This window comes from Acomys russatus, chromosome 9 (assembly GCF_903995435.1).
Source record: "Acomys russatus chromosome 9, mAcoRus1.1, whole genome shotgun sequence".
NCBI lineage: Eukaryota > Metazoa > Chordata > Mammalia > Rodentia > Muridae > Acomys > Acomys russatus.
In genome coordinates this window covers 48,093,294-48,165,382 of record NC_067145.1, presented here as the reverse complement: position 1 = coordinate 48,165,382, position 72,089 = coordinate 48,093,294, and positions in this window count along the sequence as shown.

The window sequence follows — 72,089 nt, the reverse complement described above, 5'->3', positions numbered from 1 at the left end:
TTAACGTGATACATAACAGACTTGTGCATACACCAGACTTGAGAGCCTGTCATACATACATGTACATTGTCAATTAGCATTGAAAAGTGATTATTTCCTGTATTCTTCTCACAGCAAAGGGTCATTTGGATTGTTTCCAACTTGGAGGGTGATTTTGCACAATTGAGAAAAAAAATCTTATTCTTTAAACCTGTATCCCCAGACCTTGTCTTTCTAATTCAGCCTCCTGAGTGCTGGGAAAATATTTTATCTTTTTGTGTAAGTTTCTTTTTACCTTCTAATCAGTGCCGACCAACAGGCAGATGCACACCAACATACCTAGCTGACAGCAGTTTTGATGAGAACCAAAGTCTTATTTTATGTGTAGAAATAGCCAGAAGCAGAACTGTTGTGTTATTTCAAGGAATGTTTGAGGGACATGTGTGGCAGAAGAAAGTGATAGTCAACTCCCTGAGGGACCACTTCCTGTTCCCAGAAGACACTGCAAGGACAAACAGGGAGAAGACCTGAAGGTGGGCATCTAAGCAGGACAATAGTGGAAAAGAGAGGGCCATGTAAAGTACCCAAGCCAGCCTCAGGGCAGCAGATTCCCAGCTCCCTTGCATCCCAAAGGGACAAAATTGTACTTTCTTTCTCTAGGTCTCGCACACTCAATTCCTTGAGCTTGGTTAATGCATTGCCTACAGCATCACCCTTATTACCGTAAGCACATGTTTATGTTACAAGAAACTGTCAAACTAGTGTCCAATGAAGACAGTGCACATTCTGCACTCTCTCTGGGAAAGAAGGAAGGTGCCAGTTGTATGTACTACTGAGCACTATGTCTTGTAATTTGAAAAATCATCACCATTGTATTACATGTAGAGTGATACCCACTGTGGTTTACTGATGACTAATGATCCAGAGAATCTTATGTAACTATTTCTGCCAAGTATTTTCCTGTATGACTTTGTATTTGAAATCCAAAATACAATTGAAATCGCATAACACCAATGCATGGCTGTCCCATTTGGACTAATCGTTCTTGAAACCTCCTTTTAAAACAAAGCCTAATAGAGATTTCAATATCACAGTTCACCCTATAGATACATTTCATTAGCTAAATACTTAAATATATTGGCTAATCAAATAATTAAGGTGCATATGTCTAGTTAAATAATTAGAACTTTTTTATATATAGACTATCTATATAATATAGAATATCTATAAAGAGCTGTAATAACTCTTTATAGATCATGGATTCAAGTCTCTTTCCAGATATATTATTGGAAATATTTACTTCTTCATTGCAGCTTGTTTTTTAATCTCTTAACTAGAGAATTCTCAAAGAGTTCTAGAAGTTCTTAATTTTGAAGTTAAAGACATCTCTTATTTTTCTTTATGAAAAGGGCTTCTGGATTCATATATAACAGACTGTAACTTAAAAATAGTAGGAAAAATAAAGATAGAAAGAAGTAAATTACTGTTGTATAATAAACCCATGGTTGAAACATTAGGTTGAGTCACTAAAGTAAGTGAAGAAAGCCAGACCCAAAAGGCTGTGTGAGGCTTGATTTCACTTATATGATACACTGGAAGAAAGAGAGCCATAGTTATAAGGTTTCAGGTTTGGGAGTAAGCAGAGGAGTTAACTCCCACAGCAGAAAAGGATTTAAAAAGAATTCTCTATCTTATGCAGATCACACAGCCATACATCCCGGCCAAAATTTATGGAGCTGTGCACTAAAAGCATTGACCCTATTTTATGCTATTCATTTCCAAAACTATTTTGTCTATCTCCTGAACATACTACTTCTTTAAAATCTGTGAAAGTCTTATTAAGTGAAATATAGCTCAGATAGTGTAAGATACACATTTTAACAACAAACAATTCAGCAGTTGTAGTTTGTATATTTCAGGAGTTTAAGAATGTTTACAAGGTTATGCTCAATATGACCGTTAGGTTCTACACTTTCTTCACTACCCCAAAGAAACTGTTGTTCTGAAAGCACCTCTTCCCCAGTCCTCACACTCCTTGAGGCCCTGGAAACCATCAATATTTTCTCTCTCTGGATGTACATATTCTGAAGATTTCATGTAAATGCAATCATGCAATTTTGGTGAATTAGGATGAGGTTTATGATGAGGCTCTTTCCCCCTTTGACATGCTCATACATGTTCAGAGTGCACAGCCATGCTGGTCATGAACTGCCTGCATGGCACTTAGCTTTGGATCCCAATTCTTCCCTTTCTTAGGACTAGCTTCTGTTTGTTCTCCAAACTTGATCATCTCTGAATCTTTCTCCAGTTCAGGTGGAGGCAGCTTCATCTTCATCTTTTCACTTGCTCAGGCCAACAATCATTTAGTTATCTCTGGCTTCTCCTCTTATTTATTTGACATGGTATCACTGGCCTGAAACTCATAGTTTCCATATGTGGTGCCTTTCAGTCCTCTTCTAATTTCACAGCCAAATAGAATCTTCTTCCACCAAGAGTCATTTTAAAGATACTGAAAGATTCTGACTGCTTCTACCAATTGGAATCACCCAGATCAAGTCCAACACTGTATCAAACCTGGACCGCTCCTGTGTTAGTGACCTTACCAACTGCTGCAACGGGTACCCAATCCCAGAGGTTCAGCACAATAAGTGGTTATTGTTGGCGACGAGTGGGTAAAGGGACTTTGATCAACATGGCTGTTCAGAGGCTCACAGCTCATTACTGCAAACTGTGCCCCCTTTTTTTCTGGGATGAAAATGAATGCTCTTGTGGGTTGTCTGCATCCGACAGAAAATGAGTGTGGGCTTTCTCAGAGCAGCCATGAGAAATAACGTGGTTCATTTTGGCTCTTTGCAAGATCTTGACTCTAGGGAATCTGAGAAATATCAGCTCGCTGTGTACTAAGGGAAGAAAGAAAGTGAGCCGATTGGCAAATTTGCAGCCATGGTTGAAAGTAAGCATCATGTTGCTTTATCGCTTCCAGTTGTCTTGTGGCTTCTCTTTGCACTCAGAAAAGAACAAGTGTGTGCCGTGGACTATGAAACCTACCTGTTCTGGGACCAATGTTTTTTTTTTTGTTTTGTTTTGTTTTGTTTTTGTGTGTGTGTGTGACTTGCTTTCATATTCTTCCCTTTTACACTGGCTTAACATTCCAGAACTGGATCTGTTGAAGTGCCCTCGTCAGGTACTGCAAGGCACACAAATCCGACTAACTCAGAGAGAAAGTCATTTGTGTCACAATGCCTATCTCTAGATGACTGATCCCTGTAAATGCATCCTCATAATCATATGAGCCTTTCAGTTATAAACCTTGCAATGCGCTTGCTCTTGGTCAGGAAATCATGCACGTGTTAGCCTTCTAAATTGGAATGGAATCACTTCCAAAAAGAGATTTTGTTGTTACTGTCCTTGAGGGCTTTTGCATTATTAGTTAATTGTTAGTTAAATAGTGTTGGATATATGTGTGTGTGTGTGTGTGTGTGTGTGTGTGTGTGTGTGTGTGCGTACACATGCGTGTACACATGCGTACACATGCATCTCTTTGTGCCTATCTGCTTAGGTCTTGGCAAAGTTTCAAGCTTGTGAATAATAAAACTTCAACCAAGTAAGTGTTGAAAGATTAAAATAATCCAGAAGTTTCTCAATGACATGATCTAGACAGCACAGAATCATATATGCTTTTTTTCTTTAATGATAGGGTCCAGTTCTTATTAATAACTTATATAACATATGTGTATATTAACAATGAAGAGATACGAACATCTAAGTTTCCCAGGAACTGTACATTCAAAAAGCCCTCTGTCAAAAGACACCATGAATGGCAGGAGGACTGAGGGATCCAATGATCTAAAGCCACTGAGCGAGTTGTAATCCCTCTGTGAACTCATTTCATACTCAGTTATAGTGCTGGGCACACATACTCCTGACTGAATTCTGGGTGCTGATGCTATTTCATTTTTGTGGGTGTTCTCAGCTTCACTGGGCTTGGAAATTGGCTTGTTACAGGAGTGTAAATAACCATCTTCTCAGAGCTTCCTCATCCTTCTCTGCTTTTGGTCTTTCCTCGTGCCCTCCAGGCACAGGGTAGGCACACTGTAATAATAAGAGACTGTTTTGCCATCTTTGTGTGCATCCCTACCTTGCAAATTGCTGTGGATGCTTCTGTTTTAGATCCATCCATCCATCCATCCATCCATCCATCCATCCATCCATCCATTTTGGGTAATGTAGGGGATCGAATCCCAGGCTTTCCACGTGCTAGGCAAGCAGTTGGCTACAGAGCCACCCTTCCAGCCCTGGGCTTATCTTTGTAGTTAGCTGAAGAGGCTTTGTAAGTTATTGGATACTTGCTTAAGATATAGTCAGCAGAAAATTGATATGGTTTTGAAAAGTTGAGTGGAGCTCCTTCCCCATTGTCCTAAGGCTTCTGAGGACACTGAATAGTGTAGGAGGCATGCTTGCATCATTGTAGAGTCTGAACAAATAGCAGTTCTCTCTCTAAGACAATGGAATCAAGCATTCAGTAGTTGCTACTTTAGGAGAACATGCTGTGGTTTCATGATTTTCTTGTGTGTATGTATGTGTGTGGGTGGTTACACACAAGTGTGTATGTGTGTGCAGTAATCATGCACATGTGTGGAGGCAAAGATCAATGTCAGATGCCTTCTTCGACCACTCTTAGTTTCATTTTTTGAGGCAGGGTTTGCACTGAACATAGAGCTCACCTTCTTGGCTAGACTGACTGGTCAGTGAATTCCAGGGATCCCCCTTCCTCCACCCCACCCAGTGTTGGGGTTCCAGGCATATGTTACCCTGCTGGCCCTTTAAGCGGTGGTCCCCATGCTTGTGTGGAAGCCCTTTACCCCCTGGACCATCTCCTAGCCCTCTCTTGTAGTTTTCTTGAGGGAGGTTTGATGCTCCCAATGGAAAAAAAAATCATCCGAACTCACAATTGTTTGTGTACATCTCAACACAGGTGGGCCAGAAGTCAGGCCCTGTGGAGTGAAGACTGCTAACACATTAGCAAGAGGCTTCCTACAAAGTCAAGGATCCTGTCAGCTCTGTTCCTACACAGGGTTTCAGTATCCGGTATTTCTTTTCTTTTCATCTCATGAGTAATTTTATTATATTTGTGTGAACCCAAGTGATTAATTTTAGGATTACCTGATTTAATGAGAGTGTGTGAGCCCATGTGTGTGAACCTGTGTGTGTGTGTCCATATCTCTGTGTGTGAAAGGTAGTAATTTTTACAAAGAGCATAAGCCATAAACATCTATTAAAAAGCATGTGTTAATGATTTCTGTAGATGCTGAATATAGTACTACATACTTGAAATCCTTGTACTTGGGAGGGTGAAGCAGTAGAAATCCAAGTCAGTCTGGCTATATAGTGAGTTTGGGGTCAGCTTTGGTGGTCTCAAAAACAATATATGCAGCTCAACATCAATTATCCATTGGCTCAGGCTTTGAGGACTACACTTCTGTAGAGTGCAGTCTTTCTAATAGCAGGTTTACTTGCCTTCATATTTATAATCTGTATCTCTAGTGTTGAATGACTGCCTGACAGGTTTGTAGGAGATGCTTAGCAAATACCATTTTCAGGGGATGGATGGAAAGAGTGTGAACGCCTTTAGTGTGTGGGTGTGGCAGCACTTGGCTTTCCTCATGTAAAATCTAAAACAAGTTAGTAGTAACATAGTCACTACCTATGAAACATCACTCATGTATATCCTGCCTGCTTTTCTGCTGAGATCAAGCAAGAGTATGGAAGGAAGAAGGTCCACTGTAAATCCTTTTTGCCAGAAGCGTCTCTTCCTACTTTGAATTCTTCTGGAAAACTGACCCACCACTCCTACCACAAGGTCCTCAGCATGCAGACACAGGTCTGTCCTGCCCCGCCATCACAGGTGGTAGACTCGGTGAGGAACAGTCTCCACCTTCAGCTTCACCTAATTATTTTCTGTATCTTAACTTTGTAAGCACTTTAATTTGTTACTTCCTGTGTGAGTACTAAGGACAGGTGTTTGGAACTGCTGGAAACTAAGGATTTATTGGAAGCATTTCCTCCATGAGGATGGTGTCCAAATTTGACTTTGGAGGCCACATTTTTAATTAATTTTATTGGCTCGTTGGTTGCTTTGTCACAATCATTTGCAGCTGAAAGAAAATGTCAGTTGGAAGGAAACATTTACTGGTACAAATTCAAGGTTTTTTTTTTCCTTCATTAAATTTTTTTAAATTTTGGGTAGCTTTCTAGGTCGTGTGTGTGTGTGTGTGTGTGTGTGTGTGTGTGTGTGTGTGTGTGTGTGTTGAAAATAGAGGCTAATAGATTGACTGTTCTGGCTAGTTTTATGTCAGCTTGACACAGGCTAAAGTATTCTGAGTGGAGGGAACCTCAATTAAGAGGGTGCCTCTATAAGATCTGTAGGGCGTTCTCTTAATTAGTGATCGATGGGGGAGAGCCCAGATCATTGTGGGTGGGGCCATTCTTGGACTTGCTGTTCTAGAGTTTATAACAAAGCAGGCTGAACAAGCCATGTAGAGCAAAACAGTAGTAGAACCCATCTCTGTCTACAGCATCAGCTCCTGCCTCCAGGTTCCACCCAGCCTTCCTTCTGTGATGAATAGTGATGCGCACGGCGTTTCATCACAGTAATAGTAACCCTAGCTAAGAGGTTGATAGACATAGAATTTCCTGATACAAGCGTGGTACAGTTAAACATAAAAATCAAGGTATGGTTGATGATCCTACTTGCTTTTCATTTATAGCAGTTTCTGACGGTTACTTACAGCTTACAGCTTACGTGTCTTTACATTAGTGATTTTAAGATTCTTGATCATTTTTCTCTTAGAAAGATTTATTTATTTATCGTGTGTGTGTGTGTGTGTGTGTGTGTGTGTGTGTGTGTGTGTGTGTGTGTGTGCCACATGTATGTAGGTATCAGAAGAGGGCATCAGATCCCCTGGATGCTGGAAACCAAACTCAGGTCCTTCAGATGAGCTACAAGCATTCTTACCCACTGGATCGTCTCTCCAGCCCCCGAAAGTCAGCGTTTTACAGCAACTGTGTGATCTCCATCTCTTTAAGTTACAGTTTGACACAAGGTAAATTAAATATGCCACTTCAGTGAATACTGAGGATGGAGAAATGATAGATCATTTTCAGCATTTGGTAAAGATATGTTCTCGAACAATGAATTCCATGATCAAAATAATAAATCAACAGTTTTAAAGACTGAAATAGGGATTGCTTATAGCAAGATACATCAGTAAAGTTAACACAGAAAAGCCACAGTGAAATAAATGCTGCAGTTTTAATAAATGCTTCTGTTGGTTATAACTCTTCACATAAACACCAAAGGTATGAAATTAATAAGCACTAATGTTATTAGTGCAATTTCAGTCATTAAAATTGTTATATGCTTAGCAGGCAAAACTTGTTCCATTTTCTGTGATGACTCCTGAAATATAGTGAGCTGCAAAAATAAAATATTTTCACAAGGGACTTCTTAGACAAGAGTATGAGGAGTAGCTGCAAAAGAAAATGTAGAAGATGGACCATATTACCACAGCACTCGTAAAGATGGTTCAAAGGAGAGTCTATTACTGTGGGTGCCGGCGAGGTGGTTCAGCAGGTAATGGTACCATCTGGCGAGTTTGGTCCCTGGAACTCACGTGCTGGAAAGAGAGAACCAGCTCCTGTAAGTTGTCCTATGATCTCCACATGTACATCGTGGCACACACATGTGCACATACACATCTGCACAGACACACACACAAATACTTTTAAAACTTAAAATAGCTATAAAATTAAAATAAAGTTATAACATATACTACAGAAACTCTGAGCACTGACACACATGCACATTTTTTACAGATGTCACATAAATCCATATATTTTTTTCATATATAAAATCACGAGGCATATATAATTTTATGCTTACGACTTCCACTTAAAATGTGTTTTAATGTCTTGTTACAGTCTCTTATATGCTTTTTTGTATGTATGATGTGTATATGTATGTATGTTTGTGAGTGTGGGTGCACATGTACTACAGTACATGTGTGCAGGTGAGGAGACAAACTTGGGTGTCAGTCCTTGGCTTCCACTTTATTTGAAGTTTTTTTTTCTATAACCTATGCTAGCTGATGTGGGTGTTTCTGGGGATGCTTTTGTCTCTGCTGTCATCTCATCATAGAAGTATTGAGATTAGAGACATGCTCTGCCATGCTCGGCTTCACATAGAGGTTTGAACTCAGGTTATTATGCTTGGGCAGCAAGCGCTTTCCCTATTGAGGCATCTCCCCAGCCTAAGAATGTGATTTTTAATGATCACCTAATATTACAGTCACCTGAATATTGTGATCTCTTTCTCCCTCCCCTCCCCCTCTCTCTCGTTCCCTCCCTCCCTCCCTCTCTCCCTCCCTTGCTCCTTCTCCCTCCCCTCTCCTTGTCTTCCTGTCATTGAGTCAGACAGTCAGTGCTTCCTGGCCTAGCACTTACAGTATCTGGTTATAATGAATGATGTGCAGCATGGTTGCGGTAGTGTTGGAAAAGATTTCATACTTCAAATTTTTAGAAAAAGTTATTATTTGTCATTCTCCTTCGGGCTGAAGGCCATTCTTCTGGCCAAAATATAAGGAGTGCATTGTGAGTGGAGAAGACCTAAGGATGGCACTCAAGGCCAGAGGTAATCTCAGACACAGATTTGGTGACACTGAAAGGGCCTCCCGTGTGAGCAGAGCCATTCTATAGGTCACAGGGGACACCTCACTTGCATTGTGAAGTTGGTGGATGTATATAAAAAGTACACATTTTGTAGTTTTCTTCTATGAGCGTGCAAGCAATCTGTGGATAGAAACAGCTAAAAGTTAATATTTCTGTCTTTGTGCTGAAGATTCTATTGATTTACAATATGGGTCTGATAATGCAACATTAGAAAGTTGCTTCAGCTTATGAGGGTGTGATAACTGTGGCTCAAATCCCTAAATTCATGCCTGTCAGCCTCTTGTCCCACACCAGGAGGACAGGGGAGGGGGGTAGGGATACCAGTGACTGGCATTGTTTTGAACACTGATTTCTTTTCAACAGATTCTTTCACAGTGCAAAGAGCAAGACATTACTGGAATAAGGGATTATCTGGGTATAAAGCAGTTTACAAGGAACAGTTAAAATACCTCTTTTCCAACTAACTTTGTAGGAAAACTGATCCTTCTCCCATATGTCCAGATGTGACCACTTATGGCTCAAATGATAAATAATCAACTTTATGAGCTTTATTGGAACAATGGAGTAAAATTTAAATACAATATGATATCATCATAATTAGTATAGTCATGTAGCGATATTTTTTGTGATTTTTAAAAAATGAATTGGGTATATATACTTAAGAAGACTCCGGGGTATCTTTACCCTCTCTAGCTTGCATTCTTGGTAGAGTGAGACAGTTGCTGACCAAGTCAACAAACACACACATAAAATTTCAGTTTTTAGTTTCGAATGAGTTATCAGTGCGTTACAGTCACAGCACTGCACCAGAGGGTCAGAAATGGCTTTTATAGGTCTGGAATCTTTGCATCAAAACATAAAAATTTCAGGTGGGTAGAAAAGAAGCCTACAGTTAGCCTTCCTGATCAAAGAAGGTGGAGAGCGAAGGTGTTAGGACGCATTCTAGATGCATAAGGGAGACTCATGAGATGGTGTGACTGGAGTGCATTCAGTGGACTTGGGAATGGGTTAGGGCGAGACAGGCTACAAAGGAAGGCTGCACAGAGGTGATGCCTTTGGACCTCTTTAGACACATATGAGTTTTACTTAGGGTGACATAGGAATCCTCTAAGGGCATTAGTCAAACGAGAGATGTATCTTTGTTTCATGTGGATTATATGCTAATGTGAAAAGTAGAGGGAATAGACAGTGGGTGGAAAAACAAGAGAGGACATAGCAATCTCCATACATAAGAGGGGATTCTGCTCCAATATGGTGGATGTGGTCAGGTCCAGGGGAGATTTAAAAGAATGAACTGGCAGGTCTTCTGTGGCAATGAGTGGGGAATGTGACATTCAGTGAAAAAGCAAGGACTCTGAAAGCTGGCTTAAGCAATTGATCAGATAAGGTTGTTTTCTGCCTAGGCACAAAAGAGTATAGAAGAAGCTGCTTGGAGCATCTGTCTAGAACCAAGAATTTACTTTCAGATCTGAGAGTTCAAAGTGTCTAGTAAACACTTAAATGGGGGGGGGGTGTTCCATAAACATGCTAAGATTCTGGCAAGGACCGCAAGGGAGCCTGAATGCAGACCCTGCATACTGCACCACTCTAAGTGTGTCTCTGTTCTTAGGTGACTTGTTGCATGTACTTATATTGAAATTTCTTGCGTGTTTATTTGATTCCATAACAGCATGATATAGGCAAGAAACAATAGGATTATCTTTTCAGCTCCCTCAATTTTGGAGCTCAATAAATTTTGAACAATTGAAGTAAATTTCCGTCTCTGCGAATCTGATTACAGTGGGGATGTGAGGTAGTTGGGATCACACAGCATTTGTCTTTACTTTACTTTGCATTGTCCTTAAGGGCCACACCGATTTCTTTCAGCATCCTTTTCTTTACCTTGAAAATGGTGACCATAAAATAATTCTCATGGAGTTGGAAAAATTCGGTTAAATTAAATTATACAAGTGGTGTGCCTATTGTATATAGGTGTACATGGAAGGGAAACAGAAAATGTTATGTTAGGCTTTAGCTGTAGCTCAATGCGAGAACGCCTGCCTAGCATTCATGAAGGCTTGGGTTCAGTCCCCAGTACTGCCAGAAAAAGAAAACTACTTTCTGGTTTGGGCAAACAGTTCAGCAGATAAAAACACTTGGTAAGTTTAAATCCACAGAAAAGTTAGGTGCAATAGAGTATGCCTTTAATCCTGGTGCTTTATAGAGAGAAGGGAGGCAGAGGCAGCAGCGTCCCCAGAAGCTCACTGGCATGTGCACTGCACTGCGGTGATGCATCATCCCAGACCAGGCCCCAAAGAAGGTGAAGACCGGAGTGAGTGCATTTGCTCTCCCACACATGAACCTGTTTGCACACATAATCTCCCTCTCACACACACTATGTGTGGTTAATTTGTTTTTCCTATTCAACACATGCTAGAGTCATTTAAGAAGAGAAAACCTCAGCTGAGAAACATGCCTCCATAAGATTGGCCTGTAAGAAAGTCTGTCAGATGTTTTCTTGATTAATGTTTGATGTGGCCGCACACAGACAGCCCTTTGCGGGAGGTGCTACCCCTGGGAAGGTGGTCCTGGAGGGTACAAGAAAGCTGAGCAAAGCACACGGAGAAAGCCACTAAGCAGCACTCTTCCACAGCTTCGGCTTCCGCTCCCGCCTCCGTGTCTCTGCCCCAACTCCCCTTCGTGATGGGGTATGACCTGGGTGGGAACGGTAGTTAGTTTTGTTGATGATGTTTTACCACAGCAATAGAAAGGAAGGAAAATGGTAGACGGAACTGATTGATATAAAATTAATTGGTCTCCAAAGGGATCAAAATTACGAGCTAGTCTTCCAAAACTTACTCTTCTGCACTTCAAGGGTGTTTTGACGCAAAGCACAGCTCTGTCATTTATCAGTTTTATGACTCTCTCGACTCGTCCGTATTCCACAAGCTGTACCACTAATAAATTCATTTTTGGTTATTAAAGTCATCTTTCTGATTATGTTCTGTTCTCTCAGCATTTCCCTAAGGCAATGTTTCTCACAGTGTTCTGTGAAACAATAACACAGATGGAAACCCTGCCAATTAAGTAACGTGCGGTCAAGGAGAGGTTGAACAGCACTGCGCATAAGCTCTCTCTTTTACCACGCCGCAAAGCCTTGTGGTACTTCTTTCTTGCTCAGTCACAAAACACGAAGTCCTGTGGCAAAGACACCAGCTTCTCTTTGCTTAATTTTATTTTTCTCAGGCTTGAAAATAGACTGTTTTAGGCATTTTATTTTATGTGCTATACCTGATTGCGACAAAATTCACATAACCTCAAACTCGCCATCTTCACTGTTTTTTCCATGTGCGGCTCAGCGCCACTAAGTGTGTCTACACTGCTGTGAGTCGTCAACAACATGTGTCTTTAGGAATCTTTCTATTTTGCACAACTGAGCTCTCCATCCTTTAAATTCCGTTTCTCCAGTCTCCTCTGCTTCAGCCCTGGAAGTCACTATGCTACTTTCAAGCTTTATGAGTTTGGTTAATCTAAGTATTTGATATAAAGAGAACCACCCATCATTTGCTTTTGTGTAACTGACCAGATTCACTTAGAATAACATCCACAAGGTTCAGCACATCGTAGCGTAGATGTAAGAGTGCCTTGCCTCTTTATGTCTCAGGAGACGTTCACTGTCTGTGTCGGCGGTATTTTGTTTGTCTGCAAACAGCAGTACATACCTTGGTTGCTTCCACCTCCCCCGTAGCATGAATAATGCTGCACGAATGTGCTTGTAAAATGTATTTCTTTGAGAACTTCAGCGGCTAGCATCTCAATATATAGTAAGTGGAATCTTGTGATTTTAATTTACATTTATTTAATAGTTACTGACTACTGAGCAATGTTAAATTTCACGAGTATCTTTTTGTATGTTTTCTGTTTGTTTACATAATTTTGTCTTGTAAAAATAAGTCCTTTGCTGTTTTTACATCATTTTTGTTGTTTTGATTAAGTTGTACAAGTCCCTTGAATATTTCGAGTGTTTACCCTCTTACAGATATATGATTTGTAAATATTCTGGCCCTTTTATTGGATTTTCTTTTCTCTTTGTTAATTCTGTATTTTGATGCATTGATGCATCAGAGTTTTAACTTTTGACATGTGCTATCTCTTCTCTCTCTCTCTCTCTCTCTCTCTCTCTCTCTCTCTCTCTCTCTCTCTCTCTCTCTCTCTCTCTCTCTCTCGTGCTTCTGCTGTCCCAGTCAGGAAATTATTACCCAATCTTCAGTAAGGAAATTTTGTTTTCTTCTAAACGCTTTATGGTTTTGCATTTTGTATTTAGGTCTTTGATCCACCTTGAACAAATTTTTCTTTAGGAACAAGGTCCATGTTCATTCTGCATCTTTCTCGGTATGTTTTACTGAAAGGAGTGCCCTTTCAACTGAGTTTGACCCCCTTGTCAAAAGCTATGTCCTAGGTAGGCTTTCTATTGCTGTGGTAAAAAATTGTGGCCAACAGCAACTTGAAAAAGGAAAGGATTTATATCATTTTTCAGCTTGTGATTCGGAAAGTTATGATAGGAACTCAAAGCAAGAACCTGGAGGTGGGAGTTGATGCAGACATCATGGGCGGGTGCTGCTTACTGGCTTGTTTGCCTGGCTTGATCAGCCTGCTTTCTTATACCTGCCAAGGGTGGTACCAGCCGCAATTGGCTGAGCCTTTGAACGTCAACCACCAATTAAGGAAATGCACTACACAAATTGCTTACAGGCAAATCTTGTGGAGGAATTTTTTCAATTGAGACTCCCTCTTCTCATATGACTCTAGCCTCTGTCAAGTTGGCATAAAGCTAGCCAGCGACCCCTACATGTGAGGGCGACTCTCGGCTGCTCATTCCAGTTCATTTATGTGTATATGTTTTTAAGTTGGGAATCCACTCTTTGGATTTCTGCAGCATTGCGGTAACCTTCAAAATCAGGAAACAGAACATCCCCAACTTTGTTCTCCCCCTTTATAATTTATCTTTTTAGTTATTCAGGTTCCTTTGGGATTCCATATGAATCTTCAGATAGATTTGTTTTTCTATTTATGCTCAAAACATTGTTGAGGTTTTGATAATGATTTACAAAGTATTTGGGTAACTGAGTACTGCTGATATCTTTAAAAATTGGCTCACACAGCCCATGAGTGCTTCTCTTTTCTTTTCTTTTTCAGCAATGCCTTGTAGCTTTCTTTCTTTGTGTAAGTTCTAGCCTCTGAGTTACTTTACGACTGCCTTATTTATTTATTTATTTACTTACTTACTTATTTATTATGTATACAGTGCTCTGCCTGCATATACAACTGCAGGCCAGAAGAGGGCATCATATCACATTAGAGATGGTTGTGAACCACCATGTGGTTGCTGGGAATTAACTCAGGACCACTGGCAGTCAGTCATCTCTTCATCCTTATTGGTTTTTTTTTTTTTTTTTTTTTGTATGATCAGATGTATGGTTCCTGGCTCTTAATTACCGAGTGTGCATGTGTGCATGTGCATGCATGTGTGTTTGCATGTATCTATGTCTATGGATATGTGTATTCCATGACACATGTATTCAAGGATTAGGTTCTCTCCTTTCGCTCGGTGAGTCCTGAAGATTAAACTCAGGTCAGGTGTGTTTGCAGGCACCCTTACCCGCTGAGCCATCCCATAGGCCTTTGTTGATCCTTCTTTTTTCAAACTTGCACGGTACGGCATGGTGTCCTTTAACACGTTCAGGCAGCAGGACTGTGAAGAACACAGTTTAGAAATAGTGCACAAAGGGCTTCACTCGTTCATAGTGTGAACTTTTTCCTGGAGGTTATTTGCAGTCCCACGTCGGTCATTTGGAGAGCTTTACTGTGAACCATGTTTATGTTTATTTCGAGAAGTCATGACCTAGAACATTCTGAGTGCCGTGGTTAGACACATGCTTATTTGTCTTGAATTTCACGATTCAAAAGGTAAAGCTAAGTCCTGTGCATGCACTATGTGGCTTTGTGCCACCTGACGACTGATTCAGAAGGTGAAACTTCTAATCTGTTAGAAACAGGCATGGCATCAGATTCATAGTCCTCACAATAAGGGTGTTTCTAGTTCCCTTTTGGGTGTGTTTTAGGTTAAACATGAAAAATGTGCATTGTATTGGGTTTTGACATCGGGTTTTAAAATTAAACTATTAAGCCGAAACACACGTGATTTCTTCTCAGAAAAGAGAAGAAACATGCAAACGGATAAGATCCAGTACCACCATGACTGCCGTTTTATTGTTTGCTTTCATTGGAGAGGCTAATGATGGTAAACACTTCCTCAGGTACTCGTGCTGAGTAGGACATTTCCGAACAGGAAGTCCAGGAATGACTGAAGAAAATAGTAAGTGCACTTTTGGTGCCAACCTTCCCTTCTCTTAAAAAAAAAACAAAAAACACTATATATATATGTGTGTGTGTGTGTGTGTGTGTGTGTGTGTGTGTGTGTGTGTGTTTCCCACCTGTGTATTGTGTAAGAATTGACTCAGTGATAAAAGCAGATGGTCGTTACTGCATTCTAATCATTAGGTTTACTAAGCTCCTGAGAGATCGCCCAGGATCGTTCCTTTTTTATTTTTCAAGGCTGGGAAACAGATTTCCACCCAAAAGCTATAAGTATTCTTCTGCTTAATCTCAGCTCTTCCAGAGAAGTTTAAACTAAGTCCTTATCGCATGCTTAGAGGTGGCATTGCCGCCTCTGTGACAATGTGCTTTCTGCACTGCAGAATACAGCTGCAGTAATTTCCCAAACGTCTCACCCGCCACGTGAACAGCAGAGAGCTGTCTAGGGTGAAATTCTCCAAGTGGGCAATCTTAGCAGTGAATGGTTGATTTCTTCCTTAACAATGGTTGGGTGCAGAAAGAACACAAAAGGCATAGTTTCTCCAGAAGTCTTATTGTTCCGAGAGGGGCCACCAGTACTGGACCAGTCCTAGAGGCAGCCCTGTCACACTGTATGTATAGCTACCCTTGTGTCTGTGGGCAGCCCTGCTCCTGGCCAGTGAATCAGTTTCTTTTCTTGGCACAGTAACAAAACACTTGGTGGTACTATTCGGGGACAGACTTGTTTCGGTCCTAGTCTTAGACAACTTCTGTGCTGGTTAGCAAGAGTCATCAGGTGAGAGGGAACCTCAGATGAGAAAATGCCTCCATCAGACCGGCCTGTAGGCAAGTCTGTGAAACAGACTTCCGCTCACCCACTGTGGATAGCGTCATCCCTGGTGGGTAGTCCCGATGTATATAAAATGACAAGCTGAGCCAGCCCAGAGGAACAAGCCAGTAAGCAGCATTCCACCATGGCCTCTGCTTCAGTTTATACCTCCAGGGTGCTGCCTAGAGTTTCTGCCCATACTTACACTCATGATGGACTGAAAACTATACACAGAAACCAAGCTTTTCATTTCCAGGTTGTTTGTGACTGTGGTGTTTATCACTGTAATAGTAAGCAAACCAGGGAATAAAATGGTACCAGGATTATGAGTTATTACTGTGGCAGGCCTGACCATTTTCTTTTGGGGAAGTTTGTACAAATGTCTGGAACTTTGATCTGAAAATGCCATTCAGTGTTTAAAGATTAATGTCTATTCTGTTGGGTCTTGGAAAGCAGGAATGTTGAGATGCAGGAGGTCTCACTTGTAAAATTTCAGAGGGTAGCTTGAGAGTTCCCCAAAGAATCTATCAGGGCTGTTTGCCTGGCGTATTTTGAATTAAGGGCCTGTGGTTTCTAGTCTGGCAGAAGAATTATCTGTAATACCAGCATTATTAAGGTGAAAGCTTTGGGGAAATGTTTCTGTAGGAGCAGCACACAGAGCTGTGGTCCGGAGGAGGCCAAGGCTAAATCTCAAGCTGGCAGCCAAACTTGGTGACACGTAAGAGTATCCCAGGTGGTGGTGATGTTGGCAGCATGAATGCTGAGCGATTGAAGGGATCATCGAAACAAGCTGCGGCTTGGCATCCTGAGAGGTGCTTCGTAACGATGCAGGCTCACTTGTGGTAGAAACCCTGGGATTGAAGGGCTCCTGTCGAAAAGCCGAGGCTTGGCACCAGGTGGTGAGTGGGAGTCCCCTCAGAGAGCTCAAGAGAGGCTACTGGCGAAAGTGTAACCTCAGTTGCAGTGGAGACCCCAGGATGTTGGAGGTGCTAAGACTGTGGCACTGAGGACAGGGGCAGGTCCGGAATGGAGCTGCATGTTTAAGCTATGATACAAGCTGTCCTTGCTGTGGATGGCAGAGCTGGATGAATGGAGCTGCTCAAGCCCTTTGGAATCCAGGAGGTTGTGAGAACAGAGGGCTATTTACAGTGATGGAGTTTGGCTTTTCTTTGACCAAACTGTGACTGTTCCTTGGTTCTTTGATCTTGAAATAAGGAAGTATGTGATTCATTTTTTTATTTTAAAGGCATGCACAGCTGAGGAAATTTATTTACTTTAAAAAGACAAGAACCTTTAAAGTAAGAGATTTTTAAAGAAAAGATTGTGGGACTTGTCTTATTATATTGTTTTATATGGGGATAGTAATCTGATCCTGGGAACAAACAGGAAGAGGAAGGTTATGATTTAATAGCGATGTATTTATGGGGTCAATTGTACTGGTTAGGTTTTGTTTTGCTTTGTTTTGTTTTGTCAGCCTGACACAAACTAGGATCAGCGGGGAAGAGGGACCCTCACCTGAGAAAATACCACATTAGACCCTCACCTGAGAAAATGCCACCATCAGATTCTCCTGTAGGCAAGTTGCTAGGAGGTTTTCTTGATGAATAATTGTTGTGTGAGGGACAAGACTAGATTGATATGGGCTACTGGGGACAGTGCCATCTGTAGGCATGTGGTCCTGAGTGGCATAGGAAGGCAGGCTGAGCAACCCATGGGGGGAAGCCTGTAATTGGCATTTCTCCCTGGTGTCTGTATCCGTTCCTGCCTTGGCATCTCTTCACTATGTACTCTGTAAAGTGAAATAACTATATACTCTCCACAAATTGTTTTGAGCCATGGTCTTTATCACAGCAACAGAAAGCAAACTTAGCCAGAAATTGTTTTAAAAATGTGTGTGTGTGTATGTGTGTGTATGTGTGTGTCCATGCAGAAGCCAAAGTTTAGCATCAGATGTCTTCTTTAATTGCTCTATATTTTAGGTGTGAGGCAGGGTCTCTGAACCTAGATCTCACTGATGTAGCTAGTCTGTCTCTGCGAACACTATAACCATCCGCCAGAGTGCCTGGCTTTTTACATGGATGCTGCGGGTCCAAACTCAGATCCTCAAGCTTGCCAGCAAGCACTTTATTCACTGAGCCTGGCTAAGCAACATTTATTTTGCAACAATAACTAAAATAATTCTATGTCTAAAATTTTGCATGTTCTCACATTTCTGGAAGCTTAAAAGAATTAATCTTATGGTTGAGAGAATAGAATAATGCTTACCAGTGTCTGGGAAGGGTAACCAGGAGGGACGGAGAGAGGATGGGTGGTCAGCGTAGGGCTGCAGTTGGACAGGAGGAATAACTTCTCATGTTCTACAGGACACTAGGACACTACAGCTAACCATAAAGAATCAGATATGTCCAAGACACTAGCAGAAAGGATTTTGAATGCTTCTGACACAGAGAATTAAAAGAATGTTTCAGGTGATTATTTTCTATAAATACATGCAATGGTTATAAGTTAAAGAATTTAAAACAAAGGTTGGGAATGTAACACAGGGGTACAGTGCTTGTCTAGCATGCCTAAGGTTCTTGGCTAAATTTCCTGACAAAGGATGCACGCTCCGCTCTGGTAAACTAGGGTTTTCCTAGGAAACTGCTGAGGTGGGAAGGCAGTGTGAGGGAGGGGCTTGCTGGATCCTGAAGTCTTAATCCCTAAGGCTACAGATTAAGAACACCTGCAGCCCTCTGGGCCATTCCCTGAAGTGCTGAAGCAGAACTTTCCCCATGTTGTTTTGCTAGCCTGGGGCTGGGGCTCTGACCCAATCCCAAGAAGCCACTTTTACAGTAGCAAACAGACTAAATCCATTCTGCCAACACAGTAGGAGCATCAGGAAGAGATTTAACTGAGATGGATACTGTGTGCTACAGTTGAGGGGATCAGTGTGGTAGCACTAGGCTCATCTGCTCCTTTCCTGGCAGGACTTTAAAACATCTGCCTGAGCTCAGAGTACCTGCTGCTGCATCATCCGTTCTTCTCCACTCAAATACAAGCCTGGGATAAGCCACAAGCAGGTTTTGTGTCCTGTTTCATGAGGTTTCCCAGCAGAAAACCACCACTATGTTCTTAGATAGGATGTCTGTGTGCTGGAGTCCTCTATATTCACATCCTTGTTTATAAGTTTTGTCATGTGCACAAGTAGCTCTAATAAAAGATGAGAAAACACAGCCCTGTTCTTCAAATAAACAAAATATTTGGGGAGAATGACAAAACCAGGCACTGCGAGGTTTGTTTACGTGAGCCACAAGCACTGAAATTCAGGCCAATATGTTATAAAAGATTCAGAAAACCTCTTAAAACCATCTCTCTCTCTCCCCCCCCTCTCCTCTCTCTCTTCCTCTCTCTCTTTCTCTTCCCCCTGTTTTATTTCATTCCTCTTCTCTCTCCTTTCCCCAATCAGTGGTGGTGGTGCCAGTCAAATCAGTGTGAGTTTCTGGGAATACCGGTTGTTTCTGTGAGTGTATGGGGAACTTCAATTACAGATATAATGAACCCTGCTCACCAGGATTCACTGAAGAATGAACAGGTGTTGACTAAAAAGAGAAGATGGTAGGAGGATATTCAGGGGCGGGGGCGGGGGTGGTGGTGGTGGGGAAGGAAAAATGGCAGAGCCTTGGGAGCAGCCTGCAAATGATGGTCAGGAAAGAAAGAAGCAGCCTGACTGGACTAACCCAGTGGCACACAGGGCACTGGAAACCCACATGCTGTGGGTTAGATACGATTATCATCATAAATCCCATATTGAATTTTGGTTGCCTGTATGATGGTGTTGGGAGGTGGGGCCTTTTTTTCCCTCCTGAGACACATTAGTTCTAGCAAGAGTGGATTAGTTCTCCTGGAGTGGGTTTTACACAGTGGGTCAGCTCCACCCTCCTCCACCTCCTTCTGCAAGCATCTCTTTGCCCTTCTAGTTTCTCCTCTACCATAGTTTAACACAGCACAGGGATCTTGTCAGCTAGGGCTTCCAATGTTGAACTTCTCAGCCATCAGGAGTAAGAGACAGGAGAAGCTGCTTTTCTTTATACATTACACAGTATCGTTGTGCAAGTTTTGGTTTGATATATAAACATGTTTCTGTTTTAATCCCAGGTGTGGGATATGAGGGTTGCTCCTGTTTGTCCACAGCTGATAACTGCCTGAGAGCATGTGATGTTTGTCAGCTGGGAACTGCCTCATGTAGGGGTGTGGCATTTGCCAGTTGGCATAACTATGAAAGCAGAGAGAGAGAGAGAGAGAGAGAGAGAGAGAGAGAGAGAGAGAGAGAGAGAGAGAGAGAGAGAGAGAGACAGAGACAGAGAGAGACAGAGAGAGAGACAGAGAGGGGAATGAGATCTATGAGAAGAATGCTTAGAGGATATGGTCAGAGGAGGAAGAGAAGGCTGCTGTTGTGTTTGCTGTTGCTGGCTGAATATCCTGATGATGGAGATTGGTATTGCCAAAAGAACCCGACGGCCCTAAACAGTAGGAAGTAGCCAAACCGGACTACGCTTCTTCTCCGCATTAACTGTCTTTCTCTCCTACCTGCTGTTGGTGTGTTGGAACGATTGGGATTGGAAGGGAGATGGAGGCATTAAGAAACCTCAAATAAGGTAAGATTTAAAAAAAAAAATCAAAATATTATATATTCTGTGATAGCATTAGAAAACAGACTAAGGCATGTCATAGTTATATTGTGGGAGGCAACAGAGATAAAATTGTCCCTTCCACCTACAGGAGAACATTGGAAATTGTTTGACGAGAAAAGTTGTGAATGGATTAATTTACTCATTAGTTTCTTAGGAATGAGGAGTATTTATTTTTATGTGTATAAATGTTTTGTCTGCATGTGTGTACAGTGCCCATGGAGGCTGGAAGAGGTGTCAGATTCCGTGGAGCTGGAGTTAGAGATGGTGTGAGCCGTCGAGTGGGTGTTGAGAACTGAGCCTGGGTCCTTAACTAAAATGGCCAGTGCTCTTAGCTGCTGAGCCTTCGCTCCAGCCGCATGCATGAGCAGTGTTTTAAATGATGGACAATACAGGTGGGGACGAGGGCTACTTTCATAGTCTGGGGAAATGTATTTGGATTGAAGATATTTCTGTTTGTGGCAGTGAGGCATCATGCCAGCTACGGTCTAATGCTTTTCATGTCTTTTACTACGATATCATTGATTTACTCTCTGTATGATCTCTTTGGTTTGTACTCTCGGAACCATCCCACTGTGATTATAAGATGAGCAGTCTGGTCAGTGTGTAACATACTCACGGTGCACTGTTATGAACTAGTGCAGACTGGATCCAATTAGAGAAACCGCAGAGATTATGTTTCAGCTGCTAAACCCTACCATCTCTGGATGGTAAAAGGATTTCTTCCTCTTTTGAAGATTTATTTTTATTTCTAATGTGCATTGCTGTTTTGCCTGCATGCATGTCTGTGTGAGGATGGCAGATCCCTTGGCACTGGAGTTACAGACATGTGGGTGCTGGAAATTGAGGCCAGGTCTTCTGGAAGAGCGGCCAATGATCTTAACTGCTGAGCCATTCTCCAGCCCCCATTAAAAGTTTCTATAAAGTGATATAGAGTGTATATGGAAAATTCCAGACAGCATGCTAAGAAAGAAACCTGTATCACTATGCTCTGGATGGCTTTAAACTGTCTGTTTCATATAATGTATCATATTTGAGTTAGGAATATAATAGAATTTTTAAATAAACTGGTGGATGATACATTGCACATTTTTAAAAATTTTAAAAATGCCTTTAAACAGAAGGGGTAGATATATAGTGTTAAATGATAAGAACTAATATTTCAAAGAAATACATTTTGTGTTTGGAATTGTTGGTGTATGAATGCCATTTGGAGTTAGAGGTGTAAATGATTTGTATCCTATAAACCCAGGAAAACCTGATTGTTTCACTTCCTCCAGTGTACAGTTACTCTTGTGAAAGGCCATAGGTCCTTCTGAGGAAGGACCAAAGAAAAGATAACAGTAAAACTTTTAGGTATTTTATCAAGGTCCTTCCTCAGGGAAACCTGGCCACCTCACCATTTAAACAGTTCTGGGTCTCCAAACTGGTTCAAGTTTGGAAATTGATTCACTGGCCAAGATTGCCTCTCATTGTGACACAATGTAACCTTTCTTTCATTTGTTTGAGAAATTTTCTGCTTATACAGATCAAACAAAAATTCAGTAGGCTTCTTATCTACTTCATTCTTAGGAACACCATGATTGATTAGCCAGTGCCAAAGGTCTCTAGGAGTCATACGTCCATAAAATTCATGTTGCCTGTGCTGAGCATTGGGTTAGGCCATTAGAAACATTATTTTGTCTGTGCTTCCCATTAGGATAACCATGACCACCTCACCTTTGCTGATTCAGTGCCACCAGGTCCCTGCTACCTTGGGGCCCAGCTAAACCCACTGCATTTTAATCCATCCAATGGAGCACCAGCATCTTCAAGCCTAAGTCATGGCACAAAGAAAAGGACGGCAACAAAACTTTTCAAAAGTGCTGATGCCCCTCTTTGCATCTTATAGGATTAGTGAAGGGCATGTGTTCTGGGCCTTCTCACTGTGGAGGATAGCTTTCACACAGCACACTCACTCTAGAATTACAATTTTCCTAAGCCTTTAAAAAAATCCCTTAATCAACACTAGGCCAAGGGATATCAGACATCTCCAATTCCTTTTCAGTAGGCCATCTTTTGACACATGCTTCAGCTAACCATTCAAAATCTTGGCACCTTCTTTAATTGTATGAGCTTCCATATTAAAGCTAGAACTCAAAAGACCCACATCAATAATCTCAGCCTGATCTAGTTTATGCTCCTTTCACCATTACCTACATCCTTAAAATCCATTTGCACACGTATCCCTCAGACTTCTGCTTGAATTAATTAATAAACTCATTAAGCTCTTTAGTAGTCAAGTGCATGTCCTCATGGGTCACACTTTCTATCTCCCGACTAGGAGCCTGCTTTACCCTAAGTCTAAGAGGCAACAATTGGTGGTCTCTGAGGGACATCTGTATTATCTTGCCTCACATTTAATTCAGAGAAAGCCACTACTGGTTTAGCAGATGATGAAAGATTAGTTTTCCCAGTCAAAGGTGGAAAACCACAATATTTTAAGGAAAGGGGTTGAGGGTACTACTTCCTCAAGTGAGATAAACCCTTGAGAATCTGAGGATTCAAAGTTCTCAGCTTCGATGAGGTCATCCCACAGAGCCCAACCCCAAGTTACCGGATCCCATTCTTTACCAGTTAGTGCCCTTACTTTAACTGCCAACAACCCTCTGAGGCTGGGACTTAAATTTTCACTGTAATTCAGGCAACCCTGTAAAGTGGGCTTCAGTCTGACTTTCTGCAGCTCCAGCTCTGTGGCTGCTGGAGAGAAGATTCTCTTCCAGGGCACACTTAGAAACCTTTAGACTGTTTATGTGCATCTGGAGCTGGCCAGTTTTTATCACTAAGTTCTTTGTTGTCTTTCATGGTATTCTGAGATGCTAGAAGTTGGTTAATTTTATCACAAAGGTCATCCCTATCCTTTTTCAATTTATTCAGAGATGCTAAGAACAACCAAAAAGCACCACTCTTTTCCTTATGTTTCCCAAACTGTCAAAAGCTTTATATACGGGGTCACTGAACATGTTGTCACTCACATTTGGTGAATCAGGAGAATCAAATGCGTTTATCTCTTTAAGTTTGTAATCTAGTTCACACCATGGGCTTTCAGTACTCTGTGAGCTTCCAGGAGAGGGAGTGACTGGAGAGGCTTCAGTACCTATAGGTGTTGGTGAATTGAAATGCTTATTCCAGATAACTTGAAACATTAGCCCTTATACTTCTGTTGTTCTAGACCCACTTCTGGTACCAAAATTTGTATTAGTCTGGGTTCTCTAGAGTAACAGAACTTATAGAATGAATCTCTCTCTCTCTCTCTCTCTCTCTCTCTCTCTCTCTCTGTATGTAAAGAGAATTTATTGTAATGACTTATAAGCTGTAGTCCAGCTAATACAATAATAATTGGCTATGACATAGAAAGTCCAAAATTCCAATAGCTTCTTAGTCCACAAAGATGAATGGCTTAGCTGGTCTTCACCACATGCTGGAATCCCAAATAAGTTGGGTCCAATGCCAGAGAAAGAATTGATGTCCTACCAAGGTGAGAACAATCAGGCAACAAGTCAAAGCTTCATTTTTCTATGTCCTTATATAGATTCCCAGCAGAAGGTGTCAGCCAGATTAAAGATGTGTCTTCCCGCCTCAAGATCTTGATCAGTGGTGTGTGTCTTCCTATCTTAAAGGTCTAGACTAGAGGTGGATTCACTCACTCTAAAACAAAATTACTCTCTCACAGATGTGCACTCTATTTCTGGGTTTCTAGTTCATTCCAGATATAGTCAAGCTGACAACCAAGAATAGCCATCACAATATGGAAAAACAAAAACTTATGATAGCTAAAACAATCCTGAGCAATAAAAGAACTCTTGGAGGTCTTGCCATTTCTAATTTCAACTTGTCCTACAGAGCTATAGTAATAAAAACCACATGATATTGGCATAAAAACAGACACATTGACAAATGGAATCAGACTGAAGACCCAGACATAAAGCCACACACATATAGATAACTGATTTTTTTATAAAGAGGCCAAATCTACACACTGAAAAAAAAAATGGACAGCATCTTCAACAAATGGTGCTGATCAAATTACATGGCTACATGTAGAAGGATGAAAATAGATCTATACTCATCACTCTACACAAAACTCAAGTACAAGTGAATCAAAGATCTCAACATAAAACTAGATATGCTGAACTTTATAGAAGAGGAAGTGGAGAGTAGCCTTGAACACATTGGCACAGGAGACAACTTTCTGAACAGAATACTAATAGCATAGACACTAAAATCAACAATTAATAAATGGGACCTCATGGAACTGAAAAGCTACTATAAGGCAAAGGATACTTTAAGCCATATAGACTAAGCAGCCTATAGGATGTGAAAATATTTTATTTACCATATTCACATCTGAGAGAAGACTAATATCCAAAATATATAAAGAACTCAAAAAACTAGATATTATAACATAAATAATAAAGTTTAAAAATGGAGTACAGATCTAAACAGAATTATCAATAGAGGATTCTCAAATGACTAAGAAACACTTTTTAAAAAATCCTCAACCTCCTTAGCTGCCAGGGAAATGCAAATCGAAACTACTTTGAGATTTCATCTTATACCTATCAGAATGACTAATTGACATATTGTGGTTAATCTAAAAGTATGGCAACCCACAATCAGTCAATAAAAGACATAAATGCCTGTTGTATTTTAGAAAAACCTTGATTCACCTGGGGCAGGGGAGATATTAATCCCCTAAACTACCTTCCATATCTCCCACCTCCCATCCCATGCCATCTGCTTCTAATAATTTCTATTTCAGCTACCTCCCATCCATAAATATTTGCTAATGTTTTCCATCTCCTCCACTCATGTTGATCCACCACATGCTCTCTCCATCTAAGCCATTGCAGAGGACCCATTTTCTCCTCCTGTATTTGTCCTCCTCTCTTCTCAAGATCTTCACTGTCCTGCAAAGCCTGTAAACTTTTGCCATGCCTACCTTCCCCTGGCCTCCTCAGGTATTGGCTTTCTTTCTTAGTCAAACAGGGAGACAAGGTGTAGAATATGGTGCTTCCTCAGAAAACTGGGATTCTATCTACCTCAGGACCCAACTATGCCATTCTTGGGCATAGATCCAAAGGACACTCCAGTCTACCACAAAGACACTTGCTCAGCTTTGTTCATAGAGCCTTTATTTATAATAGTGAGAAACTAGAAACAACCTAGATGTCCTTAACAGAAGAATGGACAAAGAAACAGTGGTATGTTTACACAATAGAGTACTACTTATCTGTTTAAAAAATGTCATTATAAAAATTTCTGACAAATGTATGCAACTAGAAAAAAAAAACATCCCATGTAATGTAACCCAGACCCTGAAAGATAAATATAGTATGTATCACTTATAAGTTGATAGCCACTGAGCAGATGACAACTAAGCCATAATTAATAGACTCAGGGAGGTTAGGTAAAGAGGAGGGGCCTAAGGGGACACATAGATTTCCCTGGGAAAGGGAATAAAATAGATTTTGTGGGTGGGATGAGGGTGGATGGGAATAAGAGAGAAGATCAGATTGGCAGAGATGATGAGGAGAGAGAATGTGCGGAAAGATGCAGATAGAATTGGGGGACTTTTAGGAGATGGTGTGGGAACCTAATGCAGTGGTAACTTCCTAGACTTTAGGAAGGTGATCCGAATGAGGACTCTTAGTAATGGGGCATAAGGAGGCTCAACTGGGTTCTCTCTTGTCACCAGGAAAGGCTTCCAGCAGAAGGACTGGGTTGCATTTAAGTGAGTTGTTGGCAAAGGAGATCCCAGGGAAATCCCCAAACAACCCAGGCTGTTGTTAAGACAAAGGATTCCTCTCCCCAAATTGACATCAGGGCCCCATTGCCAAAGACAATAGCTAAATAACTCACTAAATATGGAGAAGTCAAGCTGGTCCCTACATGGTACCTTCACCCTGTGTTCTAGTGTCTAGTATAGGAAGGTACTGCATAGGCTACCGGAAGAGAACTCAGCAATCTGTTTTGCTTGTAAAATATGCTAGTGCAATGCTGTTACAGAACTTGTGAGAATATCTAACCAATGTCTGGTTTGACTTATGGCCATTCCATGAGAAGGAAGCCATTCTGGACTCTGCCTGAGTAACCGAGAACCAGAGACTAAATAGCCCAGAGACCTAGGGTAAAACCAAACACTACTAGTCTTAAAAAAACAAATAAAATTACTCCTAATGATATTCTGCTATACTCATTCACTTATTACTAGAGGCTTCCTTTGGCAGCAAATGGGAACAAATGCAGAGACCCAGAGCCAGACATTATGTGGAGAGTCTACTTAGGAAGTTTCCAACAAATCCCTCCCCTGAGAGTTCAGCAAATCTAAAGGTGTAAGAGCCAGAGGGGATGTAGGACACCAGGAGAAAGAGATTCACTGAATAAATGAAGTAAGGTGCATATGAGCTAGCAGCAACTGAAGCAGCAAGCCCAGGGCCTATCGCTAGGTCTGCACCAGGTCCTCTGTACATATATTATAGCTTTTAGCTTAGTATTTTTATGGGACTCCTGACTGAGAGAATGAGTGGGTCTCTGACTCTTGTGCCGGCTTTTAGGAACCTTTTCTTCCTGTTGGTTTGTTGTGTCCAAGTTTGATATGATAGTTTTTGCTTCATATTATTATATTTTATTTTGACATGTTTGGTTGTTATCTCTTAGTAGCCTGTTCTTTTCTAATGAGAGATAGGAATGGAGTGGATCCTGAGGGGAGGAAAGGCGGGCGGGGGGGTGGGAACTGGGTGGAATAGAAACTATAATCAGGATATATTGTATGAGAAAAAAATAAAGGGAAAAAATGGAAAATAAACAAAAGAATTTCATAATATTTAGTCACCTCTAACTTCTCTTAGATGCACACCTGCTTCCCTGTTCTATTCAACTTCACATACTTTTTTTTCCCTCTAATAAACCAACACGTAAAGCTTGTGTTTCCTGCATACTGCCTGGAACAGAGCCATCCACTGGAGCATGTCAGCCACACTCTTAGTGAAAACTGATTCTTCTTTCCCCAGAAACCATGAATTGCCCATAGGTCCTTAGTTAGGAGAAGAGGCTTAGTGAACTCATTCTCCCTCCATGGACAGAATTTAACTGTGTTCTTAAGCTTAAAACATATCTTGTTTCAAACAAAGGAGGATATGAGTTGTTTATACATTTAAGGAACAGAAAATGGTCTTTTGTTGTGTTGATCTCTTTTGGATGCACTGGCTATTCTAGGGCAAAGATTCGAGTTTTTCCCTCTATTTTCAGTTATTTGCCAAAGCAGACATGAATACTAAAGACTCTCAATTAAAAGGATCTTTAGTGGAAGTTTTGGTTTCTTTAAAAACTCAGTTATGTTATGTAAACATGTTTTGTTTTAATCCCAGGTGTGGGATATGATTTTAGTTTGTCCACAGCTGAAAACAGCCTCCTGTAGCTCGGAGAGAGGTGTGGTCTTTGCTAACTGTAGTTTAACTCTGAGGACTCTGAGAGGGTATAAATATCAGAGCCCACAGAAAGGAAGGGGTTTTGGAGGAGATGCTCAGAGGCAGGGGGTGGGGGTGGACTTCTGAGGATGCTCTGAGAGAGAGGAAAGGATGCTCCAAGATGATACTTTGAGATGCTTCAAGAGATAGGAAATATCACTTCAAGGGATGCTCTCAGAGGAGGAGGGGGCTCTGAGGAGACAGGCAGAGAAGAAGGGTACTAGTTCTGCTGGACTGCTGGATATCCTGATGACTGAGATCAGTATTTTCTCAAAGAACCTGATGACCCTAACCAGTCAGAAGGAACTTTAAAGATTTCCATGTCCCCCTTCCCTTCTAGCCGTCTTTTTCTCCTACCTAGGGTTGGGGGAGGGTCTTGGAAGGGGGTAGAGGCCTCAAGGAACCCCAAATAAAATAGAGATAAAAAGTAACGATTACAGAGACCTGTTTTTGTTTTGTTTTGTTTTCTTCAGGAAAGAGAATCCTCTTTTTAGGACTTTCCAATACTTTCTTAGGAAATTCTATGGGGCATCTAACTCTTGCCTGTGTTATTTGATTACATTATTTTATTCCCATGCAGGGATGTATACTGTAATCACCTCATTTGTGCGCAGACAGAATTCCCAGGTGAAAGACTATATTGCTTCTGTGTAGATAGGGCAGGTAGAGTGGGCTGAAGAACCAGTAGGAAATAGAAACTTGGACTGATTTTTTTTGTTTGTTTAAATTTCTGCAGTTATCTAGAGAAAGAAAAAAAAGAAAGAAAGAAAATAAATAAAACAAAACAAATCAGAAATTTGTTTGCCCTCAAATGATAGTCAAGCGTGATTTCTGTGATCTTAATCACAATATTTTCTGTACTAAATTATACTTTCGTGTTGAACAAAAAAACAAGTGTGTGAGAACAAGACTACAGTCCAAAGAGCTCCTGAGTATGTTGCTGATTTTCTCATCAATGTAGATTTTTTTCTTTTTGTTATTTTGAGACAGGCTTTTTCTAAATAGTTCATGCTTCTCTGGAAATCATGGCAATCCGTCTCTCTCAGTTTCTCAAGTCTGGGATTAGAACTACATGTTACCAAACCTGACTTGCCATAGATCTTAAATAAGTTACATTCTCTGTGTGCTTAGTATTTAAGTAGAAACATGGAAATAAAGAAAAAAGGTTAATGCTTTGCTACTTGCTGGGATCCCTTGTTCTGGAAGAAGCCAGCTATGATGTCACAAGAACAGCAGCCTGAGATAGGGGTCCCGAGTGACAAGGACTTGAGTCTTCCAGTCACCAACTCAGAGACCTAGCCATCTTTCAAGGCACCAGGGCTGTCTTCCTTATAGTAAATTACATAGAATTCCCAGGTCCTGCTTTCAGAAATGGGTAAAGTGATAAATATTTGTTTGAATTATTTGCTACATTGTAGTTGTATAAAATAGTTATATAATGGGATCTTCACTGATATTGTCATTTCTCCTGTATTATGGGAAAATCTTATGGTATTAGTTAACACACTGTCTTAGTTTTTATTTTATTCATGTGACGAGACACCATGGCCAAGGCAACTCTTATAAAGGAAAACATTTAATTCAGGCTGGTTTATAGTTTCAGAGGCATAATCCCTTATAATCATGGCAGGAAGCATGGCAGCCTGTAGGCAGACATGGTGCTGGAGAAGGAGCAGAGAGTTCTACATCTTGATCTGCAGGCAGCAAGGAGGAGACTGTTTTTCACAAGCAGCAGGTAGGAGGAGCCTCTGACTCCACATTGGGTAGAGCTTATGCATAGGAGACCTCAAAGCCCACCACCACGGTGACACAGTTCCTTCAACAAGGCCACACCTACTCAAACAAGGCCACACCTCCTAAAAGTGCCACTCCGTGTGGGCCAAGCATTCAAACACAAGAGTGTGAGGGGCCAAACCTATTCAAACTACCACATACACATTGGTCAATAGTGTTGTCTATTAAGTATGTTTTTCTCCGTCCAGTTGGTGGTGTAAGTCCAAGCAGTCTTCTATGAAGGTTGACATTTTATATATTCTCTATATAAATTCTATATAAATGACTGCTTTCTTGAAAAGAAGCTTCTGTGTTAATGATTGAGAGCAGCACAAACCTATAGAGATACTTAGAAGGCAGTTTAACAACATGACTCCTTAGCAAAACAACATCTCTCCTAGGTCCCATGACATCCCTAGGCATGGGCTTTGACCATATGTACTGGACTGTGGAACAGGTCTCAAGCCTGACCAATGGAGCAGATGGTAAGCCCCAATCACAGCCAAAGTTACACCAATGGGCATATCTTACCTGGCAGTGATTTTTGTAGCATGCAGCTTCCAGTGCTGGGTGAGATCATTGCTGTCTCCCGCCCCCCCCCCCCCCCCCAAACCCCTACCCCATCACCAGGCATTATGAAAGCCAGCCAGCAGAGGGCGTGCCACAGTCATTTCAAAATTGATTTCTCTGTCTTACACTTCAAACATGCAGTATCTCCAACAATAGAGATTTACCCTTCCTTTATGCTGGGCAACCAAGAGCAAGAGCAACAGCCTGTCTTGTGTAGGGTGCATTTTAGTTCTCAGGGAATTTGTAAAGAGGGGACTGCTAACAATTTTCAGAGTTTATTAATTGGGGTACTCCAGAGTAATTCTGACAAATGTACCTCACACACATGCAAAAAATGTGCACAATCCAAACACAATTACACACACACACACACACACTTGGATTGGCTTATGTGACTATGGAAATTGACAGATTCACCCAACACCTGCAAAGTGGTGAAGAAGCAGAATATACGGTGTGGTTTGAGTCTGCCTCTCTAGGCGTGGGTAAGCAGAGGCTAGCAGCGGTTGGCAAGCCTGGGGTGTGCAAGAGCAGAACTTTGAGTGACAAAAAAAAAAAAAAAAAAAAAAAAAAAAAAATTGGAACCATGCTGCAGCTAGTCACTTATTCAGAAGTAGGTATTAAGAGCCTAGGAGGTGCCAGGCATTAGATTAGGTAGTTAGCAAACAGCTGGCATGGCCTCTACATGCCCAGTGATTATAGGCCAGGGCAAGAGACAGCCTTTAACCAAATAAGCCATCAGATACACAAAGCCTAACCACAGGGTGTATCAAATGAAGGAAATTATATCATTGATCCGAGAGCAAGGAATGTATTGATTATGATCAGGAAAACTTATGAACCAGCAGTTGACTTAAAAGCTAAAGGGTGGGCAATTGCATTTAGCTGTACTTAGGTTTTCTTTTTACATATTATTTAGTTTTTTTTCACTCATTCGATTTCTTTGACTAAATCACATACTGCTTTCAGCCAGGAAATGCGCTTTCTATTTCACTTGAATAACTCCTCAGAGTCATAATTTGGCTGAGCCTTCTGCAAATGACTTACAGGCATATAATGGACTTAGGGTAATTTAACCCAGGCCTCCGTTTTGTACAATTGGTTTCCAATGCTGCTTTTATTTCGTTCACCTGTAGGGTTTAAGTGAGGGTGCTGGGTCAGGTGCACAGAGCTGTTCTGGTGAATGTGAGGCCTGCAGGCCTGGCTGCTCGTGTGTGTCGTAGGAGATTGAGCAGGCTGATGAAGCAGGCCTGAACTGTAGCCTCAGCGACATAAGCAGTAGCAGTTAAAGGATAATTGCAGGGGTTTTGGTTCAGGCAACAAGAGCTTACTGTGTATTTTAGTTTGTTTCTATGTTGCTGTGACAGAACACTGACCAAAAGCCATTTGGGAGAGGAAAGGGTTTGCTTCACCTTCTAGGTCACTTACTGTTCATTACTGAGAGAACTTAGAGTAGGAACAAGACAGGAAGGTAAAGTAGAAATTGAGGCAGATTCCAGAGAACTGTTGCTTACAGGATTGCCCTCTTTTTTCTCTCTTCTTTTTCTTTTTTTAACATTATAAGAAATATTTATTAAATGAAACACACTTAATTAAATTTTTCCCTGTAATAAAAATTGACATTCACTGATACATACAACTTAAGATGATTTTTTAAAATTATACTTCAAGCATTTTTTAAAAATTCACTTTACATCCTGGTCATCCCTTCTTGGCTCCCAGTTGCACTCTCTCTCCCTCTCCCCCTCCTCTATTCCTCAGGGAAGGGAAGCACCTTCCCCCCACAGCCCCCCACCCCCTTCCCATCCACCTCAGTTCATCAGGTCGTATCAGGACAGAGTGCACCCTCTTCCTCTGTGGCCTGACAAGGCAGTCCTGCCAGAAGGAAGTGATAAAAAGGCTGGCAATGGAGTCCATGTCAGAGAATGCCCCTGCTCCCCTCACTAGAGGACTCACATGCAGCTACATCTGTGTAGGAGGCCCAGGTCCAGCCCATGCATGGTCCTTGGTTGGTGCTTCAGACTCCACAAGCCCTTCTGTGCCCTGATTATTTGGCTCTGTTGGTCTTTTTTTGAGTTCCTGTCACTTCCCGGTCCTTTTCCCCTTCCTCCTACTTTTCCACAAGACAGCCTACACATTGCCCAGCACTGCTGGGTAGATTCTCTCAGAAGACAGCTAGGCTAGGCTCCTGTCTGAAAGCATAGCAGAGTATCATTAATAGTGTCAGGGGATGGCTCTTGCTCAGCTTGCTTTCTTATAGACCCCAGGACTGCCTGCTAAGGGATGGCACTGCCTACAGTGGACTGGAACCTCTCTCATCAATCATCAATCAAGAAAATGCCCCACAGGTGTGCCTACAAACTAACATATTAGATGCAATTTCTCAACTTGAGGTTCCTTCTTGCAAGATGAGTCTAATTTGTGTCAAGCTGACAAAAACTAAGCAGTCCACTGTGTAACCCAGGCCGACCTGAAACTCACAGCCCTCTTGTCTCCCCAAGTGCCAAGGCTGCAGCTGTGTGCCACCACGCCCAGTTCTGCAGTTATTCCGACCAATGATGGAAAGAGTGTGATGGAGAAGAGCATACAAAAGCCCTAAGGTTCTCTAAAATTTGTTTAAAAAAAACTACATCTTACATAAGAAAGAAAACCTCACTATTTAATAATCAGGTTTCTATCAATAGTGGAGACTCTCTCAGCTCCGAAAGTAGAGGATCTGGTGGAACATAGGGTGGATGTAGAAGAGGTGGCAGGGAAGAAACACTGAGACAGAACATAAGGTCTCTCTAGCTTAGCCAGACACTGTTGTTCCAGTAGGGCTTTCAAGAGCATATGTTGTATGATGGGTCTCCATCTAAAGCTACTTTTTGATATATGGCTTCATTTCCTTTGGAGGACTTATCAGTTGTGATACTGAGCCTCTTAGACACTTACTGAAGCACATCCATTAATCTTTCTGTCACTGACTTAGCTACCTAAGGCTTGGGCAGTGGTTCAGATAGCCAGTATAGTAGTAGATATGATATATTGATATTGGGGACCAAGAGATGCTACGAAAGGGTGTGTCTTCTGGAAGATGTACTGACTCATAGCAGGGATGAGCAGATAGCTCAATTTCTCTGTAGTGCTGCGGGCTACATTAGAGCCATTTCTTTCCTCTGCAGTAAATCCATCATCCTACTTATTTTCTTGTCAAGGAACAGGAGTCCTATCAGAGATCCAAGAAAGGATGTTTTTGATATGAAATGTGTCTGTGATATGTCTTGAGAAATGGATCGGACACTCACAAAACAGTATTTTCCTTTAGATGAACTTGAAGGAAAGTTTTATTGTTTTATACTTGTGCCAGACAATATATTTTTGTGGTGCTGGAGATTGAATCCAGTGCCCCATGTGTTCTCTATAAGTAGTTTACTCTTGGGATACATCTGCCGATCTAAACTTAATTTTAAACCGATCTAGTTAATTGGTGACAGCCTTATAAATAGGAAATAGATAACCACCAGATCCAGCCAAAGATTAACCAGAAGAAAATCCTGAATGAGAGATTCACACTTGAAGTTGACAGTTGATGGTGCACTCCCTCCAAGGAATGGGCTTCTGAGTCCGATGCTCAGTCACTCACACATCTGAGTTTATCTGAGTTTCTGTCAGGCCGAGGGAAGGGAGGCAGTGAGTGGCATAACGCTTGCCTAGTGTGTGGAAGGCCTTGGTCAGCATAGCTCCCCCCCCACTTAGTTTAGCCTTTCATTTTAAATACCCAATGGTCTTCCTCTTCCCTTCTTTTGGTAGTTTCAAAAGATGAATGAATGCAGAGTACCATAGAAATCTTGAAAGAGGAGAATTGGCCATTTTTTGTGGGTCATCTAGGACCACTGCTAGATGAATGCTGAAATGAACTAGGCTCCAAAGAACCTATCCGATATCCTTATTGTTGATATCTGGAGCTACTTAGAATTATCTGTTACATCTTTTCATTTCTTGTGCTGACAGCTCTTACTCTCCTCCATTTCTGCTCTATAAACTTGGTTCTCTAAGGCATCACAATCTAAATGCTAATCAATATGGATGATGTCTAAGGGTTTTGTTACTCTCTGGCTTCCTGTTAGGTTCAGACAATGAGATACCTGGGCTGGACATGACAGGCATGACAGAATGAGATCCGGAAGTGTACGATTTTTCTGTGACTCAGGTCATAGCTCACATTCACAGTAGCTTTCTGTAAGCAGCTTCCTTCGTCAGTTAAACATTCCTCTTCATATTGACTGAATTAGGGGCATTAAGGCATTCTCCTCATTGTCTTTATGATGTTGATATGTATTAACTTCCTTACCAGGATCCCAGCCCAGTGTGCCGTGTGTTTCTGGCCAGGGCCTCATTTGTATACTACTGATGTGACCGTACAAAGGTGGGGGTGATTGGAATTGTCAAGTTAATGACAGCAGCAAAGGAGCCAGCATAGCTACTGTTGGATTAGGTAATGAGGGCTATTTGCAGAGCCTGTAAGGCTGGGAGAAGGATTAAAAGGACCGGTAGAAAATGTCAGGATGGAGTCCAAGGTACAGACAGTCAAAATACAAGATTGGTGCTCAGGACAGCAATTGGGAACAGATATATAAATATATTTTCTATGTAAGAAGAATACTAAAGACCCTGGTAATGATTAAAAATAACCAAGGAAGACTCTACAGAGACTTTACTAAACCAAAGCTCATAGAGTCCAGACACGAAGAATGGTTTCCAGCACAGTAGGTCTTAGTGGAAGTGATTAAAATATTTACTCTATTGCTCAAGCTCTGTAGAGCTGGTCAATACACAGTGCGCCTCCTCAGTCTTCCTTCCACAGTTTATTTCTATGTCTCCCATAGTTTTCATCCTTTGTAGCACCAACTAGATGCACTTCAGAGGGTCTCCTTTCTGCCCATCTTTCTTTTCCCCATTCTAAAAATGGAGCTTCAAATAGAAGTGGTGAGAAGCATCTGGTTTTCTAGATATATGCCAAATATAGAACCGACAGGAAATGCTAACAAGCACAGGAGCATATATGGGAAAGAAGGAAGAGGCATTGTCATAGATAAGAAATGCTGAATGGGGGAAGGAATAAATAACTATACCAACCTTCCTGATTTTAACGAGTCCTGATAACTTCCTCTTCACTGCGCCCTCGCGTGCGCGTGTGTGCTCAAAGTATCCATAGAAGGTCTTGATTTGGAAGTCAATACTTTCATCAATCAGTAGGCTATGTTAGTGACTTCTATTAGTCACTGACAAGCCCTTGAGAATTTCATTTATATACTTATACTCTGTTGTGGCATTGGATGTTTACCACTTAGTGTTTAAAGCAGCCAGCACATACTTACGTGTCTTTATTTCAGTGTCAGATGAGTTTTTGGTTGATGCTCATGTGAACTGCCTTATAGAGAGACTTTGCAGGAGATGCTGAGGAAGAGCAATGACTTAGGACTCTCTGGAGCTTATCTGTAGGAGGCTCACAGTGGAGACTGCACAGTGGCAAAAGTGTGGAACTGAGAGATTTCAGGCATGAAAGGATGAAATCATATAAGTTCAGTGAAGGAAAACATTAGCTTCAAGGCAGCATAGCTATCATTTGTCATCCCTAAAGCATCCCAAATTTTATAGTTTTGTAGTAAATTCAGCATGACTGTAGAAGTTAAGAATACCTTAAACCTTTGTGCACAGATGTGTTTAAGTTAAAAATGCAGGTCATTTTTGTTTTTAAACAATTATCCTGTGCTACAACCAGCCAAATATTTTATATATATTTTTCATCATCTTTAACCATGTACTTAGTGACTCTTTTAATTAAGGCTTCCTTTACCTGATAACACCAAGGGGAGTAAAGTTTAAGAAACTAGCCGGACGTGGTGGCGCACGCCTTTAATCCCAGCACTCGGGAGGCAGAGGCAGGCTGATCGCTGTGAGTTCGAGGCCAGCCTGGTCTACAAAGTGAGTCCAGGATGGCCAAGGCTACACAGAGAAACCCTGTCTCGAAAAACCAAAAGAAAAAAAAAAAAAAAAAAAAAAAAAAGAAACTGTCATTAGAGGACTGTAGAGATAGCTCAGTTGGCAAAGGTCTTGCCTTTCAAGGCTAAAGATCTGAGTTTGGTCTCCAAAACTTACATTCGAAACTCCAGACATGGTGGTACTCATTTCCAGGCCCAACTCTAAGCAGGTGGAGTCAAGTGATTCCCTGGGGCTTGCTGACCTTAGCCTGCATGGCGAATTCTAGGTCAAAGAGCCAGGGAGGTGGCTCTTGAGGAGCAACACTTTAGGATGATCTGGATTCTATAAGTACACACACACACACACACACACACACACACACACACACACACACACACACACACACACAGAGAGAGAGAGAGAGAGAGAGAGGGAGGAGTGAGAGGACGGGAGAGAGAGGAGGGACGAGAGAGAGAGAGAGAGAGAGAGAGAGAGAGAGAGAGAGAGAGACTAATTTTTACCTCTGTGTGTGTGCCCACACACATACATACTAATCATTGTATCAAATGCTAAGTATATAAAACCCCTCCATGCTTTGAATCTACTTGCTCTTCTGCCCTAGTCTCCCTATCTCTATCCTCCAACATGGAGCTGTGCGTGTACATATATATCTACTAAAATGTGCATCATCCTCTGTATGTGGTATCTGGTTAGGACTCATCTTTGTCCACTTTGTCCTGTTGCCTCCTGCTAGGAAGGATGTCGCTGTCACTCACAGATCTTTATCCTGCATATTTCCATTCAGAGAGGACTGGAACCAGCTTAGGAAAGGAGTTGACTGTTTCAAGGCATTAATTAGCATCTGAACATGCTCTAGTAAAAACCATGAGGAATCATAATTATTTTCTCCCATGGACAGAGAGTCTAGAAAGGGGGTGTTCTGCTTGCCTCTTTGAGATCTTATTGAATACGAAGTAAGTGCGTGTAATGTCAAGGTCAGATCTATATATTTGTGTTACCTGGACTCATTTCCTTTACAGGCAGGATGAATTCACATCAGGAAATCTGGGCAGTATTGTCACAAAAGGGACTGTTTTCATGAAGGGATAGGTTTCTGATTCACAGAACCGTCTTGGATTTTCATGTAACATTATAGCCACAAGGCTCAAGGAACACTTAAGACCAACAAGCATGTCTTTTCAAGGTGCATGCTAGTTTGAGCAAAGGCCTGAGTTTCACCCATATTCAATGTGATGCACTGCTAAAGGAAGAATTGGATAAAGACTGAGACTCGCTTGATCAGCAGGTGGGTTCTCCAGCCAAAACGCAGAACTACAAACAACAAATTAAATCCCAAATCAAAGACCAAACAAAGCTAAATGCCATCTCTTCTTTAAAGCAAAGCAAAACCAAAATCAACAAACAACACCATGCTATTTTCTGAGAATAAGCCAGCATCTTCTTAGTATATGAAAAGCCATGCTTAGAGAATTAAAAGCTTGTTGTCAAAGCACCCTAGGCTAAACGCTTTATTAAAAAACCTAATAACACACTTGATTTGGATGAGCATATCTGTAATAGAAGGAACTAGTTATGGCTTTATCAGAAACATGACATTGCTTTCAATGCATATATATATATGTATGTATATATATATATATACATGCATATATATATATATATATTTTTTTTTTTTTTTTTCCCCCTACTGAATCAGAATTTAATTAGGAGTATGGAAAAGTCTCCTGTAGAGATGGGTATTTAGGACTTTCACAGAAGGGGGATTATGTTTGGAAGCAGAAGTCTGAAGTGCCAACTGATACAAAATCAGGTTTCCTAGAGCTCAAAGGTGTTGGGGAACTTGGGGATGGCTCAACAAATTCAGTTAATTTCTGGATGAAATGGTAAAACAGATCTGAAATTACTTTCTAGGAAATCTTGGCTCTGCTCTTGAGAAATCCTCCAACAATCCTCTGCAAGACTATTTTTATGTTGAAGAACTTCAACTGAATTTTCAATTTTTATAGTAAAGTGTCTGCATAGTTCTCTTTCCATTTGCATGCACAAAAGCTAGGTCAGAAGATTTTTCATTTATTTGTTAATTTAATTAATTCATTTAATCTATTTATAATCTGACCCCAGTCCCTTCCCTTCTCTCCTCCTAGTCCCATCCTCATGCCCCTCCCCTCCTTAAAGAACAGGAAGCCCAGCCCACTCTGGCACCTTGAGTCACAGCAGGATTAAGCACATGCTCTCCAGCAGGACAGCCCAGCCAGGGGAAAGGGATCCTGTGGCAGGCAACAGAATCAAAAGAATGAAAATTTAAAACTTTATTATGCAATGTAGATTTCCACATTCTAATTCTAAGGCCAAAAGCCTGGCTCTGAGTGGTCACAGGAATCAGTCATTGTAACAGTCTCCAAGGGGAATGGTGTACCCTTGGGTAACCTGATCTCTAAGATATTATTTCTTTTGGCATTAGCCAACCATCTGCCAGCACCTAACAGCTTCTACTACTTTGAGCTGGTGTAGTGGGAGCAGAATTCAGAAGTGATTTTGGAAGTGTCAGTTCTAGAAGTTGGTTCTCTTGGAGTGGCCCCACAGTTACTTGAGCTCCCTTGATCTGCATGGAGCTCTCTGGTCTTCTAGGCAAAAGTGTAGAAATTTACATCTATCTGCCTGTCTTTCTTTCTTTCTTTCTTCAGCAAAAATATGATTACTATTGCTAGTAATTAAGGGATTCAGGTTTATCATTTCTCAATGTTTTCTGAGTTATAATGTGATGTTGATCATTCTACGGGGGAAAAAAATCTTCCCTCCTCTTTTTAAAAAAGCTTTTAAAGAACACCAACGGCCCAGGCCTTAATGTCAACCATTAATAAATGGGACCTCATGAGGCTGAGAAGCTTCTGTAAGGCAGGAGACACTGTCAAGAGAACAAAGCGACAGCCTACAGACTGGGAAAAAATCTTCACCAACCCTACATCTGACAAAGGTCTAATATCCAAAATATATAAAGAACTCAAGAAATTAAACACCACCAAACCGAATAACCCAATTGAGAAATGGGGCTTGGAACTAAACAGAGAATTCTCAACAGAGGAGTATCAAATGGCTGAGAAACACTTAAAGAAATGCTCAACCTCCTTAGTCATCAGGGAAATGCAAATCAAAACAACTCTGAGATTCCATCTTACACCCATCAGAATGGCTAAGATCAAAAATTCAAGCGACACCACATGCTGGCGAGGATGTGGGGAGAGAGGAACACTCCTTCATTGCTGGTGGGAATGCAAACTAGTACAGCCACTTTGGAAATCTATCTGGTGCTATCTCAGAAAAATGGGAATAGGGCTTCCTCAAGACCCAGCTATTCCACTCCTTGGAATATACCCAGAAGATGCTCCAGCACACAACAAGAAAATTTGCTCAACCATGTTCATAGCAGCCTTATTCATAATAGCCAGAACATGGAAACAGCCTAAGTGTCCCTCAGTAGAAGAGTGGATAAAGAAACTGTGGTACATATACACTATGGAATACTACTCAGCTATTAAAAACAAGGAATTCCCGAAATTTGTGGATAAATGGATTGAGCTAGAAATGATCATAATGAGTGAGTTAACCCAGAAGCAGAAAGAATCAAATGGTATATACTCACTTATATCTGCATACTAGCCCAAGGGGCATGTCCCACGAAAGCCTTCACTTACCAGGAAACTGGGACAGAGGGGAAGGCATCCTATTAGGACTCTAAATGAGAGACGCATGGGAGAACAGCAAAATAAAAGGATCCAGAGGGTCCTAGAAATCTACAAGTAGAACAATATGATAGGCAGATTTGGGCCCAGGGGTCCCGCTCAAACTAAGGCACCAGCCAAGGACAATACAGGAGGTAAACTTTAAACCACTTCCCAGATCTAGCCAATGGTCAGAATATTCTCCACAGTTGAGTGGAGAGTGTGATACGACTTTCTCACATACTCTGGTGCCTCACATTTGACCATGTCCCCTGGAGGGGGAGACCTGGTGGCACTCAGAGGAAGGACAGCAAGTAGCCAAGAAGAGACTTGATACCCTATGAGAATATATAGGGGGACGTAATCCCCCTCAGGAACAGTCATAGGGGAGGGGAATAATGGGAAAATGGGGGGGGAGGAATGGGAGGATACAAGGGATGGGATAAACATTGAGATGTAACAAGAATAAATTAATAATAAAAAAATAAATAAATAAATAAATTAAAAAAAAAAAAAAAAAAAAAAAAAAAAAAAAAATAAAATCTAGTTAGCTAGTTTGTGGTGTGTGTTTGTGTGTGTCTGTGTGTGTGTGTGTGTGTGTGTGTGTGTGTGTGTGTGTGTGTGTGTGAGTGACAGTGTATAGAACCTGTGGAGGTCAAGGGACAATTTATTGAAGTAATTTCTCTTATTCAATGAGCCATCCCACCTGCCTGAGAACTCTGCCTACCTTTGCAATGTCTGTGTATTCTTCCTTTCCTTGAGGTTTTGGTATCAAAAATAGCCACCAACCGAAAGGCATTCCTTCCACTTTACTGTTTTAGAGTTCATGGCCCATTACCTTCTCGATGTTCCTTAAAGCACTTGGGACAAATTTCTTCTAACATATCTAAGAAGATAAATCTGAAACCAAAATCCTACTTCTTAAGTCAAGATCTACTCTGACTCAGGCTGCAGAGAAGGCCAAGGCAGAGCTGTGAGTTCAGGTATGGTAGTGCTATCAGTTAGGCAAGCAAGAATGGGATTTCCATTTCTTTATACATTGATATTTACATTTTATTCAGTAGCAATGCATTTACGGTTTTATTGTCAGCCAGTGCACATCTTGTACTGAAGTGATGGAATGGAAAGACTTAAGGAAGAGGATTAGTTTCGTAGGTCATACTTAAGCAATATCTCATATAGTTAGGCAAAATAGTGCTTTTCTTGTTGTCTGCGTAAAAGGCACTGGCTTACCACATTTCAGACTGTATTATTTAATATGATGATTGGATTATGATTAAGCCTCTCTCCCTGTTTCCCTCCACCCCCTTCCCCTTTTTCTCTTCCTTCCTTCCCTCCCTCACTCCTCCCTTGGGTAGAGTTTTACTATGTAGTCCAAGCTAACCTTGACTTCAGGAATATGCCTCCATGGCTTGCTCTGTTTGTTTTTTCTTAAAAATATTGACCTTGTCTCAGTTTGCCTTCAAGTGCTGTGGTAAAGGCCACTGCGGAGATCTTTGTGACTACCATGGCCAGTAGAATGGTGGTCTGTGGCAGATAAGAAAGTAGTTCAGCAATTGCCGCTTGGAAGAATAGCAAAATAAAAGGATACAGATGGTCCTAGAAATCTACAAGTAGAACAATATGATAGGCAGATTTGGGCCCAGGGGTCCCGCTCAAACTAAGGCACCAGCCAAGGACAATACAGGAGGTAAACTTTAAACCCCTTCCCAGATCTAGCCAATGGTCAGAATATTCTCCACAGTTGAGTGGAGAGTGTGATACGACTTTCTCACGTACTCTGGTGCCTCACATTTGACCATGTCCCCTGGAGGGGGAGACCTGGTGGCACTCAGAGGAAGGACAGCAAGTAGCCAAGAAGAGACTTGATACCCTATGAGAATATATAGGGGGAGGTAATCCCCCTCAGGAACAGTCATAGGGGAGGGGAATAATGGGAAAATGGGGGGGGGGGGAGGAATGGGAGGATACAAGGGATGGGATAAACATTGAGATGTAACAAGAATAAATTAATAAAAAAAATTATTTAAAAAAAAAAAAAAAAAAGAAAGTAGTTCAGCTCAACACAACTAAGTAGCTGGCGTTGGTTCAAACTTTGGGAGTTTGATACCGAGTACTTTATTTTAGGCATGTTCAAACACAGTACAATTTTGTAAAAACTTTTCTTGGTGATAATTAACTCAATCTCATGTGCATGATAAAGCATACCTAAATCTCCTTGAGGAACAAAGTAATGTAAATAAGAACCAGATTTGATCATATTGAAAGTTTTTGTAAGGTACACATGACATATTTAATAAAGATGGATTCTATAAGTTGGCTGAAAACCTAGCTTAGAGTTTGTGGAGGATTCAGTGGGGTCTTGGCTATACAAAGAGTTCAAACGTCACGAACCATGTCTTCTGGGCAGATTTAAAAACTATGCATCTCTTGTGATTGCCCACATAGGGCCTGGGCTGATATTATTTTCTTAAAGAAAGAAAGAGCATGAGACTAGGAGGGAGACGACAGGAAGAGGAGAGGGTCTGTGGGAGGGACATAAGATAGGGCTTAGAGGAGTGAATATAAACATAATGCATTGTATACAGGTAAAATATTGCTAAGGAATATTAAAAATCAATTTTTATGAAAAAAACTATGCGTCTCTCCCTTCGAAGGAACAAACTGTGTGATTAACATTCCAGGTTCCCTGGTGTTTACCTGTGAGTACAAGGACCTTCATGCTTTCTACAGACCATGACCAAAGGCAACTTATGGGTGGAAAGGTTTTATGTCATGTTATAACTTCCAGGTCACAGCTCATCACTGGAGGAAGTAAGGGCAGGAACTCAAGACAGGAACCTAAGGCAGGAACTGAAACAGAGACCATGGGAACGTTCTGCTCACTAGCTTTCTCAGCGTGCTTTCTTAAATATCCATGACCACCTATCTGTGAGTGCTGCCACCCACAATAGACTGGCCATCTCACATCACTCATCAACCATCAGTCAGGAAAATGCCACCATAGACTTGCCTATGGGCAATCTGATGGAGGCATTTTCTCACTTGTGTTTCCTCTTTTCTGATAATTTTAACTTATATAAATCTGACACAAGACTACCCGTGATACTGGTACTGTTTGTTTTACATTCTCCTTTTGACTTAGCCTTATTTTTTGCTCTCCTTTGCCATTATCTATTAGCTTATTAAAATACAAAGACTTTTGGAATAAAGAAAGAATGAGGTAACTTAATAAATGTAGTGTTTTTGAAATCTTGTCAAACTGTAGGATTATCTGCAAGTGTTTGTTAAAAGCCACCATCTCAAAACTCTGTTCCATGTCCCAAGATGGTGGTCTGATAAGTGGCTGGTATGGAAAGGTTGCATATTATCTTAGAATACCACTGAATTATTAGTACTATGACATTTTGGAAGAGACCATGTCATGCTTTTTGTCTCAGGATACATATGAAGCCTATATTTTTTCCCAATAATTTTGTTAAGAAGTGGGTACAGCTTTTACAAAGGATTTAGGCTTGATAGTGTTCATTGCCATCTGGAGTACTGGCTTTATTTAAAAAAAAAAAAAAAAAAAAAAAAAAAAAAAAAAAAAGAGTTCCATGCTAGGTAAGAGAGATCTAGTAAGCAATGTAATAAATAGAGATGAAATCAGGGGACCAGGTGTAGTGGCACATACCTGTCATCGCAGCGCGTGGGAGGCAGAGGCTCTGGGATGACTGGCATGTGCCTCAGAGTCCAGCTTCGCCAAGGGTGTCCTTTGTTTATGCAAAGCCAGGCCCTCATCCTTGCGGAGCAGCCATGTTGTTTATGCAAAGCCAGGCCCTCATCCTTGCATAGCAGCCATGTTGTTTATGCAAAGCCAGGCCCTCATCCTTGCGGAGCAGCCGTGTTACTGACCGCGGCAGCACCCCAGACCCATTTACTTAGCTTTCAATTCACATGTAACAATTATTTTTGTGGAATAAAAATATTTTTGGAAGCAGGAAATTAAATTTTATGTTGAAAGTAAAAATCTGGATTGAATGTGATTATCAGGTTTGGAACTCACAAGTACCAAGGGACTCTGGAAGAAAGAATTTGAAGGACAATTAAATATAATTGTTTTGAAGAGCCAATAGACTTCAAGATGACATTTGTTAAGGGACACCAGACTTCATGCTCACAGTGGTAAAGGAGTGTGTTTTGTACTTCCTGGTCTTCGTACCTTGGGATCTATGGCACCATACAGTTTGCTCACCCATCCTTTCATGTTCCCTTTTGGCCTTCAGTTTGCTGACTTTCTTCTTGAGTTTCGGCCTTTCCCTTTCTTACTCACGTCTGTAATCTTTAGTAAAGACTTTAGCTTTCCAAGTTGTATGATTTGCCCCTGAAACTCTGCTAACATATAATTTTTATTAGGTTTAGGGAGAACAGGCTTATATAAAATTACCCAGGGAACTAAGTATGATAATCAAGTCTAAGGTCTCATTGTCATATATTTCCAAACAGCTTTCTAGGGAATTTTAATGATTTTTTAAAACTGAGAAAAACTAGCTAGGCTTGCTTGCCATTGGTGTATTCAGTTTTTAAATTAACTGAAGTCTTTCCCACCCTCCATTCTGGGTCTAAGCACAAGCATGCCCCGCTCCTGAACTATGTCAAACTGAGGTAGTTGACAGTCTCCTATTGCTGGTGAGTCTTGATCCACTAGTGAGGAGAAATAGGTTGTTTCACAGAGAACAACAAAAGGACAAGAGCTGGTGAGACTGCTTGGTGGCTCACAGCTCTTTCTGCTGACTTTGAGGCCTTGAATTCCATCCTTGGCACTCACACACATGCTCCAACCCGCAGATACAGATAAAACAAGCAAATACAATGTTAATACCACCACCAAGACATAACAGTCCTCTGTGCCTTGTGCCTTTGTGCCTTGCATGAGGCACCATCTCTCTTGAGACTGACTTTCCCAGGAGTTAAAAACTTTGGCTTTTCTTTTTGTTGTTTCTTTTTCATCTATATGGTTCCATATGCACCTTTTCCCATAGAGACTTTTACAGGCTTTACAACTTTCAAACTATAGTACAACCTACACTGAGCACGATCCTTTTATACTTGATTTGTTTTCCAAGTTAGATAAAATTAGATTGTGAATTTCTTAACAAAATCAGTTTTAAACTCATAAATGCTTTTGAATGGCTGTCTAATTGAAGGGCAAAGAAATGGCATGCTTATTTCTTTCATAGGATTTGTAATTCATTATTCATCAAACATTTAATGCTTCCCTGTGTCAGGTGTGATGTTGATTGGGAAGAAGATATAGGCATCTCAGATGTTCTGTACTCACAGAGTGCAGAAAACTGATGAAAAAGACATTAAGGAATAAGACAGAGACACCTTATTGCAGCCTAGTTGAAATCAAACCAACGTGAATGACACACATATTATGAAACCATTATTAGAGCACAATTACAAAGTTAATAGAGAATTGTCAAGTGTTACATAGAGTGTTACTACTCATGGGCAGTACAGACTCAGAGAGTAGAGAGTTCAATACAGGTTGAGTTGAAATGGGCTCTATGCATGGTTCTTTACCACATCCTGAGTAAAGGGCAGGAGTCAAGAGATGATATCAAAAGGGAGAAATTCCTGATACAGGAAAGGTGTCATTGAGGTGTAAGGAGCCCCTGTACAGGTACCAGGTCAAGTATATGCCAACTCTGAGCAGAAATCAGTACTTAACATCTTGGAGGGGTGATACGAGTCTTTTCAGCATCCAGTTCATTCTGTTGTCTAGGACAATTCGTGCCTGGCGGTTCGAATGAGAAATGCCCCCAGAGGCACATGTGGTCCCCTCTTAGTAGTGCTGTTTGGGAGATGTTATGGAATCATTAGAAGGTAGGGCCTTTAGGGAAAGTATTTCTCTGGGGCAGGATTTGAGAGAGGATATAGCCTCATCCCATGTCCAGTTCACTCTCTCTGCTTTGTAACTGCGGATGAAGATGTGCACTCTCATTGTATAGACTTCCCCCCTTCCCCCACCCTCCTGTAGCCACATGCCAGCATAAACTTCTTTTCCCATAAGTTCCTTTGGTCACAGTGTTTTATCACAGCAGCAGGGCAGTAACTTGTACCGCATTATAGAGGGATGTAACACATATAACATATAAATCTCACATCAATTTTAGCATCTTATAAGTTATTAAAGGTGAATGGAGGAAACAAGCACTAGTTTTATCTGAAAAAATAGCTACAGATTCATGAGTAGAATGGTGAAAATTGTTCTTAGAGATGTTTTCTTAATGTAGAGAGATCTTCCTGTTGCTCCTAAGTATAAAGGAGGATAGTATGTCCTGGGCACCCTGAAGGAAGCTACAGGAATGTGAGGAATGTATGGATTAATGAGATGCAGATGAGTTTTCAAATGAAGGGACCATAGTGACTGTTTTTGTGAGTGCACACTTTGATTTTTATATTTAATGCTATATATGTTTTAGGAAGTGGGCTATTGTGTCAGAGAATCTCTAAGAAGTAATCAAAGTAGAGGAAGAATGTTGTTTCAGAGGTGGGAGGAATATAGTACTCTTACCAGATTGATATGTAGGGCTTGATGGAAGAAAGTGAAAATAAGATAGTTAGTGACTTCAAATGCATTGGAATTTGGTGGGGAGAAGGCTTTTGGAAAACATATACACTCAATTAGTTGTTTATTGTATACTGTTATTCTATGCTTCCATTTAGTACAGGTAATTTTGATAATTTAGTTTTGTTTTGTTTTGTTTTGTTTTTTAAATAAGGAAAATCGAGAGGCATTGTGACATCTCAGCAAATAAAGGTGGCTCTCCCCAGACACACACACACACACACACACACACACACACACACACACACACACACACACACACACACACACACACACACACACGTCAAATGGAAAAACCTGTAGTCAAAAAGAGTCCAGGAGAAAATGAGCTCCAGGAAAGTAGTGACTGGCCAGCAGGGGGAGTGTTTTCACTGGTTTTGCAATGGTGGAAGATTTCTCACACCTACAAGCAACTGAATCAGGAAATCTTTATTGTAGCAGAATGGGGGAAAACATCAGAGTTATGAGATTGTTGTCACCTTGGCAACTGGAATCAATTACATTGTTTCAGGAGACTCAGACTCTTGCTCTCCTGAAATTAGACAAGAAACTGAGGTTGGTGAACTGAAGGAAGTGTGGTAATAAATACTGTTTTATTCATACTTACCGCTGCGAAGCACAGACATTTTCTTGTTTTCTGCCAGGCTGCTGGAAGGGATGTTTGATTTTTAAGAATTGAATGTGATAGAACAGATAGATGTTCAATGTTATTGACAAAAATAATATTCTTGTACTTCCCCCTGCCAAAGAGCTGAATTGTACCAATCTCTCATCTACTTAAGTTTTGTAGAATACATACTTATATGTTATATATGCTTATATACAGTCCTGTGTGCTGTATGTAAACCTTGTAGGACAAACATGAACTTGTTCTGCAGGTGGCTGCACTCATTTTCTCTCTCTGGCCCCAAAGATATACACAGGGACCTTAGGTAAATGACAGCAACATTTGTTATCTCTCAGTGTCTTAGAGACATGATGTGTTTGATAATCTTGTGACCACTCTGTTTCTAGCATAAAGATCTCTCTGAGATAGTATAGATTTAACAAAATTTTTTATGGATTCTGGCCAGAAAGGGAAGAAAGTACTACCTTAGGATTAAATGAAGTTGAGACTTTCAAATAGGTAAAACTCAGCAAGTCATACTTTTGTGCTATTATTACTTTTGCTTTATCTTAGAAAGAAAATGCAAACTTGGCATATAATATTACTACAAGATTGATTTGGCTTGAACTCACTGGTTAAAAGGAACAAAGCATAACCAAACCAATTGCAATAATATTATACAATAATTTATATATAAATTAAAGGTAAATACATGAAAAAATGATTCTAGATGAGACCCTCTAGCAGTGCAGGACATAAAGACTGAAGTGGCTACCTTCTAGTCAGGCAGGACTTTCAGATGAGGGAGGGGACACCAACCCATTAACCAACAAAACCTTTACCCCAAAATTTATCCTGCCTACAAGAAGTGCAGGGATAAAGATTCAGCAGAGATTGAGGGAAGGTTCAACCAATGACTGGCCCAACCTGAGACCCACCCCATGGGAGAGAGCTAACCCCTGACACTATTACTGATATTCTGCTGTGCTTACATACAGGAGCCTAGCAGAACTGTCCCCTGAGAGGCTCCACCTAGCAGTGGATTGAAACGTATTATGAAACCCACAGCCACACATTAGGCAGAGCTTGGGTAGTCCTGTCACAGAAGGGGCAAGAAACCCACAAGAAGACCAATAGAGTCAACTAGTTTAGACCTGTGGGGGCTTCCAGAGAATGAAGGACCAACCAAAGAGCTTGCATGGGGTGGCCCTAGGCCTCCTACACATATGCAATTGATGGGCAGTCTGGTATTCCTAGGGGTCCTCTAGCAAGTGGAACAGGGGCTGTCTCTGATATGGACTCTAATGACTATTTTTGGATCACGTTCCCCTGGCTGGGCTGTCTTGTCTGGCCTGAGTGGAAGAGGATGACTCAGTCCTGATGTGATTTGCTGTGTGGGAGTTGGAGGATGGGTTGGTATGAGGGGGGCTCCCATCTTCTGAGGAGAATGGGAGGGGCAAAAGAAGGATGAGGATGGGAGGGCTGGACCTGGAGGAGAGGAGGGAGGGCCTGCGATTGGGATGTAAAGTGAAAGAATAAAAACATCAAAAGGATATAAAGAATTCAAGCTGCAGAACAAGCAGGTAACTTATATTGCTAATCCCACTACATGGGAATAGATCTAAGACTGGCTGAGCCATGAAAGTCTATGCATAGACAATGCTTCTTGGTGCTTACAGAATCCCTGTGACTTGACTTATTATTAGATGCCAGTCTACATATGGAATGAAGATTTACAAATGTCTTTCTTCTGCTCATACAAAGTGCAAAGAACCAGCTTTAGTTGTCCTATACATCCCACACACCTCATACATTTATAATTTTAGGACTGTATAATGTTTGTGAGAAATTATATGTTTTCAGGACGGAGGAACCAGACCTTGATGCTGGAGCAGACCTGACAGGATTCATTCCTCTCAGCATGCTGGATGCTGACATCCTGCATCCTTCATGTTCCAGCACCAAGTGCTTCAGTTGCTGTTCCTCATCAGAACAGGACAGCTCCCAGGACAGCTTTGAAGAAATTTTCTGATCCCAATTGGTCCAGCATTTCAGACTGTCCCACACAGGACTTCTATTAAGCCTAGATTTCTCAACATCTATAAACTGGACCACAAATGCTATTATCCTCACTTGTTTAATCATTTCCCTCAGTTTTATTTGGACCACTACAAAGGTATTATTTGTCCCAAATCAGCCTGTAGAAACCTTAAGAGAATGATGTCCCATTTCCCTTAAGGGGGGTTGGGTAGGTTTTTGGTAGCTTTCTTGGGCTATAGATGTTTATTTTCATTGGGAGATGGTTATCAGTTATTAATGGTCTCATTCAGAGAGAAAACAAGGTCGGACTCATGGATGTCTCTCTTTTCCCTTATCTTTATTTCTTAGGTTTGGAGATAGGGGTTGAAAAGAAAGAAGGGAGAATATAAAAATATATAGGGATGATAAGACAAAAAGTAGGTTATTGAGTATACTCCTCAACTTAAGGCCTTAATTGTTACTCACAAGGTTATTTTTAATTCACTGGTATAGAATTTTGTATATCGATGCAAAAATAAGTTTAATTTTGATACATTGGCATAGAATTCAAATTTAAGATTAGTCTTTACACTATATATATATATGTATATATATATATATATATACATATATATATATATATATATGTGCTCTAATATGTGGTATTGTACCCATATAACTCAACTCAACTATAATACAAGGCTAACTTCCAATACCTTGAAATTGGTATTTCAGGCTGTTTAAGATAATTAAGTAATAAAAGCTAACTGTTAGTTGATCAAATCTTGTCAATTACTAGTCTATTTTTATCATAAGAATATACATCCTAGGTTTAACAGATATGATTCTATAGACAGATAAGGTAAAATAGTTAAATAAGGTCTTCAAAAACATCAGAGACCTATATAATATGGCATTTAAAGATGTTTTCATTATGTTAAAGATTCTTTGACGATAAGACAGGTTAACTCCTGGCAACACCCAGCCTACCTCAGAGAAGATGATGAGCATCAAAGAACCTCCTTATGGAGATAGCTTCAAATGTGGCAAACAAGCCACTGGGCAAAATGTCCTCATTTCTGCTACAGACAAATTTCTGCCTTAAGATGGGCAAGCTTGGATGTAGGCAGAGTTGACGGTCTGCCAAGACCGGGTAAGCAAGTCCTCCATAGTTCCTGCCTCACAAATATGTCTGTCAGATATAGTGGGCCAGAAGTCTGAAGATGGTGCTCCAAAGTTTGGGATGATTGTTCAGACAGTAAACTGTCCCTGCCATTTTTTTTTTTTCATTTTGGAAGTTGCTAACCTGCCCTTCCTGTTTACTCAGATAATTAATTTTATTCCTTCTCAAGCCTCTGATGGGGTAGAAGACCAGATAGTTCAGTTTTACAATTAAGCTTAGTTGTTTTACAATTAAGCTTAGTTGTTCAGGGGTTAAGATGTTTTTAGCCCTAGATAGATATTTTAAGTTGATGGAGATGAGATATGATAGATATTGATTTATATTCAGAATTTTAAATGTACCAAGATAGGAAGATGTTTTCTTCAAGGTTGCCAAATACAAATAGCCAAAACACTATGAACGTAACATTTAAATAATTCCGGATTGTTTTGTGGTTCTTCTTCCTGTAGGTAGTTTATTGTATATATGTATAATAATATAAATATATATGTAAAAAATAAAAAAATCAGTCTAAACATGGAAAAAAAGAATAAAAACACTAATAAGAAAAAAGAAAACCCCGAATTTAACCTTCCAAGTCAGAGACAGCAGAGGAGTAAACACAAAGAAAGTAAATGAAGAAAGGACCAGAGTGAAATGAGGACGAGACAGCAAGCTATAAAACTCATGCATTCCCTGGATTTGTACAGAATGTTAACTCTGATTGATGTCATAGGAAAGACAATAGGTGTAGGTGTAGTGTGTGCCCAAGTGTTGGGTGAACTGCATGAGGAGACCTAAGGTTACAGTGCATGTCTTTCTTTGTTTGCTATCCTTTTACTACCCCCCCTTATTGATTTTTCTTTCATACTAATCCTAACCACAGCCACCTCCCTCCTTTCGAGTTCCTCTTCCCCTTTCTCCCAGATTCACTGCTCCTCTGGTTCCCTTCAGAAAAGAGCAGGCCTCCCAGGGATAGCAAGGGAGCATAGCATCACAAGATGAGCCCTGCTTAGTTGATTCCATGGGGCAGGGTCTCTCTGTGACACTGGAGCTCATGAGTTAGGCTAGTGCAGCTGGCCAGCAAGCTCCAGGGATCTATCCTGGAGAGAAGCCTGCCTCTCCTTCCCTCGTGCTTGGTTCCCAGGGGCATGACACCACTCTCAGCTTTGTCATAGGTTATGGGGAGCTTGGATCTCAGATCTTCCTGCTTTACATCAGGACCTTTACTGAAGGAGCTCAAGGTCTTTCATCCATTCATTATGTCTAGATAATACTTGATGACATGAGTATTCCATGCTTTATTTATTCACTTGTCCACTGATAGGCATTTCAGTTGTTTTGGTCATTGCATGTGAATGTTGACGGCAATGTTCTTCACATTAGTTTCTTTGCAGCATGTATTTTAATTTCTCTAGGCAGTGTACCTAAGGGTGGATTTGAAGGGCTCAACGTAAACATGAACGTGCCAAACTACTTTTCCAAATGAGCATGCCATCGCAGAATCATTCTAATATCTCTACACACGCCTCCCCACTGCTCTGACTTTTTTATTGTGGCTTTGGAGTGGCGCCTGACTGTGACTATGATTTGCACTTCCCTGATGACCAGTGGTAGCATTACATGACCTTAGTGATTCTAAAAGAAAAGGTGTTCAGTGTAATATATGCCTATCTTTGCAATGGGCATGGACCTGAGAGATCTTTATCTTAAGGGTCTTACTGAAGGGTTCCATAGTATGCCCTGAAACCCACAGGGTACAGAAAAGTTAATAAGTGGTTCCATATCAGAGTCTGGAGATAAGAAACTGCAGAGAGATCAGCCTTTACCATTCACTGTATGTTGTAGTCAGCAGTACCTCTATTTCCTTTAATGATACAGATGGAGGAGGCACAGATGTTCAACAACTGAATCTACTCTGAATCACATCTTGTGGGCACCGGAGGTCCATCTTAATTGGTCCTTATAGACATGAGAGTCTTATCGAATAAATCCCTGCTGTGTACTCTCTGTGTTCTCCTCCAAAGTCAAAGGAACCAGGCTGTTCTGAAGTGCTCATTCTAAATAGCAGAACACCATTTTTTTTTTCTTTTCTAAGAATTGTGTGCTGTCAGGCATCCATCACCACCAAAGATCAGGAATGCCACCTCCTGCTGGATATCCTCCCCATAAGAAGCTCAGATTCAATATGCTTTTATGTACTTTGGACTCTTGATGGTCCCAGATCTCTGCAGTTGCATTGGAAATAAAAATAGACAAGAGCCCTGGGAAACATCCCTTCCCTTCACTGCTGGGACACAAACCGCGACTGAGGCAGCAGTGTAGGCTGAAGTGATAATATCATGAAGAAAAAAGAGTAGTCTCTTCTTTCCTCAAATTAAGCCCCGTGGCTCTGAATTAGCCCCCGGAGGTGTTTGAGTAGGGATAGTACATCTGTTCAAAAATTAGATGCTTTATAGTTAATAAGACTGCATTTGATGCTGCATTGTTCCCTTGTCAGGACTTTATAAATCACTTCATGGTTTTGAAGGTACTGGTGGGAAGTTATAATAGAACATTGCCATTCTCGTTAGCAGCCTTTTGTTACCTACAGTCTCCTCTAGCTTTGGAGACTTAATCTTTTTGATGACTTATTTAATGTGCTCTATATTCTCCTAGTTGGGCAAAGGAAACTTACATTAAGAAAAACCATTAACTGCCCTATTTCTGAAATGTATGCATCTCAAACACTGCATGGCAAATTTTCACCAGGAAGACACAAAAGCTAAGCAATTATATAAATATTTTAGAAGATAGAGAGAAATAGAAAGAAATCATTCAGAGTAAGGCAAGGTGGCAGGTGCCGGTAGTCTCAGTTACTCAGGAGGCCTATTCCAGATTATCAATGCAGCCGTGAGTTCAAGACCAGCCCTTCAGCACACCACAGTAAGACTAGTTCTGAAATAAAGCTCCAACTTCCTAATAAATATATACCAGACACACAAGCTTCTCCCTGCCCTCCTTTTACTATCTTTTGCTAGTGTGGGAATTAAATCCAAAATGAGACCAAAGTCTGTGAGTCTCCTTATTACTAATGTGAGAAAAAGTAAGCATGCAATGAATAATGTATAGAAATTGTAAATTATTATATTTATTCCCTTAAATAATGTACAGTTATACAGTAACAGTAAAATGGATCATTAAAAGTGACACTAGTAATGAGGGAAAAGAAACTAACTCAACCCTCCCCCCCGCCTAGAAAGTCCCCAGTGCCTCTGGTTCAGTCTCATTGGTTCCATTTTGGGCAGTAGGACAAGGTAAAATATGGAAAGGGAGGTTTTCCAGTGCCAGCATGGCCATCTGCACTGGCTTTGCCAGGTCACACTTGTCATCATTTATGCCTTTGGCTTGGACCATCCTCAGATAGAAGGGCAGTCTACATCCTCTGTGGCTATTGTGAAGGCAGAACACTGTGTTTAATGCTCCACCGCTGATATGTTGCTATTCTTAATGACCCCCCATCTACCACATGGGTCTGGCTTTATATGTGAATTCTGATCGTGCAATAGAATATGTTCTGTGGGCTTGGGGTTCATGTGAGGCGCACCATCCATCTTATGTGGCTCATGGTGACCCATGAGGATGGATTCACAGACATCTCTTTCCCTGTTCCTCTTATCCTGCCACTTTCTCCCTCTAGCAAGGGTCTGGGCAGAAGAGCTGGTAGGGTTGGGGCTGGGTCAGCAACAGCAAATACTGAATTAGAAACAAAAGAAAAAACAAAGACAAAAATCTCGCCAAAGTCTGCCAAGAGACAAGGCCGGGAAGGAAAGGAGAAGGCTATTTGTCAGTTTTGTGAAAAGGGGCCATGCAATTTTGTTTTGCATTAGACTTTTCACATTACTTAGCTGGGCCTGTCTGAAACACAGTGATTCCTCCTGTTTCACCTTTGAGACTAAGTGTTTTTCTTTGGATATGTGTGTATAGCAGAAAAAATAACACCCCATTTTTCTTGTCTACCTCTGCCTTATGTGTCTGAGTGCTTCTCCTTAAATGTCTAAGGTAAAAGAGCCCAGTGGCACTCTCTTATAAAGCCTGCTGTCCTCTAAGTACTCCAGGATGAATGTCTCTGAAAAATTCATTACATTTTTTCCCCTTCAAGTAGTGCAGGAGACCATTATATAAGAGATTTTTGAAATGTTTTGTAATTTTCCTGTAATTATTCTAGCTATTGACTATATTGATTAGCAGCATAATCTTAAAATCAAAAGCTGTAGAGGCATAACAGTCATGCCAGCCATCAGTTTTCTTGTATTTTTATTGATTGACACCTTTTCAAGTAGATTCATTGAGCTTTACAATACCATGGAAAACTTTTCTCCTCTTTTGTCACATAAATACTTTCAATCTTAAAATACTTTTAGGGAGTTACATAGCCCTATATGTTGAAACTCTATCGGATACCTATTTTAATATAATCAGTGGAATTGGCTTTTTCTTATGATTTACAGAGAAATAATACCGCACATGCCCAGTGACTATAAGTTACGGCTTAAATTGTAATAACATCATTTTTAAGTAGGTAGAGATCTGAATCCAGAATTATTTCTATTTTTTCCCAGACCAGGTTTTCCTCTTCTTCTTCTTTTAGGAGGCTACAATGGCAATTCCTTAACATCTTGCAATCTTGAGTTCTTTTTTTCGTTTCCATAATTACAATAATCTTGTCCATATTTTTATTACCTTTTAAAGGCTCTAGATAAAAGAATTCCCTGAACTATTTTTGTTGTCCTATGAAGTGATATCTTCAGAAAAGGCTTCAGTGGCCACCTCTGCTAACAGAGTTCTGACAGCGATAAGCCCACTGCAGGATTCAGCAGAACTGGAACAGACTGAGTATGCTTCAGCCCTGAGCTTTCCAGTATGACTTGATAATATTTTGCGTGTTAGCAGTTAAGAATATATCTAGGCACAGTGGTGCACACACCAGTAATCTCAGCACACAGGGAAACGGAGGCAGATGGATCTCTGTGAGTTCTAGGCCAGCCTGGTCTACAAAGAGAATCCAGGACAGCCAAGGCTACACAGAGAAACCCTGTCTCAAAAAAAAAACAAAAACAAAAACAAAAACAAAAACAAAACAAAAAAAACAAACCAACCAACAACCAACAACCAACCAACCAACAACCAACCAACCAACCAACCAGCCAACCAACCTTTAAGAATACTTTACACCAGAGCAATTAGTGGAGATCCCTTTCATAACTTGCCTAACTAGCTGGAACTGATTTGGAGAAGGGAGACGGATCTCCATCTCAAACTGTTTGATCTGAAGGAATGTAAACATAAATAGAGATCCACTGATGTTGTCAGAGGGGCCTGTAATCCAGACTTGTCTGTTTCAGAGTGAGGTGGCTGTAGTTGGGTGTTGGGGGGCAAGCCATCAGTACGAATGTATGCTGCAGTTTGAATCTGAAGTGGCTCCCACAAGTTCATGTTCTGAGCAGGTGATCTCAGCTGGTGGCACTACTTTGAAGGTCTGAAACCTTTTAGGAGGTAGAGCCTGGCTAGCAGAAGTAGATTGCCAGGGGCGAGCCTTGAAGGTTAGCTAGCCTCTGCTTGTAAGATAGATAGTATCTTTGCTATCTGGGCAGCCACTGCATGAACAGCTGTCACCTCATATTTTCACTGCACTGGACAGCCATTCTACTAGCCCCCCCCTACAATATATTGGTCTACCAGCCTCTGGCTGCATGACCACCACGTGCCCTTCTTCCTTAAATTGTATACATATTATCAGGTCAGTCAGAGGGGATCGCCTAAGGGGGCAAATCTTTGAATAGGGAGCAGAAATGGTCATGTTTTGCTAAAATTCCACCACCTCTTAGTATGGAATGTGGGCTCTTGTGGCAGTTGAAGTGGTTGAACTTGAAGATAAATTTGAATGACTGTATAATGTGAATCTAATAAGCTCGTGGTCCCTAATCATATGGAGTTTGAATCTCTGAAATGATATTATGTCTAGGAAAGTGGCTACTGTGGATTTGATTACATTAAGCATCTGGAGATAGAGTGATTACTCGGGTCTATTGAGGGAGAACTAACTCTGTGTCCTTAGAAGGCAGAGTAGAGAAGAAGAGAAGGAAATGTGGTCAAGGACAGAGGGCATGATGCAGCATCAAGCCAAGAATACTGAAGTGAACAGGAACCGGAAAAGACAAAGAACACATTCTTTCCTAGAGCCTTTAGAAGAAGGGAGAGCCTGTTGATGCCTTGATGTTGGACCATTAGTGTTGATTTTGGATTTCTGACCTCTGAACTAGGGCAATAAGTTCCCATTAAGTTACCAAATTTATGGCACAGGAGACAACTTCCTGAACAGAACACTAACGGCCCAGGCCTTAATATCAACCATTAATAAATGGGACCTCATGAGGCTGAGAAGCTTCTGTAAGGCAGGAGACACTGTCAAGAGAACAAAGCGACAGCCTACAGACTGGGAAAAGATCTTCACCAACCCTACATCTGACAAAGGTTTAATATCCAAAATATATAAAGAACTCAAGAAATTAAACACCACCAAACCAAATAACCCAATTGAGAAATGGGGCTTGGAACTAAACAAAGAATTCTCAACAGAGGAATATCAAATGGCTGAGAAACACTTAAAGAAATGCTCAACCTCCTTAGTCATCAGGGAAATGCAAATCAAGACAACTCTGAGATTCCATCTTACACCCATCAGAATGGCTAAGATCAAAAATTCAAGTGACACCACATACTGGCCAGGATGTGGGGAGAGAGGAATACTCCTTCATTGCTGGTGGGAATGCAAACTAGTACAGCTACTTTGGAAATCTATCTGGTGCTATCTCAGAAAACTGGGAACAGGGCTTCCTCAAGACCCAGATATTCCACTCCTTGGAATATACCCAGAAGATGCTCCAGCACACAACAAGAACATTTGCTCAGCCATGTTCATAGCAACCTTATTCATAATAGCCAGAACATGGAAACAGCCTAAGTGTCCCTCAGTAGAAGAATGGATAAAGAAACTGTGGTACGTATACACTATGGAATACTACTCAGCTATTAAAAACAAGGAATTCCCAAAATTTGTGGATAAATGGATTGAGCTAGAAATGATCATAATGAGTGAGTTAACCCAGAAGCAGAAAGACTCAAATGGTATATACTCACTTATATCTGCATACTAGCCCAAGGGGCATGTCCCATGAAAGTCTTCACTTACCAGGAAACTGGGACAGAGGGGAGGACATCCTATTGGGACTCTAGATGAGAGAAGCATGGGAGAATAGCAAAGTAGAAGGATCCAGAGGGTCCTAGAAACTTACAAGCAGAACATTATGAAAGGCAGATTTGGGCCCAGGGGTCCCGCTCAAACTAAGGCACCATCCAAGGACAAGACAGGCAGTAAACATTAAACCCCTACCCAGATCTAGCCAATGGTCAGAACATTCTCCACAGTTGAGTGGAGAGTGGGATATGACTTTCTCATGTACTCTGGTGCCTCACATTTGACCATGTCCCCTGGAGGGGGAGACCTGGTGGCACTCAGAGGAAGGACAGCAGGTTACCAAGAAGAGACTTGATACCCTATGAGCATATATAGGGGGAGGTAATCCCCCTTAGGAACAGTCATAGGGGAGGGGAATAAGGGGAAAATGGGAGGGAGGAAAGAATGGGAGGATACAAGGGATGGGATAACCATTGAGATGTAACAAGAATAAATTAATAAAAAAATTTAAAAAAAGTTACCAAATTTAGCTGCTATAGAAAGCTGAAACAGTAAATAAAGAAAATAATAGTTATACATTTCAAGTTTTGATTCATTGATCTGAGCCTGTGTCCACTTCTTGTATCCGTGAACTTGAAAGGCACAGAGATCTTTAGCAGGCCTGCAGATTCATCAAGAGAATTCATTTATAATTTTGCCATAATAGCTGAGGCTTCCCTGGGGAGGTACAGCCATAGGAAGAAAGTGTGCCTGGGTATTCACAGGAGGCACAAGAGGAATACTGTTCTAGGTGGAAAGAAGAAAGCACAGAGATTATGAAATTGATATAATAGTCTGATGGCCAATTATCTCAACAATTTTTTTCCAATTTGAGGCAATTATGAGCACATAATTTATGGAGTGCAAAATTAGATGAAAGCTGCTTGCTAAGGGGGCACATAGTCAATGTTTTCTGGTAGTGTCTTAAACAAAAGATCAAGGTCAAATGAGATCAGATAGACATAAAATATATGTATTTTCATCTCTATAGATGTATATGACCATTTACTTTATGTATACCTACCACTGTTGACTATTTATCCAAGGTCTTTTTATTTGTTTGTTGTATTGTGATCAAATTGAAAACCTCACACAAGTAGGCATGTATTCCGTAGCTAAGCTACCCTCCAGGCTTTATTGGTATATTTTTTTACTTATTACTTATTAGAGTAAACCTTGGACAAACTGCTAATTTCTGAGGAAGACCCTATGTTGAAATTCTAGCCCCCTATCTCCCACTGCCATTGCTAAACTCAGTCACCCATTATCAAAGCCACTGTGGTTTTGTCTGGATGACAAACTCCAGGAGGGAGACATACAGGCTTGCATAGTTCTAGAAGTTAACTTAACTCTCCACTCCCCAAGCCCGAGAAGCAAATCTGAAGTATCTTCTACCTGCTGGGTTTGCCCCTAGTTCTTAGAAATCATCTCACGCATCTGTGGATGTTAAACTGATCTCTTTCTGCCTTCTATCTCTTTAAGCTGACTCAGGGATCCAACATTGTTGCTATGATGCTGTCATTATGAACTTTTATATCACTTGGGAAGAAATAATCAATAGTCCAGGGGTTGGGGAAATTGCTGTTGGCAAAATGTTTGAGTTCAAATAATCATCACCCTCACTGGATTTGGTAGCCTGTCTGACCTCAGAGCTCAGGTTACAGAGACAGGCAGCTTGCTAGCCATCCACTCTAAGCCAAACTAGGCAACTTCATCTTAAGTGAGTAATTTTTAAGAAGACCTTCACAGTTGACCTTTGGCCTTCACACATATGTACACTTCCCAGCATGCATAGGTATACACACATAAATCCATAGATACATGCTCATCACACTGAAGCATGTGTGTGTATTTGTATGAGAATACTGACATGCTATTTGGTTTAGGGGAAATATTTCTACAATCATAGTCTGTAGATTTAAATTCTATGTATTTCTTTTTTTATTAATTTATTCTTGTTACATCTCAATGGTTATCCCATCCCTTGTATCCTTCCATTCCTCCCTCCCTCCCATTTTCCCCTTACTCCCCTCCCCTATGACTGTGCCTGAGGGGGACTTCCCCCCCCCTTTATATGCTCATAGGGTATCAAGTCTCTTCTTGGTAGCTTGCTATCCTTCCTCTGAGTGCCACCAGGTCTCCCCCTCCAGGGGACATGGTCAAATATGAGGCACCAGAGTATGTATTTCTAAGTTCCATCACACAGCTGTTGTCTTGGATGTTACACCCACTTATAAAGAGCAAATCCTTCAATTCAAAACTGGAAAAGCTTACTGGTGCTCCATGGAGGGGTCTTATGTCTGGATTGTATTCATTCTGGGAGATGGGTATTTGCTAATACTGAAGACTGCTCTGGATGAAGTAGCAAGACGAGAAATCAGTTCTAGAACACTGACACCAAGGATGGCCTGACAACACTCATGAAATGGCCAAGATGGTTTTTCTGCATCTCGAGTCCAGCAGTTGTGTGGGCATCCTGGGTTCTGCTGCATAGACAGAGCTGGGAATAGTGGGCAGTGTTAGTTCAAGTGGAAGCAAAGAGCCTTCTATCTCATAGGCTTCCTGGGCAGTGTGGTAGCTCCTGTTGTTACCCCCATCCCTTCCTCACTCTGTGTTATCCCAGTCTTGTCTTCTAGGGCTGGGATGGAGACATTCTGTGTATTTGAGGTTTTTTTTCCTGACTGTATTCTCTAAGCCAATTCTTTGCTGACCTTGACTTGTTTTAATCTCACTCCATTTGCATTGCTAGATTTTGTTAAAACTCACTATATATAGGTACTTTTTTTTTCATTTAATTGTGGCATTGAGCTCCAAATTCTGCTAATTGGCAACTCAGCACAGAGGAGACAAGAAGTATCGTAATTTTTCTGTCTTTCTCATCAAATATTAAGTTCAATTATCTTTCCTCCATCAGCAGCAATTACATAGGTTTGCCTAAACTCAAAGTGCCACAGCAGTTCGTTTGCCTAAGTGCATTTCTGGCAAATATAATGTCACTGTCAGAGACAATTTACAGTGCAATCCAAAAAGACCGTGCTCTTCCAAATAATCTTTCCGAACTTCAGATCTCTCAAAGAAACTCTTAGAGAATCATGGACCACAGCTGCATGGAGGAGAAAAGAAAACTCAGTTGCCATAATAAAGAGACAATAAACAAAGTAATTATTGCTAGGTTCTGTCCTGTAGAGTGGAGTGAGGTGGTGGTGGTGGTGGTGGTGGTTGTGGTGTGTGTGAGCGCGCGTGTGTGTGTGTGTGTGTGTGTGTGTGTGTGTGTGTGTGGAAAGAAATGGGATATGAGGAGGGGGTGGAGCCTGTTTTTTGGATGGATTTGAGTCAGCTTAGTTAAAATATTCTTTCAACAGAGGAAGGTGTCAAACATTGCTTAATGATGCAACTTGATTTTGTGAAATGTTTATACACACACACACACACACACACACACATACCAAAAAAAAAAAAAAAAAAAAGGAAGACAAATTCTTGCCTGGATGCCTGGATGAAACCAGTAGTGTGGCCTTTCATTAGTGTTGTTTTGGTGTATTCTCTCTCTTGTATTTAATGAGACAGGTAACAGCTTCATGAATAAGTTAGGACAAGAGCACTCTGTAACTTTGAAAATGATTTTATAATCCCAAGAAATTAAAGAAGGTCAGGCCTAATGAATTTTTATTTTCACTTTTAGCAAAAAGTGAACAGTGATTGTCCCTCAAGGTTTTATGTGTCTGATCTTAAGAGAGCATGCACTTTCCCCAGGCATTCATCTCCTTGCGGAGACTCATTGACCTGTCAGAAGCATCATAAGGAAGGAAAGGTGTATTAAGGCTCACATGACTAGTCTTCCCTGGGAGAAAAGTGACTAAGTTTACGGAAGTACCTCCTCTCATTGTGGAGGCAGACAAGAAGTAGAGAGCTTGGGCTGGAAGCGCATATAACCTACAAGGCCACCTCCCAGGAATGGTGCTTCTTCAGCTGGACCCCACGTTCTAATGTTTTTACAACTTTACAAAGTAACATCACGGTGCAGCGACTGTCTGGGTTACTTTTCAACCGCTGTGAAGAACCACAGGAGCTAGGCAACTTATAAAAGAGAGCATTTGACTTGAGACTTGGGGACAATCTCAGAGGGTGAGCCCAGTATTGTCATGGCAGGGAGCGTGGAGCTGGAGAGTGGGAGCAGTAGCTGAGAGCTCACATGAAGGCAGAGACAGAGACAGAAACCTCAAAGCCCACCCCCAGGGACACACCTCCATCAGCAAGGTGACATCTTCTAATCCAATGATTCTTAACCTTCCTGACGCTGCAACCCTTCAATTCAGTTCCTCACATTGTGGTGACCCCCAAGCATAAAGTCATTCTCCTTGCTATTTCACAACTGCAGTCTTGCTATTGTTGTGAATTGTAGTATAAATATCTGTGTTTTCCTACGGTCTTTTTTGGGGTCGTGACCCACAGGTAGAGAACTGCTATCTTAAACCTTTCCCAAAATAATTTTACTATTAGGTCTAATCATTCAAATATATGAGCCTATGGTAGCCACTCTTATTCACACCGCCACAGTGGACAACAGCTCAAACACAGGCGCCTGCTGGGGCTAGTTCACATCCAAACCACAGCGTCCAGAAATGTGTAGGATGCAGAATATGTTTGCCTTATGTGGTGCGACAACGAAAAGATGCCTTTTTAATGAGCCTAACTTTCAAAAGTTCATTCCTCGGTAGAGTTTGTCTTGTTTACTGAGAGTGCTCTTGAAAAGCCTCCTATTTCTAACAGTTTAGTGGAATAAATAGACTAATAGTCAAGGCAGAAGCAATAGCCTTTCCTGCTCCACACCCTCCCTCAAACTCTTTTGGGGACAATCACAAATTGTTTTTTAAAAGCCAAGTTTTCTGCCTTTGAAAAAAGATTTGGCTTCAAACTCGTAAGAGTGAAAATGCACTTCTTTCTTTCTTTTCTGCCAGGCAAATGACTTCGTGTTTTCTGTTCTAATGTTGCCTGAGAAAGACAGCCACGGTTCAAAGTCAGTAACAGCTGCACACTTTCAGATGGCTCTCCTGGGCAGGTGGCATTTACTCTCTAAGCCGAATCCAAATACAGTTTCACTTTTAAATCTATAGCTTTATAATGTCTCAGATCTCATATTTTTATGGATATTATGCAGAAAAGAAAAATGTCAACATAGCTAATTAAATCCATTTTGTGGGAAAATATTAAGTATTTCACTCGAGGGATTTTCTTTGAATTAAACTGACTTGACAGGAAGGCAAACCAATCATTCAAGTGAGTACACATCCTATTTTTAAAATTATTCCTTTTATTTTTGAGATTATGATATAATTGTATTACGTTCGCTTCTCTTTCCTCCCTCCAAACTGTCCTGTATACCTTTCCTTGCTGCCTTTCAAAATTCATGGCTTTTAAAATTAATGTTGTTTCATGTGTGTGTGTGTGTACCTGTGTGTGTGTGTTATATTCTTAAATATGTGCTACTCTGTCTGTATAATATTACTTGTATGCATGTTTCCAGGACTGAGCAACTGGTGTGCTCTGCTATTCCTAGGGAAAACTACATCTCCTGCTCTCAGCATTCCTTTGTCGCCTGTAGTTAGTTCTTTGGGGAAGGTTGAGGCCTCATGGGTTTTCCCCTGTTCTTATTAGTGCGCCTGTAGTCCTTGTTCAGCCCATGCTTTGGCAGTCATGTTGGTGTGATTTTATGTGTGTAGCTTCTGACATTCCTAGGAAACATGGTCTCATGGCAGACTCTGTGATCTGTGGGTCTTACCCTGAGCCCACTCCCAATGGAGACATATGCAAAACAAGTCAGACACCTAAGGCTCAGGGGACATTGAGGATTATAAAAGTGTGCATTCTTTCTAGAAACCACCATAAGACAGGCTCGTTGTAAGTCAAGGAATTTTATATGTTATAAGGTATACGAATTATACTTAAAGCACTATTGTGGCTCCCTAATATATGTCTGTATTGTGTATGCAGTATGGTATGTATGCATGTTTATATTTATTCAACTTTGCAGTTATGGCTTTGCTGTAGAGGTCAAACTGGTGTTGACCAAAGCATCCACCTGCCTCAGCCATCTGAGTGCCGAGATTGCTGGTGTGAACTGCCACATCTAGCTTTGTAATTTTAGTCTGTATAATCCAACAGACTTGTGCGATTCTTTTAGCTTTTTTTGCACCTTGAACCAGAATTTTGGGTGTCATTGAGATGTGAGCTATGTCTGTGTGTGGTGGTACAGTGTACACCTTTAATCTTAGCACTCAGGAGGCAGAGGCAGATGGATCTCTGCGTTTCAGGTCAGCCTAGTTTACATAGTCAGTTCCAGGCCTGCCGAGACCCAGTCTCAAAAAAGGAAAAAAAAAAGAGTGGGATATGATTACAAAAAGGGTGGGGGGAAGTTAAAAAAATTTCCACAATACATTGGGAATTAAACAAACAAACAAACAAACAAAAGGTATCGATGTCAGCTAACAATGTTGGCTGGAAAAAGAGACTGACACTTGTTATTGCCATTGTGAAATTGAGCTGAGACTGACGTACAAGGATCTGTTTTTGTATGCAAAATGAATTTAGAGGTAGTAAGTATTCTAAGACTCTGATCGGGAGAGTCTACACCAGGAAGCAATAGATGAGAGAGACAGAGACAGGGTCGATGCAAAAGCTAGAGGCTTTAATGTTCCAGTGCACACAGGGGTCGGGCAACCCTGAAGAGCAAATTCATAATGTTTTTATACTCTAGCAAAGGCAGACTTCAGTATAACAGTACTATAATTGGTCTATAAACTGATTGGCTAAAGCATATTGGGTGAGAATAAGGGTGTATTTGGAATGTGGAATTTTCTGCCTTGGTAGGTGTTCAGGGCCACAAGGCAGTTTTTCCTGGTAGGGTGTTGTAGCTGTAATGGCCAGTGGCAGTGGAATTTAATTATATGCAATTGCTCTGGTGGAGTTTCTGGAGGCTGCTGGCAGGTCTAGTTTACAGCAGTACGTGGTCATTTCCAGAACGCAGGACTAAGTGAAGTCACCTGGAGGACAAGTAATCATACAGAACATGGTATTATATGTAGAATATAAATTACATATAAGATATGGCATTAATTTTGTCCCAACAGTATACTCCCCTGAAGCCATCATCACACTCAATGAATTTAACTACAATCTCTTGTCTCCTTTCTCCTCCCCTCCCCCTCCCCTCTTCTTTAACCTCATTCTCTTCTCTCCTCCTCTCTCCTTTACTCCCCTTCCCTCCTCTTCCCCTCCCCATCTTCTCACCTTCTTCTTTCCACTCTATTACTCCTCCTTTCTTATAATCAATATTTTGAGCAAAATTCTAAGTATATAGTGCATTTTTTTGTCACCTTGAGGCACCGATGCTGGAGGCAGCACCACCCCCCACCAGGGGGTTGCAGAGTCTTTGCACTCTTGTTATACTTTAAACACAGGGTGTGTGTATATGTGTGTATGTGTGTGTGTGTATGTGTATGTATGTGTGTGTGTATGTGTGTGTGTATGTGTGTGTGTGTATGTGTATGTATATGTGTGTGTATGTGTGTGTGTATGTGTGTGTGTATGTGTGTGTGTATGTGTGTGTGTATGTGTGTGTGTATGTGTGTGTGTGTATGTGTGTGTGTGTGTGTGTGTGTGTGTGTATCTACCTCTAGGTGGAGACAGGACTTTATCTCCCTTTGCCAAGGACAAGGGGATTGGGGATGGGGAATAGGAGGAAGAGGGTGGGAGGGAGGGACCAGGAGGAGAGAAAAGAAGGGGCTATGATTGGGATGTAAAGTGATTATATAAATTAAAAATAAATTTTAAAAAAGTGTAAAAAAAAAGAAAACACCAACAACAAAAGAACCTACCAAGGTCTGAGACAAAAAAATTTTAAAAAGTCACTCCAGGGACAGATCAGGGAGATCAGGGACTTGCCTAAGGGACCACTTCTAGGAAAAGAATCTTTTCCTTCCTTGAACTTCTGCCCTTAGCGCAGTTTCTACAAGCTACCTTGAAAGGTGTAGCTATTTGTTCTTCTCTTCTGCCTTTTTGTCTTTCAGAGTTTGCTTTTAAAATCTGTAATTGAAGACTTAGGATTCCTTCATCTTTTTCTAACGTTCTCCTCCCTGACCTGTGGCTGACTGCATGGCAATCTTCTAATCCCCCCAATAGCTGTGACAGGCTTGCCTGACCCATGGTTCCCCTGCCCCCTCCCCACCCCCAGCTTCTGTTTCTGTCTGGTCTTAAATTCTTTGGTGAAGGAGACTAAGACCCCAATGGGTGGACTCTGACCCCCCCATAGAATATGAGGGCTTTGTTGGGACATCCCCATATTTCTGGTAACACTTCATCCCTCTCTTTTTACCCTTTTAATTGGCAGAGAAAAGAAACTGGGTTCCTGGACCTGCCTGGGTTGCTGGCATCACTCTGATAAGCTTGTGGTCATTGGCCTCCACCTCCTACAGTGGCTCTGCTCTCTGCTTCTACAGTCTGAGTAATTTAGATTACCCACAGCAGTGGGATCACGGAGTATACACACTTCTGCATTTGTCAGGGTTTTCTGAGTTGTTACAAAGTGCAGAGGTTTCCTTGGTTTGAAAAATTGAACACTATTAATTAATGATATTGCATCGTATGTGCGTGTACCACATTTCTCTATTCATCCATCCACTGTGAACATTGTGGTTGCTTTGCTGCTGTGGGCAGCATGAGATATGCTGCAGTCAAGAGTTATCTTTGAGATCTTGGCTTCAGTGCCTTTAGACATATACACAGAGATAGAATTTCTGCCTCCAACAGTAGTTCTGTTTTCCAGGTGTTTCAGAAAACTTTTTTTTTCATTTTTTTGTCTTTTTTTTATTAATTTATTCTTGTTACATCTCAATGCTTATCCCATCCCTTGTATCCTCCCATTCCTCCCTCCCCCCCCCCCATTTTCCCATTATTCCCCTCCCCTATGAGAAAACTCTTTACTGTTTATAGTTTCTACATAATTTTACATTCCCATTAACACAGACAATCTTTTCTCCATATCTCCATCAGGACTCGATTTACTTTCTTTCTTCTTCTTCTTTTTTTCCTTTTTGCTAACAGCCAACATAACAGGGTGAGATGCTATCTCACTGTAGATTTGGTTGGAATTCCTCGATGTTTGTGTTGTTGATTTCATGTACTTGCGGGGTATTTGTATATATTTTTTGAAATGTTTGCTCAGATCCCTTGCCTATTTTTGAACACAGATTACTTATTTCTTGCTGTTGGATTGCCTGTCCATTTGGAATGGTAACCCGTTGCAGATGTAGAAGTTGTAGGTATGTTTTTTTTTTTTTTTTTCTTTCCTGTCAGTTAGCTGCTCTTTTCACCTTGGTGCCTGTTTTCTTTGAGGCACAGCATTTTCCAGTTTGTTTGTTTTAGCTGGTGTTGCTTGTGGCTTTCCTACAGCATCTAAGTAATCTCAGTCAAAGTTCAAGAAGTTTTTTCTCTGTTTTTTTTTCTAGTAGTTTTATGGTTTCTGACCTTAACATTCTAATTTTTATTCCTTCTTGAACAGGTTCTGTGTTTGGTGGAGAAAAGACATTTCTTTGTTTTACATGTGGATAGCCTGTTTCCTCAGTGCCACCTTACAAGAGACCATCTCTCTCACCTTTACTGTGACAGTTTTGTTTTGAAAAATTTATTTTGATTTCTAAATACGTGAACATGTTATCGGCAAATGGAAGTAATTTTACTTCGGCCTTTCTGACTTGGGTTTCACCCGTCTCTTGTTTAATTTCTGTCTATAACGCTGACTAGATCTTGCAGTACTATATTGAGTAAAAGTTGGAAAGGACCTTGTCTCATTAAAGGCCCTGTCATTCAAAAGGCTCAGGTTTGATCCTTAACACTGAAAAGGAAAAGAAAAGAAAAAAGAAAAGAAAAGCTTAAGCAAGAGTATGGCATTGCAAGAGACCAACGCAAAGGTTAAGAAGACACTTTCTGGGTTCTCTGTGTTCTTTCTTCCTCCTTATAGAGCCAGGCCCTTTCTCGAATGGGGCTTTTATGACCTAGAATAAAACAAGATAGTTCACCAGAGTGCTTATGGCCAGCCTTTACATAGAAAGTTGGAGGGATCTTTTTACCTTTTTTTTTTTTTTTTTTTTTTTTTTTTTGCATGGATAAGGCTTTGGAGGAAAAGAATAATTTCTATGAGGCATCTTATATAAAGGAAATTCTTGGTTGTGTGTCTTTGCTTCAGAGAAGAATGAATTACAAGAAACAAGCTGCAAAAAAAGATCACAAAGAAGCCTCAATTCAAAGCTTGTTTCAGTGTCTTCAATGTGTTTTGGTCAGCAGACTGTAGAGAAATAAATAATCAATTTAGTGTGTGTGTGTGTGTGTGTGTGTGTGTGTGTGTGTGTGTGTGTGTGTGTACTTGTGCACATGTGCGTACACATACATGCACATAAGAGGGCAACTTTTAGGAGTTCATTTTCTCCTTCTATCCTGAGGCTCCTGGAGATAGAAATGTTTACAGCAGATCAATCTTGCTGGGCTCTAGAAATAGATTTTATTGTGATTTCCATACATTTATATTACATTTTGTTTTTTATTCACCTCCTCTTAATGTTGATGGTTTATTAGAACTCATATCCAAAGCTTCAAGAAACAATAATTATTTATCATACATAAGAAATACAATAAAATATGTCAGCAAGGAGCTTTATGAGCATAAATTTTATAGCATATTTTAAAAAGAAGTAAAAAAAAACCGGTATGCAATATAAAATGAACATATATAATTAGATCATTTCTTTTAATAATTATATCTGAAGAAGTATCTACATATGAGGGTTCCTTTGAAGAAATAAATCTCAGTTCTGAGTATCTGCAGCTGACGTAGTTAGTGGTGCTTTGCTTTAGTTTGTAAGACTGTAAACAACTAAATAAAGGTTTTCTGCTCACACTTTTCCTCTAGGAAGCCATATTTGCATGATAGCACACCTGGAATCCAGTTGAAATAACTATAGCAAATGTGTAGATGATACATAGACGATGTCAGGATTTTTACTTGACCCAGAGATGACCTTTTCTTTTATAATCTACTTGATCTTCACTGGGTCTGAGCTTAAAATGCTCCTCAGGCTGCTGAGTGCATGTTGGAACTCTCACCCACACACTTCAGGATGTAAGGAAGCATCTGGAATGTAATGAAAAGTAAGAAGTAACTCTCCACTGGGGGCATCCTGTGAGGTCACATGCTGACAAAAGACCACACCCAAGAAGGAGGAAGAGGCCAGAGTTAGTAGGCTGCTGGGAAAGAAGCTTGCCAGCTGATGCTGTAGTGCCAAGGCCAGATCACACACAGATGCCAATCATTGCTCCTCCATCCCCAGACCTACAGAAGCCAAAGAGCCTGAACCTCCGAAGCTCTCTGATGTGCAGTATTATGCCCATGTCACCCCACCGCCATTTTGTACAAATTCTACTATATCACATTTTTATCTACCTTGGTTACAGTTGTTGAATGCCTTTCTTAGTAACATTTCAAGTATTTACTTTCAGCACTCAGCACTTTTGTTTTGGGTAGGTGCACGTGCACGTGCGTGTGCGTGTGTGTGTGTGCACGAGCGCGCGCACACACACACACACACATGCACACATTTGGTTTGGTGGGATCATTCTGGGTCATTTCTATTTTCCAGGGCAGCACGACAACATTTCTCTTAGTCTTGTTATCATGCAGGTTAATCTGATGGACTCTCAGGAAGAACACTTGGAAACTGCTGAAAGAATGAGATGACTGTTATCTCATGTCCATTTCCTAGTTCTGCTTGCTTCTTCCGTGCTGCACTGATTCTATCTACCCTGAATAATACATAAGGGAAGTGATTTGCCTATCAAGTCTATTTCCATAGTTATGTATTAGCTATTTTTCTGTTGCTGTGATAAAGTACTGGACCAAACCAGAATAAAGGCTTTATTTTAGCTTTTGGTTACAGAGGGATAGAATCCTTATCATAGGGATACATGACATGATGCGAGGCATGCCTGCAGGAGCAAGGGGCTGGTCGGTTACATTTCATTCATACACAAGGGCAGGGGAGCTTTGAACTTTTTCAAACCTACTTTGTTTGGAGACCACATGCCCAAATACACGAGCCTATGAGGGACATTTCTCACTCATACCAGTTCATCTACATATGCTCCTGTAACTAAAATCCCCTCATTGGAATATTGCTGAAGCAGATAGTTTTAAATTGTTAGACCTAACCTATGTATGTTTCCCTTTTTAAATCTCTCTCTCTCTCTCTCTCTCTCTCTCTCTCTCTCTCTCTCTCTGTCTCTGTCTCTCTGTCTCTCTCTGTCTCTCTGTCTCTGTCTCTCTCTCTGTGTGTCTCTGTCTCTGTCTCTGTCTCTGTCTCTGTCTCTGTCTCTCTCTCTCTCTCTCTCTGTGTGTGTGTGTGTGTGTGTGTGCAGATTGAGTCCATGTGTGGAGGTCAGAAGACAACCTCATGTGGTTAGTCTTTGCCTTCTGCCCTATTTGCAACAAGGTTTATTATCCTTTGTGGGACTCTGCTGAATAAAGTTGAAGTCTGACTTCTTCAGATATCTGATTTGTGCTCTGTCTATGAAGAATGGACTCCCCCCTTTTTTTAGTGGGGTTTTCACTCCACCTGATCTGGTAATTCCAGGCTTTGTAAGGGGCCGGGCCTCACATAGTCCTAAAAGAAAATACAGGGCCAACTCTTTCTTGATAAGAGACTTTAAAAAGCACAGGGGTTTTCTGGGAAGTACCTCGCCCCATGCTGAGATCCTACCCTCCAGCAAATGGCCCTTAACTGTACCTGGGAATCATCTCCTCACACACACACACACACACACACACACACACACACACACACACACACACACACAGGATAATCAAGTATTGGTTTTTCCCTTCTTGTAATAGGATCCTGAGGTATGTACTGTAGGCAAGGCACTGTATATAGGACCCTGAGGTATGTACTGTAGGCAAGGCACTGTATATAGGATCCTGAGGTATGTACTGTAGGCAAGGCACTGTATATAGGATCCTGAGGTGTGTACTGTAGGCAAGGCACTGTATATAGGATCCTGAGGTATGTACTGTAGGCAAGGCACTGTATATAGGATCCTGAGGTATGTACTGTAAGCAAGGCACTGTATATAGGACCCTGAGGTATATACTGTAGGCAAGGCACTGTATATAGGACCCTGAGGTATGTACTGTAGGCAAGGCACTGTATATAGGACCCTGAGGTATGTACTGTAAGCAAGGCACTGTATATAGGACCCTGAGGTATGTACTGTAGGCAAGGCACTGTATATAGGACCCTGAGGTATGTACTGTAGGCAAGGCACTGTATATAGGATCCTGAGGTATGTACTGTAGGCAAGGCACTGTATATAGGACCCTGAGGTATGTACTGTAGGCAAGGCACTGTATATAGGATCCTGAGGTATGTACTGTAGGCAAGGCACTGTATATAGGATCCTGAGGTATGTACTGTAGGCAAGGCACTGTATATAGGATCCTGAGGTATGTACTGTAAGCAAGGCACTGTATATAGGACCCTGAGGTATGTACTGTAGGCAAGGCACTGTATATAGGATCCTGAGGTATGTACTGTAGGCAAGGCACTGTATATAGGTGAAGTATCGTGGTACCCTTAGCCCTATCAAATCAGGCACATTCACCCTCATGACCCCACCCACCCACACACCCATGTTCAGGGCTTATAAATCCCTGATTCACAAGTAAAGTCCACCTTGACCGTAAAGACTCCATTTATTCTGGGAGAAACTGCTGCTGGATGCCCAGTGATCAGGCAGCAGCGGTGGAATTGCCTTTACAGCTGCTGAGGCCTGCTCAACCACTGCAGATAGCTCTGTGCTGAGCCCCTGGGAAGAACTCACTGAGCCTGCATCTCACAGAATCTGCCTTAGGGCATTTGCCCGCTTTGTTTGCCCTGCCTGCCTGGCACAGCAGACAGAGAGCTGTGACATAGCAAAACCATCGCAGGCCTTTGGAACACCCGAGTTTCCATTTTCTTCTGATACCAACAGTTTCATTGCCTTTTGCCTGGTTTCTGGCATTTGCCTGCTTTCTATACCATGACCTCTGTACCAGGAGCTGTAACACTTCCTGAACCCCTGCATCTCCACTGCCTTTTGAGATTGGCACTCCCTTTCTATAGCACTCTAGCTGCCCCTGAGTGAGAGATGTTCTCGTCTGGAGGCAAGTGGTGCCCAGACCAACCCGCAGGACGTGGGACACAGACCTGCCACCAGATGCGGAACTACAGTCTT